General features: G+C 45.3%; 2 protein-coding genes across 8 annotated transcripts; both read left to right on the top strand.

Moving 5' to 3' along the window:
* The first annotated feature begins 21916 nt into the window (after positions 1–21916).
* IYD (iodotyrosine deiodinase) lies at positions 21917–58566 on the top strand. 7 transcript variants are annotated; one of them, XM_089333619.1, is made up of 6 exons: positions 21921–22380; positions 34157–34270; positions 37541–37732; positions 39477–39636; positions 43787–43943; positions 52668–53017. In XM_089333619.1, the coding sequence occupies exons 1-6, from the start codon at positions 22224–22226 to the stop codon at positions 52677–52679; spliced, it is 792 nt and encodes a 263-aa protein (XP_089189745.1). In that variant the 5' UTR covers positions 21921–22223; the 3' UTR covers positions 52680–53017. The 7 variants fall into 7 exon arrangements, with proteins under 7 accessions (XP_051710205.3, XP_089189745.1, XP_051710202.3 ...); XM_051854242.3 differs by lacking the exon at positions 52668–53017 and adding an exon at positions 53798–58559 and having other exon boundaries at positions 21923–22380; XM_051854245.3 differs by lacking the exons at positions 43787–43943; positions 52668–53017 and adding an exon at positions 40603–43778 and having other exon boundaries at positions 21917–22380.
* LOC100338996 (large ribosomal subunit protein eL33-like) lies at positions 30396–30854 on the top strand. Its single transcript, XM_051836819.3, has one exon. It carries the CDS (start codon positions 30478–30480, stop codon positions 30808–30810), a length of 333 nt encoding a protein of 110 aa, XP_051692779.3. The 5' UTR covers positions 30396–30477; the 3' UTR covers positions 30811–30854.
* Positions 58567–71101: the final 12535 nt, after the last annotated feature.

Raw genomic sequence — 71101 nt, 5'->3', positions numbered from 1 at the left:
TTTTTAAAAAAAAGATTTATTTTATTTACTTGAAAGAGTTACAGAGAGAGTGCGAGTCAGAGAGAGAGAGGTCTTCTGTCCACTGGTTGACTCCCCAAATGACCGCAATGGCCAGAGCTGAGCTGATCCAAAGCCAGGAGCTAGGAGCTTCCTCTGGATCTCCCATGTGGGTGCAGGGGCCCAAGGACTTGGGCCATCCTCTACTGCTTTCCCAGGCCACATCAGAGAGCTGGATCAGAAGTGGAGCAGCAGGACTTGAACTGGCAGCCATATGGGATGCCAGTGCTGCAGGCTGCGGCTTTAACCTGCTGCACCACAGCACCGGCCCCAGCCTCCCCTTTTTACAAGCTTACCTGCTAATCCTGACCTTTGACTTGTTTGATGCTTACTGTCATTCAGTGCTCAGCACCAAAATAATCTCTTCAGAGACAGCTCCCTAATGCTTTATCCATATCCTCTCCCTGCTCATCCACTTGCCCTATTTCATTTCTGTGTACAGTTTTCCCTGAATATCTATGGGATTGGTGCCAGGACCAATCCCAAAGCCACAATGCTCACAGCCCTTGTAATGTCATAGTATTTGCACATAACCTACACATAGCCACCTGTGTACTTTAAATCACCTCTACATGACTTATAACACCCAGTGCGATGCAAATAGGTGCCATACCATGTAGTTTAGGGACTAATGGCAAGAGGAAAATTCTGCACCTGTTCAGAATAGATGCCTTTTTTCCCAAATGATTTTGGTCCACAGTTGGTGAAACCCATGTATGCCAAACCACGGGTGTGGAGGGCCAATTGCGCAGAGTGTCTTCTGGAAGTATTGGTGGGTTTGCTTGCTTGTCTCTGGCTCCCCCACCAGGACATGGCTCTGTAGGAGGATGGTGAGCTCTGAGGTGGTGGTTACCATGCAGGCTTCATCAGGGAGAGCTTGTGGGGTCACCACTGTGGAAGAGAAGGGAAGTCAGACTGGGCAGAGGGAGATGTTGAACTGAGACACTGTCACAGCAGATGCCCCTGCCCACGCTACAGGGAGTTTCTGAAGATGGAAGACCATTCAGAACCATCCAGATTTGGGCTAGAAAAACAGTCTTGGATTTCTTTGGTGACTGATAGACAATTAGATGCAGTTGCTCCCTAGGAAGGAGACATGATGCTGGGCAAGATCAGCTTGGATGCCTGCTGGGTGGAGTGGCAGCTGTGTTCCCAGTAAGTGGACGAAGAACCCATAACACTGTCACCACGAGTGCCAGACAAGCCCCTGCACCACCAGAGCCCCAGTGTGGGGGACAGCATTGTGCCCCATGGTTATGTTTGGTGGCTGTTGGTATCTGACCTCCGGACTCCCTTCAGCTTAGGTTCCCAGTAGCTGCCTCAATCAATGTCTCTTGGCTTTGATAACTTAGTTCTCTCTGTGGCATCAGCATCTTTACTTTTGAATGTCATCCTACTCCTGTACTACCTCCAACTTCAAGCATCAGCAACAGACACCCCTATTCAAGGGCAAACAGCCCTTCTCCATCTCCAACAACCATGAGAGGCCCTCACCATCCAGTTTGCTATGTGGCCAACAGGTGTCACTGTGGCTCTAGGGCTAAAAGAACTCATAGGATATATTTTTTTAAAGATTTATTTATTTATTTGAAAGGTAGAGTTACAGACAGACAGAAAAGTCTTCCATCCATTGGTTCACTCCCCGAATGGCTGCAATGGCAGGAGCTGAGACAATCTGAATCCAGGAGCTGGGAGCTTCTTCTGGGTCTTCCACGCTGGTGCAGGTGCCCCAACACTTAGGCCATTTTCTACAGCTTTCCCAGACCACAAGCAGAGAGCTGGATCAGAAGAGGAGCAGCTGGAACATGAATTGGCACCCAGATGGGATGCTGGTACTGCAGGCTGAGGCTTAGCCCGCCATGCCACAGTGCCAGCCCCATCTCAGAGGATTTTGATAAAAGAGGATTTGTTTTCATGAATATCTTATCTCCCTCCATAGATAACAGCAACACTACTATGTCATGAAAACATGATGATGATGATGGGCAGGCCACTTCTGACATTCAAAACACTCAAATGAAGAAATAACAAGGACATTTAAGGAGAGATTCCAAGATGGTAGAATAGGGAGGGAGCTTACTGCTCTAGTCTAGGAGAAGATAGTTTTAAAAAAGTGGAGAGAGTGGCTGGCACTGCAGCTCACTAGGCTAATCCTTCTCCTGCGGCACCAGTACCCCAGGTTCTAGTCCCAGCTGGGGCACCGGTTCTGTCCTGGTTGCTCTTCTTCCAGTCCAGCTCTCTGCTGTGGCCTGGGAAGGCAGTGGAGGATGGCCCAAGTCCTTGGGCCCTGAACCCGCATGGGAGACCAGGAGGAAGCACCTGGCTCCTGGCTTCGGATCCATGTAGCACACTGGCCATAGTGGCCATTTAGGGGTTGAACCAATGGCAAAAGGAAGACCTTTCTCTCTGTCTCTCTCTCACACACTGTCTCTCTGCCTGTCCAAAAAAAAAAAAGTGGAGATGTTGCAATCTCAGGAAAGTCTTAGGAACTGCAGAGGAAACTCCATACAAATCAGAGGGATGCTGTGGATCTACGTGGAGGGTATGGATGCACACAACTCAGGACTTCAGCAGCTGAGAGCCTCAGCACCAGTTTCGGAGAGTGAGGTGAGACCAGACTGCAGCAGCCCAAGCCACTGGCAAAAAAGCTGAGGGAAGAGCCTGGCATGAGTCTGGCTTGGAGGCCCGTGGAGGGTACCTTCCTCTCTCTCCAACCATCTATCTCCGGCATCCTGAAACTAGCCGAGAGGGCCAGTGCCATTTTGCACATATGTAACAACTGTGCCAGCTTGTGTCAGTGCACTAGCAACCAGCCGAGAGGAGATGCCTGAGTCCAGCTGGGAGAATTCACAGGGGGTTAGGTGCTCCTGACTGTGGGAGCCTTGTTTGCTGGGGCTGTGGAAACACTGCAGCTGTGTGGCTGGGCCTTTGGGCAATCACTGTGGGTGGCACCACATGCTCAGGACTCCCTGATTCCCTGGTGAGAGTCACTGCTGCGGGATCTGGGCTCACACCCAGGACTGCTTTGTGTGGTTCTTGTGGGAACACAGATAAATATTGTACCTACTGGGGCTAGTGCCCAGGCATTGGTCTCCTTGGAGGAGAGGAGGTGAGTATGAGACTAAGCCAACAGAGCTGATCAAACTTCCCCTCTGAGAAGAGAGAGAGAGAGAGAGAGAGAGAGAGAGAGAGAGATTTAGCAGGCCCAACTTGGTGTCACCTTGGACACCCCTTTACTCTGGAGCACTGAATAGAGCTCCTTGGCCACACTCACCACCCGCCTCTGGGTATTCACTGAAAAAGTAGACACTCCACTAAGCCACAGAGCAGTAGTCCAAAGATAAAAGCCATTACAGGGAACAAACAAACAAAAACAAAAAAGAAACCAACAAATATCTCCACAAATATCAAATAATAAATGCAGCAATTCAAGAAACAAGAATAGGAGAGAGAGGAGGAAGGGTAGCAGTGTGAATGGGAGGGTCGGTACAGTGGGAAGAATCACTATGATCCTAAAGTTGCATTTATGAAATGTATGAAGTTTGTATACCTTAAAGAAAAGGTTTCTGGGAGAAAAAGTAACAGGAAAGAGCAAGAAATGACACTCCTCTTGATCTGCGGACCTCTTGCTTTGTTGGCTCAGTGCTACTGGCAGATTATTTTGTTGTTGCAGGGAGTAGAGTAGTGAAAATGTAAAAGAGCTGAGAGAAATGGGCTTTTCTAAGAGCTCTGTCTCCCTTTTCTATGTTGTAAGAGCAATCACTGTCACAGGGCTTGCTCTGTGCACTTTACATATATTAGCCAAGTTCATCCTTACAACAACGTGGTGGGATGGGAACCATTACTGCTGTCATTCTATAGAGGAGGAAATGGAGGCACGAGAAAGTAAGCAACTTGCTCACGTTGACACCACTGGAAAGTGGGCAACCTCGGTCTGAAATTCAGCCACTCTGACCCAGGGTGCACACACCAGTGCACAACACTGTCTGTCTTTAAAAACAAGTCTAGATCCTAAGACACCATGAAAGGAAGTCTTACCAAGGGCATATGTTTAGTCTTTAAAATCTACAGCCTCATGGTCAGAATGCCTGGATTTTATTCCTGCCTCCAGCTCTTCCCAGTGCAGATCCTGGGAAGCAGCAATGATGGCTCAAGTACCTGGGCTCCTCACATCCCTGGGGGGTACCTGGATTGTGTTCCTGCTCCTGGTTCTGGCTCTGGCCCAGCCTCAGCTGTTGTGAGCATCTGGGGAGTGAATCATCAGATGGGAGCTCTCCTCTTTCTACCTCTATCTCTCAAGTAAATAAAACACAACATGAATCATTCATAAAAATATTATATATCTATAAAAGCATGGGAAACTGCTTAAATCTTTACTTAATGTATACTAAACTGATCTTCTGTATATAAAGAGAACTGAAAATGAATCCTCATGTGAATGGAAGGGGAGAGGGAATGGAAAAGGGGAGGGTTGCGGGTGGGAGGGACGTTATGGGGGGGAAGCCATTGTAATCCATAAGCCGTACTTTGGAAATTTATATTCATTAAATAAAAGTAAAAAAAAAAAAGCATGGGAAATATTGGAAAATATAGAGTCATTAAAAACCAATACCGTGTAGAGTTCAACAGTATTAATATTCTGACGTGTGTCTTAGGTTGGTTCTATATCTAATGTTCAATCTTAGTATACTTTTGTATTTGATATTGTGCTATAGGTTTCATATAAAATGTGGTATAAATTTTTGCATCCAATGTTATTTTCAATTTAATGTTAATGTACTTATGTATAAATTTCTACTCATTTCCCCATATTTTAACTGTTGGTGAGACATTTTAATTTGTTTTTTTTTTTTTTGTAGTCTATCACAACTTATCCAATTACTTTTCTGTCATTGCTATTTATTGTTGTTTCCAATTTTCTGCTATTATTGGTGCTGATATGGACTATTTTGTGCACAAAATTCTTTTGTATTTCAAATTATTTCTTTAATGTTGAATTCCAAAGGAGAAATTTTTTATTTAAATTGCTCTTTTGAGCCAGCGTTGTGGCACAGTGAACTAAGCTGCCACCTGCAACGTATCAGAATGCCAATTTCAGCTGCTCTGCTTCCAACCCAGCTCCCTGCTCGTGTGCCTTGCCATCTTTATAGGGCTTTGTTAACAGGATGCAAACTAATTGTGCTCCGCAAACTGTACAAGTTTTCATGCTTATATATGCGCTGACATTTTTATTTGGCCTGAGTAATATTTGTTTTCTTATTTTTTGAAGATTTTTATTTCTGAGATAACATTTTTAGTTTACATTATAGTCAAAGGCTTAATGCTCCACCAAATAAAGAGTTCAAAAATGAAGAGGAAAAACAGTACAGGTCAGCAGGAATACAGACAAGGTTATACACAGCAATCAAATGAAAAGATGTCAATTTTACTCATGACAATAAATTTCAAAATAATCACAAATAATTAAAGCCACAATAGTATATCATTAACCTGAGTAATATTTTAATACTTGTATAGTTTGCAATTTTGAGTTGGAATCCTTTTTTTATATAAAAAAGTAAAACTGGCCGGCGCCGTGGCTCAATAGGCTAATCCTCCGCCTTGCGGTGCCGGCACACCGGGTTCTAGCCCCAGTCAGGGCACCGGATTCTGTCCCGGTTGCCCCTCTTCCAGGCCAGCTCTCTGCTGTGGCCAGGGAGTGCAGTGGAGGATGGCCCAAGTGCTTGGGCCCTGCACCCCATGGGAGACCAGGAGAAGCACCTGGCTCCTGGCTTCGGATCAGCGCGGTGCGCCGGCTGCAGCGCGCCAGCCGCGGCGGCCATTGGAGGGTGAACCAACGGCAAAGGAAGACCTTTCTCTCTGTCTCTCTCTCTCTCACTGTCCACTCTGCCTGTAAAAAAAAAAAAAAGTAAAACTCTTTGATAACATTTTAAATTTTTACCACTGATTTTTAAATCAGTTCTGTAACTATTTTTCTTTCAGGATGATTACCCTGGATTGTCAGGGCAGTGCCAATGTAATCAGGAGACAGGCTGTCTTTCCCAGTGTGTCTTCATGGGAGAGGGAGGTAGAGAGGGGCCCGGGTGTGATGACACAGGCACTTGGCAAGCCGTTGCTGTGACAGTAGGTAGCATGGTTTAAGCAACAAAAGCTTACATGGTAAGAGGAATTAAAACATACAACATTTGGACCTCTGGCCTTTCCGGAGTCAAATATCGGGTCAGATGTTAACAAAGAAAAAGGGGGCTCTCGTCTTCCAGTGCAAGGGGCTTGGGTAGCCATGGCTGGAGTCCCTGACTCTCCAAGGGCTTAAGGGTAAAGGTGCCTACAGATTAATGTTGGGGCTGAGAGGTGTGTGTTTAGCTTGTGTCCAAGTTCCTGGTTGGTCTGCAGTACTCATGTCTCTCCTTCAGCTGGCTGGAGGGGCCCAGGCTGTGGCGTAGCAGGTAAAGCCACCGCCTGCAGTGCCGGCATCCCATATGGGCACCCATTCGAGTCTTAGCTTCCAATCCTTTCCTGGGAAAGCACTAAAAAATGGCCCAAGACCTTGGGCCCCTGCACCCACATGGAAGACCCAGAAGAAGCTCCTGGCTCCTGGCTTCAGATTGGTGCAGCCCTGGCTGTTGTGGCCAATTGGGGAGTGAACCAGCGGTTGGGAGACCTCTTTTTTTCTCTCTCTCTGTCTCTCTCTCTGCCTCTTCTTTCTCTTTGTGTGTAACTCTGACTTTCAAATACATAAATAAATCTTAAAAAAAGGAAACTGGCTGGTGATATTGTGTCCTTCAGGGGATCTTGATGACGACAGAATGAGAGTAGAGCGGGCTTCTATCAGTCTGGGGGTCATGTGCAGGTGGTGGTTCCTCTACATGAGGCCTGAAGATACCAGAAAAGAAAGTCCTGGAGACAAGGCTGAGCGCTGAGATGGTATCACTGGGGAAATAAACACCTCCCGAGCCTGGTGATGAGGGACTTTGCAGGGCCAGCTGCACCACTCCTTCAGTTCAGTGAGCTAATTTTAGTAAGAGGCTGATTTGAAATCATAACAGCAAGTAAAAGGAAACTTTAAGCTAAGGGAGAAAGGCTGGAGACCAGGAGGACTTTGCACTGAGGGAAAGTTCTGGATGGGGTCTGGTGTCTACATCCAAGTTCTGCACAGGGACTCAGTTTCAGTGTCCTTGAGAGAAGAGGAAGGGAGACAGAGAGGTGGAGACTCGCAGGGACTGTGCTGAGTGACAGAGAGACAGGGCCCTGTGTGAGCTGCCTGCGAGCCAAGGGACATCAAGGATAGTCATAGACACCAGCACCTCAGGAGAACACACAGCTTCTCCCCATCGAGTCTTCAAGGGAAGATGGCTTAGCTGACATCTCCATTTCAGAGGTCTGGTCTCTGGGACAGTGAGAGGGTGAATTTTGCTGTTTTCAACCATCTAGTTTGTGGTTGCTGGTGACAACAGCCCTAGAGATATGGGATAGGCAGGCAGCTAGGTAGATCTGGTGAGCTGCAGGTACCTGCAAGCCACTACCACCCTACCCCTCCCCGTCCCATGTGCAATTCCATTCTCCCACTTGTCAATCAAAATGTCCACTTTCCTGGGACGCATCTGCTTTATCTGGGACATGAGAGGAAGGATTCAAGTTCCACGCAGAATTTTATGGAGGTACCATAAAACTCCCAGGTGGCTTCATGACAGTAAGAAGCACCCCCACCTCATAAAAGGAGGTGCTGAGAGGTGTTCTGTCTCTCTTCCACAGAGACCATTACTGGAGGAGAGGCTGGGGTGTTCTCTCTGGGCCCACCGCCCACTCATGACAGGTATGAGGTGTGAGGCAACCAGTGTTCGTGTGTGTGTGTGTGTGTGTGTGTGTGTTTAGTTCCTCACCTTTTAAATAAGATTTACCTTGTATGCATCGATACTAAGAATTCTTATCTTTGTGCAGACAAGAGCCTAGAATAAAAATTAATACCCCACTTCATAATGGCGAGCCAGGCAGTAGTCTAAAAAAGAGAAACAGTGACTTTAGAAGTCCCAGTGGTGTAAGTAAATCTCTCTCTGTCTCAGCTGCACACAGCTTCCAAAAAATCCTGAAACCTGTCTCCCCCATCTCACAGTTTTTGCAGTTCAGGCAGGCCTGTTAAGATGCAGATGTGTTCATCTTTCTTTCCAGTGCTAATGTTGGCAGGAGGACAGCTACAGCTTAAGCCCTTAGCATGAAGGGATTCTGACAGAAAAATGGGAAGAGGGCATGCTGGTCTGTGCCCACCGCTGGTAACTTATAAACACCCACAGTCTGTAGTGGCTTTTGGAGGTAATGTTCACTGTGAGACAGGGCAGCACTTGGCATTAAGTTTTTATAGATAACTACATATAGTGGATTAGCTGTGCTCTGAAGAATTCAAATTACAGTTTCTCCCTTGTTAACATTTCACGTGTGGCTTTTGCTGGTGCATCCCATCTCTTTATCTGGCTGAAGGGAGAAGTGGTAGACGAGGTTCTGTTGCCAAGCAGATGGGACTTCCAAACACGGCAGAGGTTCCACATCTAGCCACGGAGGGTGGGACCTCCACCCCCAACATGGCAGCCTCCAGTGGGACTTCTGCTTTCAGCAAGAGATGTATATAAACCCCACCCCATCATGGTGGCCTCCATAGCGGGCTGCATGCTGCATGCTGCATGCCTGTGTGGAAAGTGCTATAATTTTCAGTTCAACAACTGGGATTTCTCTCAATATCCAAAGATGCTTGGATGCTGGTACCACCCTGGAATCCAGATTCCAATCATGAGGTTCAACATCTCCCAGGGTCTAAAACACTAGGTGCAGCCATGCAAGCCCCCTGAGAATTATCAGGGTGCCAGAGCTTCAGGGTTTATGCTGAAACTCTGACAGCTGGTTTCAGCTGTATGCTGATTTCTCTCTCTGGAACTTAGCCTCCTGGAGTTCAATGTCCCCTAGAGGTTGGAATCTCTATCCTTGATAATCAGGCCCCCAATACTGGGGCATGAGGGAAAGTTCTTGAATAATGACTGATTGAATATTTTGTCTTCTCATGTACTGGCACTTTAGCAAAGTGGAAGTGCCCTCTCATGGCCAGCTAGCCTAGGTGTGGTAATGAGGAAATTTTTATAGGCAATGGATATTAAACCCCAGATCTAATAACCTGCAGGCGGCCCTAAGTGCTGAAATAGGAAACCCCATCTTGGAGTAGAGAAAGGAAATTTCGGGGTGCCAGATCTCATACAATACAAGGGATTAAAGTTGTATGTCTAAACAGAACTGGGCTTGTGGAGATCCTGTCTCCCCAGGATCTACTGGGACTTTCAGCTGTGTATGACTCTGCATTCATTCTTATGAACTCACTCTTTTTTTTTTTTATTTGACAGGCAAAGTTAGACAGTGAGAGAGAGAGAGAGAGAGAGGGAGGGAGGGAGGGAGAGAGAGAAAGAGATACAGAGAGAAAGGTCTTCCCACCATTGGTTTGAAAGAAGCGGCTGTGAGCCACCATAAAAGTAGCCTTAATAAAAAAAAAAAATGGGGCTCCTGAGACAAACCGTTCCAGAGACGGCCTTGGGAAATGGGGAGTAAACCGGTTCACAGAGAAAGCAGTTAGCTACTAACCAGAAATACGGGCAACAGAACATCCTGCTATGTAGATAAGCCCCCTCCCCTGTGCTTGTTCAAGCTTAACAAAAAAAAAAAAAAAAAAAAAACCCGCGAGGCATGTAGGGCACGTAGCCACCCCTTTCTGCTCTTCAATGACCCCCTCCCCTTATCCAAGCTTCCGTTTCTCCTCCTCCTCGACGACCTCCTCCCCTTGTAGTTGCCCAATAAACTTACGCCACCCTATGGTATGTTAATTTTGTGGTTTTGCCCCTTAAAAGCTGTGTGAGATAGCTGCTCGGGGCTCCTCTCTCTTTCTCGCTGCTTGCGGCAGCAGAGGGCCCATTTGTGCAAATGAAATAAAATTACCTCCTGTTCTTTTGCATCATCTGGTCTGGAGTCTGTGTTTCTGGGGTCGTCACAAAAGGACACCGCTTTTGGGGTCCTACAGGTTCACCCCCCAAATGGCCACCACAGCTGGCATGCTGCGCTGATACGAAGCCAGGAGCCAGGTGCCTCCTCCTGGTCTCCCATGCGGGTGCAGGGCCCAAGCACCTGGGCCATCTTCCACTGCCTTCCTGGGCCACAGCAGAGAGCTGGACTGGAAGAGGGGCAACCGGGACTAGAACCCGGCACCTATATGGGGTGCTGGCACCACAGGCAGAGGATTAACCAGGTGAGCCACGGCACTGGCCCCCTGAACTCACTCTTAAGGGTACAGTTTCAGAAACTGGCCATGGGATCCCAAATTTCTCCGAAGCCAAATGGTAGGAATAGCATTCATGTGCTTAGGAATAATAAAAGATGGGGCTAAAGAGGAAAGGATATCCCGGCATGGGAAGCAGTCCTGACAGTAGGCACACAGACTAGCAGTGGCTGTGACGAGCACTCAGCGACCTCAGAAGCAGCTCAGGATGCATTCTTGTCCGACTGTAAAGCCCGCAGGAGAGTGTTTCAGGTGTGGAAAGCCAAGATACTCATGCAAGGAGTGTGCCACCATGAAGGACCTCTGCAGCCCAGGTCCCCCGTGCCAGAGAAATGGTTATCTCCTCTGAAGGGAGGAGAGAACTTCCATTTTGCTCTTGGCCTTGTCTGAACACTGATGGGGGATCTGAGGACTCAGGAGGCTTCCACAGTCTGGGCATCTCACGTCAATAGCCTTGGATGGTTCCTGGCATAATCTGTGAGAGTGTTACTTTGTGAAGTTGCCAACAGGAGTCACTGGATACTAACTTCCCATGCAGGGCCCCAAACCTCATGAAGTTATATTGTTAAGTTATATTATTAGGGAAACCTCAAAGACTTACTTTGCTTTTAGTGTCTCAAAGAGAGGATGTTCTTATCTCTCACCAGTTTTTGATGATGTCTGAATGTCCAACTCTTTTGCTTGAAGAGATTTGCTATCACCTCTAGGTTCTTTCTTCCCTCACATTAATTGCTGGTAGGCTGAAATAACTTGTTTGATAATGATCTTGCAAATGAATTCAGAAAGCTCCAATTAAAGAATGGAGCAATTCTAGAATATGTAGATGATATTCTCATTTGAGGTCTCTCCAAGGAGGACTGGGATAAAAATACCATCCAGGTGTTGAACTTTTTAGGGAAATAGGGATAAACAGAGTTTCTCCAACCAAAGCTCACATTTCTAAACAAGAGGTACACTACTTAGGATATATTCTGACCCCAGGAAAGCATGCTCTTTCACTTCAGAGAAAGGAGGCTATATTATGTATAGGGACATGGAGAAAGAAACAACTAAGAACATTCCTAAAATGGCAGGGTTTTGTAGGATACAGATTCCAGGATTCAGGTTGATGGCCAAGACTTTAGATGAGGCTTTAAAGGGTCCCGACACAGACCCACCTTGCTGTACAGACTCACCTGAGCTAACTTGCAAGGTGTGCCAAGTCCTCAATCTGGCTACTCCATTGCCATCTGAAAGAATGGAAAAACTAAGTCACTTTTGTGTACAAACCATAGTGCAGTTCTGTTCTAGTAGACCTGAACTACAAGATGGACTTCTGGATGGTCCAGTGGGTTACTGATGGCAGTAGCTTTATGAATGAAGGGGGTTCTGCCATAGTGGATCTTACTCAAGTGATAGAAGTTCAGGCATTGCCATCTAACACTTCAGCTAAAGGCTCAACTTATTGCTTTGACTACAGACTCACCACTAGGGAAAGCTTCAAGAGTTAATATTTATGCAGACTCCAAATACATTTTTCCTTGTGTTACATGCACACGCAATAATTTGGAGAGAAGGAGGCCTACTAACTGCTATGAACTCACCCACTAAATATGGAAAAGAGAAAATATTTCTCCTTCAGGCAGTGTTGAAACTTCTGAAGTGTCTGTCATTCACTGCAGGGTATACCAGAGGAAACAGAGTCATACTAGCCAAGGCAATGCACTAGCAAATAAGGACGTGAAAGACAGCTGCTGCACAGGAGGTCCTAGAAATGGCTTTAATACCTCAGCCTGCAGAAGTAGCTGGAAGTTCTTCCTATACTGAGCTTGAGAGAGCATGGGCTCTGCAATAAGGTTATGCTAAAGATGCCAATGCGTGGTGGACTTTAGGTCATAAGGTCATGCTCTCAATGGCCTCTCCGTGGAAGGTTATTAAGGAGACATATGACTCCACCCATCTGGGAAGAGCAGCTTTAATGCAAATAGTTTTTTGGGTATTTGGAGGAAACGGACTACATACTACTTTAGGGATCTCTTATCATCTCCATGCCTCTTGGAATACTTATTTATCAGCTGAAGTTGAAAGAGCTAATCATAATCTTAAGAAAATTCTGGGTAAGCTTTGCCAAGAGACCACAGAACATGGCTTAGGCTGTTGCCTCTTGCCCCCCTCAGGGTGAGAATGGGACCTAAGTCTGCTGTAAAACTTGGTCCACTTGAGATGCTATACGAAAGGGCCTTCCTCACCTCTGACATCCTCTTTGATTCAGCAACTCAGGTTAGATAAAGCATATTATCAATCTAGGTCAGGTACAAAAGATTCTGATGGATTATAGTGATAAAATTCTCCCCTTGCCAGATCCCGAAAGTCACAAACAGCCTATTTCTCCCGGAGATCTAGTTTTAATGAAGAATTGGAAGGAAGGATGCCCTTCTGACCAACTGCAGCCTAAAAGGGAGGGACCCTACAGGTGTTGAGTAGCAGTTCTACTGCAGTGACATTACAGGGTATTCCAAGCTGGGTACATTTGTCAAGAATCAAACTTCTCCCTCTTGAGTCTTCACAGGTGCACACAGAGAAGAGTCCCTCTACTCCTGTGAGCCTATTGAAGATACCTCTTCACAAAGCAAGAAGATCAGTCAAATCTTAGCTTTTGGGATATTAAGGCTGTTGCACTTTATGGCAGACCTGTTTTACCTACCTCTTCTCCTGGTTCTCTCAGGAAGCTGCTATTGGCAGGAGAACTCTTCAGTGAGTTTTTCTATCCTAATAGTAAAAGATCCCACTATGCCTCAGGAAGACATTATTAAAAAAATTTGTCTCTTGCCTGAGGCAACCTTGCCTACACTTCAGGCCAGTTTTAATAGCAAATACTCATTTGTAGCTGCCCAGTTTAAGGCAGTCTTGGACAACTGACGAGCCTTAAAGCAAGAACAGAGGACCATGTCCAGTGATTAATAAAACCTTTCACATGTATTCTAACAGCAGTATGTTCACCAAAAGAGATATTGCAAAGCTTTATACCCAGGCAAGGTGGTTTCATAATCTGGACAGAGATAATCTATTAGTGCCCACTGTTTAGGAAACAGTAAAATATACTTTTTCCATCCTGAGAGATTCTACCTGTGATTAATCTTTTCCCAATTATCCTCATCCTAACTGGCAAACTTGTTTCTTTCAAAATTTGTCAGCTTTTCAAAGTAACAATGACCATGCTGGGGCCAGGGGGGTTGGCTCTGACTGGTGAATATCCACTGGCTCGTGAGATGGACCCATTGGAAGAGATAGGAAGGGATTTCCAAACTGAGGATAGGCAGAGGCCAGGCCCCTGATAACCAGAAAGCAGACGTGGAAGATGGAACATCATCTTTTGGCACCTCCTCAAGATGAAGTGTTGGGGATCTCTGATGGGTGAATGCCATGGGCTAGCAGGCAGCTAGGTAGATGGAGAGCTGAAGGCATATAAGCCACTACCCCTGTCCTCCAAGTGTAATTCTATTCTCCTACTTGTCAATCAACATGCCCACTTTCCTGGAATGTCTCGAATGCATGTCATTTTGTTGGTGGTTGAGCTCTTCTATATAAAGGAGTTGCATCAAACTATAAGACAGAAGTGGGAGGATTGCTGCCATTTTTCTTTTTTGAGCCACAGCCCATGACCCCAACATTGTTTGGATTCCACCCAGGTAAGGAGAGGCCCTTGAGGAGCTCTGACCCGAGGCTTAGTGTTTTGTTAGGAGCGAGGACAGTCTCCCTTGATGAAGCGTGTCCCTGAACCACCCCCAGCTTCCAGGGCCCTGTGTTTTCTTTCACGCTCTCTTCCTGAGAGCTCTCTCTATGGAAAGCTTCTCCCACGGGAGCCCATTGCTGGCTCCACTTGAAAGTTCACTGGGTTGGACAATGCCCTAAGCCTGGGAGGTCCCCAACTCTTTCCCCAGAGAAACTGAGGAATGAGGCAAAGTATGGATTGGATTCTTCCAGAGGAGGAGGTCCGTGACCTTGGCTCCCACTCTATAATGCCCCGTGTCTGCACCTTTCACTTCCACTTCCACTTCCACTTCCACCAACCTGCATGAGAACAGGCTTTCCTCCCAGTCCCAATCCCTCTCTTCCTGAGTGGGCTTATATTTGGCCTCCTCTGAGCTGCTGCAATGGGTCATTGCTTTCCCAGGCATGGTCTTTACTGGCACTTGATTTTGTGGCCAGATCAATCATTTTTAATACGGTTTAAGAAACCATCATTTGCATTCTTAAAACTTCTAAATTGTATTTGGGAGTGTGCTAAGTGCAAGATGTGGTGCCTTACTGAGACACCAGATATGAAAACATTTCAGTCGATGTTTGGTGTGTGCAATACCTTGTTCTTTTGCGTGGTGTAGTGGCTTGGGTTTGTAGAATCTGAATTTGGGATGAAGTAGAGAAAGAGAGGAGATGGTCTTTCCTCCAGCCTGCTTGTCCTCAAGTTTCCACGAGTATCCAAATCTCCTGGAGAGCTTGCAGAAGCACAGGTAGTTGGGCCTCGCCCCCAGCGAGTTTTATTTACTGGGATGGGGCTGGGGCCTGAGAATTTGTACTTCCAATAAGTCCCGAGGTGCTTCTGAGGTTGCTGATCCAGGACCAAGGCTTAAGGACCCCTGTTCAACTCTTTCACCATATCTGTTCAGGGTGGCTTTCTAGAAAGTGCGTCATCCTGTGGCTTCAATGGGATGGTGACTAACTAACGTGCCAGCACTAACGTCAGGCTGGCACACAGTAGTAGCCTGTGACGAAGGCATCACACAGCTCTCAGGTATTTCATGAATTCCTTTTGGTAGGAGCAATGTTAGTGAGTGATGGTTGTGTTTAGGTGAGGCCAATTAGGCTTCACAATATTTGTGCATTCCTTGTGCTTCCCAGCTTCACATTAGAACTGACATGAGATGACGGAGTTCAAGCCAGGCACACTCCATTTCAAGACTTTCACTCAAACGCCTGACACAGCACTGGATATAAATGCCTGGTAACAGCTTGCTGGTGGTAACAGCACTGTTAGCTCACTCAGTGCCCCAGAAGTCTCTGTCCTCCAGCGTTCTCTTTCAAACTCGTTTGGCTGTGTTGGTTGCTGTGTGTGAGCACACCTGCCTTTCAAACTCCTTTGGTTTCCTCTGCTAAAACACACATGGAATATTAGGAAGCTGGAAAGAAAATGAACATAGGGATCATTAGATTTGACATCATCACTGGAAGTTAAAAACCACCTGTGTGTCTTGGAAATGTGTCGTCTAGAACATATCATGATTCACAACATGGCCTGCAGGTTGGCCGCGGGCACCAGCAGGGGTAAGGAACATGCAGGAGAATGCAAACCCAGGGACACCAACCTCATCCCTGTTACATTTTTTAGTTCAGTTGGCCTTTCCTTTACAGATTTATTAACTTATCATTTATTATTTATAGTTTTCTTAATTCGAGAGGCTGGTAGACAGACAACAATCTCCCATCTTGTGACTCACTTCCCCCATTCCCCCTCGGCCAGGCTGAAGCCAGAAACTGGGAACTAGGACATCAGTCTGGGTCTCCCATGTGAGTGCCAGGGACCCAACTACTTGAGGCATCACTGCTGCTTTTGCCATCCTGAAACTCTTGCCTCTATGCAGTCTCCATGGGTTCCAGTTCCTTCCAAACTTGAGCCTTTGGTTTCCCTTCCCTCCGCCAGGAAGGGTCTTTCCTCCCCTCCCAACCCAATTCCCACTCACAGTTCCGGCCTCAGTGCAACCCTTCCTTCCTGGGGGAAACCACCCTCCTTCCCCACAAGGCTACATCACTCCATTCTGCTTCCTCATGGTCCTTACAGGAGTGGGAATCTGGCATTACTTTGTGAGATTCCATCCTATTTATTCTCCCTTTTATCTCATGGTTCCAGGAAGGCACACACTGTGCTGTCCGTTCTGCCCACTCTTTTATCTCCACCAATGCAATGCCTTTGACAGCTGCCCTCAAAAACACACCAGTATGATGAGTGAATGAACAGGAAACCGTGGTCACCTTACTTTATTTCACTGCCTTGAGCTAAGTAATGCAGAACAAGAGCTTCGCTTTCCCCACTGCCAGTGGCCAAGTGCAAGGGAATCAATCCATCATGGTTGTAGTCAAGTGTAGTCTCACTGGTGGGGTGTTGATTGTGTGAGAAGTAAAGACATTTGGTTCATTTTCAAAGTAAGGTATAACAACTAGCTGGCATAGCAGCGTGCAGGTGTGTGGAAGTCACACGTAGCTAGCTAGCATAACAGCTAGGCTGCAAAACGCAAAGTACATGCACCTGGAAAGTCCCAAAGCAAACAGGGTGTTGAGCAGATAGAACTTTAGGGGCGGTTAACCTAGCAAACCTAAAACAGATACAGGTAATAAGCCATGACCAAAAGATGACAACCCTGTAGTATCCAGCCAATGAGGAACTGGGGGAGGGACCTGTGTGCTAGGACATAAATAGCTTGCTGTAAAGTGTGCCAGGTGTGCCTGCCTACCTACCAGATACCCAGCCTTGCAAGACCATTAATGAAGTCTTGCTTTTGCTGCACTGTCCTAGTCTGAGTCCAGCCTTTGATTGGACAGATAATCATATGTCACACAGTGGGTTCAGAATCCCATAAAGACTCATTTTGCAGGGCACATGGTCTGAAACCCACAAGATTCAGGCAATGTCCTACATAGCTGACTAGTCACTGTATCCCATGGGCTGTTGGTGGTCCATCCCGAGGTGGTGGTTTCCAACACTCTCCTCGAGCACTGTGCTGTAGTCATCTCCCACTGCCCCTGTCTAACTCTGAGCTTACTCTACTTCTGGCACTGACATGAGCTGGGCTCCTGTGGTTACTCTGATCCTCTGAGGATAAGGAGACTGTGGGCTAAAACAGACCCAGACCTGGAAACAACTTGTACCAGAACCTGAGGCATGCAGCTCAATGCACAATAGCTAAGACACTGAATCAACCCAAATGCCAGTCAACTGAAGACTGGAAAAGAAATTATGGGATATGTATACTATGAAATACTACACACAGTAAAAAAAGAAAGAAATCCGGTCATTTACAACAAAATGGATGCATATGAAAACATCATACTTAGTGAAATAAGCCAGTCCCAAAGGGACATATATCATATGTTCTCCCTGACCTGTGATAACTAATAGGGTACCTAAAAGACAATCTATAGAAGCGAAATTGACACTTTGAGAAGCAATGACTCAAGCAGCCCTTGTTTTGATTGTTGAGAAGCAGTTTTTTAATACTATTTGTTGAACTCTTTACTTAACATAGAGTTAAACATACATGTGTAAAGTCAATTGAAAATAGATCTCAGTAAGAAATAAGAATGGGAATAAGAGAGGGAGGAGGAAGAGGGTTTGGGAGTATGAGTAGGAAGGTGAGCATGTTGGGAAGAATCACCATGTTCCTAAAGTTGTGATTATGGAGTGTATGAAGTTTGTAACTGTATAGCTGTATAATTATACATACATTCCTGCAGACTTACTTCTAAGGGTACAGTTTAAAAGCTTGAGATGGGACCCCAGATCCCCTTAGGCTGGGTGGTAAAAACCATTTTAAGTGTTAAAGGGGTCATATGGATAGGATTAAGGGTCTGGTAGTAATAATAGATAGAATTTAAAGGGAATGAATGTTCCAACATGGGAAGCAGTGCACACAGCAGACTCATAGAATTACAATCACTTTAGATAGCACTCTGACCTCAGAATCAACTCTTAACGCATTTTGGTCTTGCTGAAAAGCCCATGAGAGCACTTCAGGCATGGAAAGCCAAGATACTGTGGCAAAAAAAATGTCCTATATGAAGGACCTCGGTGGGTGAGACCCAGTGGAAAGAAGTGGTCATCAAACAAGGAGGTACTTTTCTCTGAAGGGAGGAGAGAACTTTCACTTTGCTTATGGCTTTGTCTAAATACTGGTAAGAGACTGTGGATTCTAAAGGCTTCCATAGCCTAGGCAGCACATGTCAAGAACCTCAGGTTATCACTGACATCATAAATAAGAGTGTGAATTGTTAATTAACAAGAGTCACTGTATATTAATTTCCCATGTGGGACCTCTGACCTCAAAGAGTTGTATTATAATTATGTCTAAGTGCTCACAAAAGATGTAACATTCTTGGGTGCTTCTTTAAAGTTAATTAAGTTTCTTTTTTTTAAAAAAAGAAGTGAAATTAACTTCAAGATGCAAAATGACTTTGATCAGCCCTTGTCTCATCTGTTGAAGAGCAGGTTTTGTTTCTTTTCTGTGCAAATTGTTGAACTCTTAGTATAGAGTTGGTCTTCTGTGTATAAAGTTAATCGAAAGTGGATCTTAGTGGAGAATGGGACTGGGAATGGGAGAGGGAGGACAAGGAGGGGTAGGAGTGTGGGTGGGAAGGCAGGTATGATCCTAAACCCTAAAGTTGTGTTTATGAAATGCATGAAGTCTGTACTCCTTAAATAAAAGGTTTCTTTGGGGGGGAAAATCAAACAGACAAAGAAGCAAAAGATAGAGAAAGCAAAAAAAAAAAAAAAAGCCTAAGGCAGCTGCAGCCAATGGACCCTTGTCACTGCCGGGGGTTCTGCTTCTCTCTGCTCATTTGCTCTGCATCTCTCGTGCTCCTGAGGGGCCCGTGTACCCTGGAGTTTTAGTGGACGAGAAGGAGAGCTGAGCCACAGTAGGAGTTGCTGCCAGAGTGTGGATGCCTGCCTTGGGTCAGGAGGGCGGCTGGATCCTGTTATGAGACGTGCACTGGAGGTGCCCCTTGAGCAGCAGCAGGGGAGAGCTGCTTCCGTCACAAAAGCTGCCTGGCAGCCCTGCCACAGCTCAAACGTCCCAGTGGTGTCCAGTTACTCCATAATCAACTTTGCCTACAATCTCTTACCCAACTCTCTGGAGTGAGAACCAATGCAATGTGTGTTGAAAAAACAGGAGAGGATGCTTGACCTAGCCATTAAGATGCCTGTGTCCCATATTGAAGTGCCTAAGGGGTCAGCATTGAGGCATAGCAGGTAAAGCCACCGCCTGCAGTGCCGGCATCCTATACGGGCACCAGTTCGAGTCCTGGCTGCTCCACTTCCGATCCAGCTCTCTGCTATCGCCTGGGAAAGCAGTGGAAGATGGCTCAAGTCCTTGGGCCCCTGCACCCACATGGGAGACCTGGAAGAAGCACCTGGCTCCTCGCTTCGGATCAGTGCAACTCCAGCCATTGTGGCCAACTGGAGAGTGAACCATCGGATGGAAGACCTCTCGCTCTCGCTCTCTCTCTCTCTGCCTCTCTTTCTGTCTGTATAACTCTGACTTTAAAATAAATAAATAAGTCTTAAAAAAAAAAAAGTACCTAGGATCAATACCCAGCTCTGGCTCTTGGCTCCAGCATCCTGCTAATGCAGACCTGGGGGACAGTCGTGGAGGCTCCGGTCATTGGATTCCCACAATCCACAGGGGAGACCTGGATTTAGTTCCTGGGTCCTGGCTTCAGCCCTGCCCATCCTTGGCTGTTGTGGGAATTTAAAGAGAGAACCAGCATAGGAGCTCTCTCTGTCTTTATACCTCCCAAATAAGTAAATAAAAATTTTAAAAAATCGTCTCCCACAAAAAGTGGCATTACAATGTATAACCAAAAAACCCATAAAACAACTATTCAAATAAATAGAACGTATTTATTTAATTTTTTGAATGGGTCACTCATTCATAAAAGCTGAACATTCCAAAATTGTGGAGCTGAAAGGCGTCAGTTAGTACAGGAATGATAGGAGGGTAGAGGCGACAAAGGCCCTTCTGGTAATGCAGAAAATTTTTTTAATCTAGATGGGAAACCCGCCTGGGCCAGGAGGCGAGTCTGATAAAGAAGGAGACATAAAGCATTTCCAAAGCAGGCTCTGGACTCGAGGCCACGTAGAAGGCCAGGTGACTGGAGTTGTCTGCGGCCAGTCTCAGGGGTGTGGTGAAGACAGCTCCCCTGACAGGCCCCAAAGGAGAGCTTTTCTTTGTTCTGTGAGAACTGTTTGACAAGAATATATATAAAATATAATTTATGTATATTTAATTTATAATATATAATATCTATAAATATATAACTTCCTAGCAAAAGAAAGCAGCGGAACTCTCTCTCCCCTCCTGGCTATATCATGGGAGTTTCTTTTCCAATAAACTTGTTTGCTGAAATTGTCTTCTCATGTGGTCGTCTGCTTCACACCTTGCTGCAGACAGAGCCTCAGAATCACGTACAGGAAAAATTATGTCTCCCATCTCTGTCCCTCATCTACAAGCGGCCACACCCCTTTCAAGACAAGTAAACGTGTATGTCTTTAACTCTTTATTTTGAAATAAATAGGGCCATTGCAAAACTAATAAAGAGAAGTCGTGGTGTAGTCACTATTTAAGACTGGCAGTCTAATCTAGCAGGAAATGTCATGAGTACATGCGCACACATAGTGTGTGGTGTTTGCACTGTTTAGCTCACGTGGTCTGGTGATGTGCACACTTTAGTTCCTTGCTGTGATGGACGAAATGTTTGTGTCCTGACCCCTTACTCACATGTTGCAACCCCAGGGGGATGATATTGGGAGGCGGGGCTTTGGGAGGTGATTGGGTGGTAAGGGTGGGGCCTCACAAATGAGAATCAGCATCCTTATAAGAAAAGACACCAGGAGCCAACTCAGTGGTGCAATGGGTTAAGCCATTGCTTGCAAAGCTGGCATTCTATATGGGTGCTGGTTTGAGTCTTGGATGCTCCATTTCTGATCCAGCTCCCTGCTGATGGCCTGGGAAAAGCAGCGGAAGACAGCCCAAGTGTTTGGGCCTCTGCATCCATATGGGAGACCCCAAATGAGACCTGGATGGAACTCCTGGCCCAGCCTTGACCACTGTGTCCATCTGGGGATTGAAACAGCAGATGATCTCTCTCTCTCTCTCTCTCTCTCCCTCTCTCCCTCTCTCCCTCTCTCCCTCTCTCCCTCTCTCTCTCTCTCCCTCTCTCCCTCTCCCTCTCTTCCCAACTCCCTCTGTAACTCTGACTTTCAAAATAAACTAATAAATCTTAAAAAAAAAAAGAAGACACATCAAAGAACTCTGTCTTTGTGCTGCAAGAAGACACCTGCTTGCAAACAAAGAAGGGGCCCTTGCCAAACGGATTGACACCTTAATCTTCGGTTTCTCAACCTCCAGAAGTCTAAGAGCAGATTTCTGCTGTTGATGCCACCTACCCTGTGGTGTTTTTGTTATCCCAGCCCTAACTGACTAAAATACTTGCCTGAAAAAGGAAAGCCCTACTTCAGGTTTTAAGTTACTGCAATTAATCAAACTGTCATTTTAGTTTATCACTTGTTCTGGATGGAAGATTTTCTTTACTACCAAATGCAATCTTTTCATTATATGTTGGCTCAGACAGCATTTTTTTTTAAAGCCCAGGGCAGTGTTTCACAATCATGACATCTGAGAGGCAGGTCATCAAGAGCCTTTCCCAGAAATTAACTCTGAGATCTGAGTCGGTATCAGGAAATCTGTTCTTTTAAAAACAAATTCTCCTGGCGGGTCCTAACTTCAGGCAAGTCCAAGGCCCTTTGCTCCTGGGGAAAAGTTACATGGGAGGAAGATTAAATGCCTGAGTGTTTACTCCGATTCCAGCCATTTCTCTCTAAGCATTTATTGACCGAGCCTGCGATTTTAAAATGAGTGCGCTGGTGCCTGACCAAGCCCACACGCATGTGACTGCGCTATTTGCTCTTTGCAAAGTCCTCCCAGAGTTTTGCAGAGAGTTCTGTACTTTGGTCCTGCGCCTGCACAGACCTCACACCTTGGTCCCAGAGCCAGGCCCACCCCCACTCCCGCCTCTGACTGGGAGGTGAGCACGCTTTTGGGTCACCCTCCCGACCATGTTTTTCCTCAGTCCAGGCTTGGTGGCTGTCATCTGTGCTTTCATCCTGTGGATCTTTGATCGAAAGAGGAGGGAGACTCAGGCCAGGGCTGAAGCTCGCCCCAGGGTGGAGGAAGACTTGAAGGACAGCACTGACCTCCAGCAGGTGGAAGAAGGTAAAGCCGCCTTGGCTCTGTCACTGGGCTCCCCTGGGGTGGGGCGAGGGGACGCCATGGGGAGAACAGGCCAGCTTCGTCAACCTCCATTGTGCAAACAACCAGCTTAGGGCCAAGACCCATCATCCTTCTCAGGCGACCAGCTTGTCACCTGCAAACGCTAACCCCTCTTTGTTCCTGGGCCCCCACTAAGAAAGCTTCCGGGGGTGGTGGCAGCCAGGGAAAGCCACCTTCGGCAGTGGCTGATGTCTCTGGGAAGGGTCTCATTGTAGGCGGCAGTGGGCCTGGAGGAGTGGCCAGGGTATCATGAGGAACTTTGAAATCTACAAAGTGGCATCTTCCTAGGGTTTGCTGCCTCTCACTGGGCCAGGCCCTGTGGGTTAGAGGAGTGGCCACTGTCCCAGAAAGCAGAGGCAGAGAGAGTGACCGCGAGACAAACCCAGTGGGCTGGTTATAAGGGGGTAGGTGGGTGATGGACGGAGCAGCCGGCCTGGAGGAGTCCCGGAATGTAAACAGGGCAGGAGGCAGGTCAGGAAGAGAGGGGGCTGCCTGCGGGAGATGTGAGGAGACGGGGTGGGGAGAGAGGACATCGAGGTGCCCGGTGTTGGATGGAGGAGGCGAAGGAGGTGATAAAGGCGGCAGGGAGGGAGAAAGAGATTCTAAGGGAGCTTTGAATACTCTCTGTTCCCGAGGCTTTGAGCTGGTGCGTGGGACACTCCACTTGGAGGAGGCTCTGTGATTGTCAGTGAGATGCCCACTCCCACACAGAGACCACCTGCAAGTGTGCAGGTGTGCGTGTGTGCAAGTGTGCGTGTGGTGCATGTATTTGTGTGCATTATGTGTGTGGTCCATGTGTGTGCTGTGTGGTGTGTGTGTGGTGTGTGTGTATGTGTGGTGTGTGTGTGCATGTGTGAGGTGTGTGTGTGTGGTGTGTGTATGTGTGGTGTGTGTGTATGTTTGCTGTGTGGTGTGTGTGTATATGAATGGTGTATGTGTGTGTGCGCTATGTGGGGTGTGTGTGTATGTGTGAGGTGTGTGTTCTGTGTATGTTTGGGGTATATGTGTATGTGTGGTGTGTGTGTATGTGGGGTGTGTGTGTGTGTGGTATGTGTGTGTATGTGTGGTGTGTGTGCTGTGTGGTATGTGTGTGTGTGTGTGGTGTGTGTGTGTGTGTGTATGGGGTGTGTGTGTTTCGAGTCATGCTGACCTCAGGACCAGGATGGGGGTGGGACTGCAGTGTCCTGCTAGCCCTCCGTGCTGGGGAGTGGTCAGGCAGATTGCACAGCACACGGTCCAAACACAGGCAAGCTCCTACCCGGCTGCCTCCTGCTGCCCTGTGAGTGCACTGCAGGGCAGCCGCGGGAATGCCGAATGCCGGCTGAGAACGTAGCCCGCTGGGAAGCACTTCCCTTCGCAAAGGACCCGAGATGTGAGGCTGTGCGCTGATTTATTCCAGGAGGGCCAGCCAGGGTGGCAGTGGTGGGAGTGCAGTGGACGGGGTGGGTCAGAGTGAGTGCAGTTCAGAGGAAGAGGAGCGGGGGTGGGTCAGGAACTGGCGATTAGAGGAAGGACAGAGTGGGATCTGGAAGGTGAGTGGGCGAGGGGGAGAAGACCCCATCTAAAGGGGCAGACGCTGCGTTTCACGGAGGAGGGTGACAATGGAGCTGCTGGTAGCACATCCCGGCACGAAGGGAAGAGGGGGCGGCTTGGCCACACACACACTGGTCGGAGGGTCCCCAGCAAGGGGGCCACATTCAGAACTTGCAGATCTAATGAATCCTTGAAGTGGGCATTGCTAAAGGAGGCTGGGCACAGAATACAGGGACACCCACGGATACAAAGAACTGTGGCAGAGATGTGTCCTGGGACACAGAAGCCCCGGGAAGGGCCCCAGGACCAGGACGGGGACAGGGCCCCCCACAGCACTTCCCTAGAACTTCCCTTTCATCCTCACGACAGGACCTTAGGATTCCCCCATATGACAGATAAGGAAACAGGCTCAGATGGGGCGAGTCGCCTGCCCATGAGGGCAGCCAGAGAGGCAGGACCCAGGCAGTGGCTGCTGGGCTGCCTCTCCACCAGAAAAAGACCTAAAACACAATAGCAGGAGATGCAGGTGCAGGTTAAAAATCCCTGTGGCTGGAGGAAAGCCACTGCATCGGAGGACCCCTGAGGGCTGAGGATCTAGGAGGGCTTCATGAGGCTGGGGAGGAACCAGGGACCCAGGGCTGGGGCAGAGGGCTGGGAACATAGAGCAGCTTTGTCTCTGAACTTGATCTCCCTCCGATGTGTTGGGTTGCCAAGACTCCTGGGAGACCTGAAGGCAGAGGACAGGTAAACACAGACGAGAAATGACTAGGAAGGAGAAAGGACTTGAAGACTTTATCCTCGACGCCAAGCCTGGGATGGTGGCGCTAGGAGAGGGGGACGATCAGCACGGGGCACTGGGATTCTACAGAGAGACAGGAGCTCACCAAACAGCTGCTTTCCGCTTCGCTCTCTTGGTTTGTTGGAGAGGATACGGATCTTATTCTCTGCACGTCCTAGGTTCATGGCTGGGGCCCTTTTAACAAAAACCAAGTTAACAAGAGAAACACACAAACGTTTATTAGGTGTAAGTTTTGCATGACATAAAAAAATGAAGACCTCAAGAAATGGTTTTACCTGTGTGCTAGGTTTGCTGAGCAGTGGATATGGTGGGGACAGGACAGGACCAAGGGCGTATGATCTAATCACGACACAAGGGTTTTCAAAAACCTCACGGAAATGCACATTGTGAAGGAACTATGCACAGAGTTTAAAACTTGCTGCACTCAAGATGATGTCTCAGTTCCATTTCTTCATAATTCTTTGAAGAGCCCTTGTCGACCGGGGCAAAGTTAGCCACGCCTATTTGTTCAGAGTCTTCTCGCTGTCCCAGTCTCTTCAGAGATAAGGATGTTTCTTTCCTCCAGGTCTGGGAAGTGCACCTCCCACATGAGGGTCTAATCATCTCCTGCAGGGGGAGATCAGGAAATTTTGCTCTGGTGTTCTGACCTGCTTCAGGGAATCCAAGCTTGGGAAGCCCGGAGACCTTGGTAACCCTAATGGTTTTCAATATGCCAAGGTGTCATCTTTTGCTGTATTGTGTCTTAGACCTCACCGGCTTCATTGTAGCATTGCTGGATTCCATGTCTCTCCGTCTGGGAACCTCCAGCCTTCCTGTTCCTAATTATGGAGAAATGTAGGGGTTCCTTGTATTACTGAAGTGGTGATACAAGGTGAGCTACTGTTGGCTTCATCAGCAACGCCCAAGTGAAGGCAGCAGCAGATTTCCATGAAAGAGCAGAAACTCTGCTTTGGATACGGTGGCCTTGAACTTCAAGGAAACCCTAGTGGCTCCAACTGGTCTAGGGTGGAGGAGGCAGGAAAACAAAGGGCTTTGCTGAGAATGAGAACGTGGGAATGCTCTCTGCCACATTCCTGGAGGGCAGTCGGGAGTTCAAGGGGAGGAAGAAGTGGTGCCTTTTGTATTTGCTCCCTGCCCTGCTGGGGTTGTGTCTCTTGGGAGCTCACTGGGCTCCATCCACAGTGTTACTGGAGTGTATCCTCTTGGCTCACATAACCTGGCTATTAATAGGCTCCTTCTCCACCTTATCTAAGACATTCTGTCTGTTGCTCAACAAGACCCAGACATGTGGGCCTCCTTTCAGCCTCTCAAACATGCCTGGGACACCCCCTTGCCCAGCCCCAGGCCCCATGCACAGAATCCCTCTTCTTGTTCCATTTGCACTTTGCATGCTGTCCCTTCCGAGAGCCCCCCGTGTCCTCCCTCTCTGGCCACCACTCCTTATCCTCCGTCACTACATAAAAAAGTTAGCTTCGTCGTAGGAGCAGTCACATTTTCTCATTCTATCCTTATAGACATGTTCTGATTTGTTTAAATGGGAAAGAACATACAAATCATTTCAGGTTGGTTCATCTACATATCCAGTAAATGGTCAATAAAAACCGTGTGGAATGAATCGTCTACTTCTGCCTTCTTGGAAGACCCTGGAAGCTCTACTAAATGTAATGTGTATTATATACTGGGTTTTGCAAACCTACAATGACAACATTGGGTTTTTCCCAAACTAATCACACCCACCAGAGGCTTTTATTCCGCTGAGCCATGCTCCTACCAAAAGAACACCACCAACAACAAACTCTACAGAATCATCGCTATTGGCATCTTCTGAGACATCTGAACGGAGAAAATCACTCCGTTCCACTAATGTAAGGAGGTCAGCTTTAGGACTTGCCTGGCTTTCATGCTTCGCTTCACTTAGCCAACAGCTAACACCTGTGCAATCCGCGTGTCGGCTGAGTTCACCCTGTTTACAAAAAATTACACTGAAACGAGTATTGTTTCCTCTTAAAGGTTAAATCCTCAACCCCACATGCTTTGAGGGGGCCAACACCCTGTCAAGGGTTTCTGAGAACTCCCTGAACTTTGTCCTTTTGGGGCCACACCTGGCTTGAGGCTGAAACCCCAGGGGCCCCTGGTTTTTTCCAAGTGCTGCTTCTTCCACCACACAGTGAACTGTGCTTGGGAATCAGCGCTGTCTGATTCCTTGAGGGATTTCTCCATTTTTCAGTCCTCACACAGTGCATTCACATTTGGAACAGCCTCTTCTTCCTTCAAAAGCTTTTATTATTATTATTATTATTATTATTATTATTAGAGACATACACAATACATTAACACTGCTTTGCTAGGCATACTTTTAACTTCTATGATAGCATCTTGATTTTTTTAGTCTCTGCATATGAGTAAAAGACATTTTTTTTAAAAAACAATCACTTGAAAAAAAAATACGGGTGTTTGAGTCACTGTGTTGGGGGCTTCCTGTGGACCGTTCTCCCACGTCTGCTCCGTCACGTGCTCAGGCAGAGTAGTCAAGGGCCTCTCCTGCAGACTCATTCCTGTGCTCTGAAAACAGCGTGGGTCCAGGGACCCTGGCAGCATCGGGACGCTGTCCCGGCTGCACAGTTTCATCCCCTCTCCTCCTCTCATTAGTCCTGTGAGTGGAGAGCAAGCAAGGGAGGTTGATTTTCCACAGACACAAATTACACCGCTTTGCTCAGAACGCAAGAGTTGCTATGGCCAGTTGTGTTTAGCCTTTTAAGTTCCCATTCATTGTTTTACATTCTCTGTCCTTCTTCAAAGTATTGGCATTTTAAATATAAAATGGGACTTTTTTCCTCTTGTACTCTGGCAAAATATTCATCTCACAGAGCACCAGAGGACACCAGGCTAACGGCCCAAGTACCTGGATCCCTGACACTCCAGTGGGGGAGACAGATTTCCCCACTCCTGGCTTCGGCCTGGCCCAGCTCTGGCTGTTGTGGGCTTTTGGGGAGTGAGCCAGCAGCTGAAAGAGCTCTGTCTCCCTGTGTCTCTAATAAAATGAAAATAATAACAAATAAGCAGAAAAGTAGAAAATAGAATTTAAATAGAATAGGCTTATAATTTAATTCATTTCCCATGAACTTTTTGAAGTCCCATTCTACCTTATGACGATATCACAATTTACTGACTCCACTGTTGATTGACATTAAGGCTCTTTCTAGTTTAGGGATATTATAAACAACGTGAACATTCTTTTCTCCTTTTTTTTTTTTTTTAATAACACCAGTATCCTATCTCTGCTACCTGTCAGTACTTAGCACATGAGTATCCCACCTGTTCTCTTGCTTTGGAATTCTTTCTTTTTTAAGATTGATTTGAAAGGTGGAGTTACAAGAGAGAGAAGGAACGACAAAGAAAAAGAGATCTTCCATCCACTGGTTCACTCCCCAAATGGCTGCAATGACCAGGGCTGCGCCAGGCTGAAGCCAGGAACCAGGAGCTTCATCCAGGTCTTCCATGTGGTTTCAAGGGCCCGGGACTTGGGCCATCTTCTGCTTGCCCAGGTGCAAGCTAGAGAGCTGGATTAGAAGTGGAGCAGCCAGGACTGGAACTGGTGCCCATGTGGGCTGCTGGCATTGCATGCTATGGCTTAAGCAGCCATGCCTCTGTGCCAGCCCCAGTGTGAATATTCTTGTCCACATATCCTGGTACACATGTGCACAAATTTCTCTGATGTATGCACAAACTCCCAGGCTCATTGTGAGATGGGCCTGGCAATACACTTCCCAGATCTCCTTTCAAGGGAGGCTGGGAGTAGTGGCAGCCTCTTACAAAGGTTGCCTGGACTGCACAAAGCTGCCTTGCTCAAGATCCTGGCTTTTGGGCCTGGCACTGTGGCGTAACAGGTAAAGCTGCAGTGTGTGACACCAGCATCCCATATGGGCACCAGTTTGTGGCCAGGCTGTTCTACTTCCAATCCAGCACCCTACAAATGGCCAGGGAAAAGCAGTGGGAGATGACTCTAGTGTTTGGGGCCCTGCACCCACATGGGAGACCTGGGTGAAGTTCCCGGCTCTTGGCTTCAGCCTGGCTTACTCCTGGCCATTACAGCCACTTGGGAAATGAATCTGCAGATGGAAGAGCTCTTTCTCTGAGTCTCTCCTCTTCTCTCTCTGTTACTAATAGATTCCCAGGGAGACCCATATCCAGTGACTGATTGGAGCAGGGGTATAAGACCCAGTTATTATGGTCTAATTGGAGACAACTGTGGAGCACCATTTCCGTTCCAAAGTAGTCCTTGGTGTTGGTTGAGGGTGTTTCTCCGGCTTGCCTTGTAGCTGGTTTCTTCTTCCCAGTCCTGTTTTTTGCCTCTCCCTTCTACAGGTTTTAATCTCCAACATACTTCCTAAAAACAAGCCCACACTAGACTTAGTCTGAGTCTACTTCCTGGAAACCCAAGTAGAGACATGAAATTAACCTATATTCAAATCTTTAAAGAAGATTTATTTCTTTATTTTAGAGGCAGAGTTACAGATAGAGAGAGAAGAGAGACAAAGAGAGAGAGGCCTTCCATCCCTGGTTCACTTCCCAAGTGGTTGCAACAGCCAGAGCTGGGCCAATCCAAAGCCAGGAACCAGGAGCTTCTTCTGGGTCTCCCATGTGGATGCTGGGGCCTAAGCACTTGGGCCATCTTCCACTGCTTTCCCAGGCCATTAGCAGGAAGCTGGATTGGAAGTGCAGCAGCCAGGACTTGAACCCGCACCCGTAAGGGATACTGGTGCTGCAGGCAGAGGCTTAACCTACTACACCAGAGCACCAGCTCTCAATTTTTCTACATCATGCTGAGTTTTAGAATCTGAGAATTGATGTCTTTCATCAATTTGGGGAAAATTTCTCTCTTGAAAGAGTATCTCTACCCAATTCTCTCTCTCCCCTCTCCTTCCAGGACTCCAACTAAATGGTTAGACATTCTCATTGCCTCTTCTCATGTCTTTCAGTTTCTTGTTCAAATCTGCTATCTTTCTGCCTTCTCTACATTTTTAATTAAGTAATGAAAAACTGTCTTCCTCCTGATTAATTTTCTCTTCAGCTGTATCTACTATTGATAGAATATTTATTATAGTTCTTATTTCTAAAAGATGTTTGGTTCTTTTTTCTACCAAGATTGTCACGTTTGTCTTTTATTTCTTTGAACATAGTGAGCATAGTTTTTCATGATCTGTGTCTGATGATTCCCGTTGTAAGTCTCTGTGAGTCTGTTTCTGATGCCTGTGGTCTGGCGGGTCTTATTCATGACTTCTTGTTTTCTTTTCTTTTTAAGATTTATTTTATTTATTTGAAAGACAGAGTTACAGAGAGAAGTGGAGACAGAGAGAGCCGATCAGAAGCCAGGAGCTTCATCCAGGTCCCCCACACGGGTGCAGGGGCCCAAGCATTCAGCATATCTTCTGATGCTTTCCCAGGCACATTAACAAGGAGCTAGATCGAAAGTGGAGTGGCTGGGACCTGAATTGGCGCCCACACATGATGCCGGAGCTGCAGACTAGGGCTTTAACCTGCTGTGCCACAGCACAAGCATCAAATTCCTGCTTTCTTGAATGTATTGTTATCTTTAATTGTATGGTAGTCATTCTTTGGGAACATTATTCTTAAAACCTTTTTATGCTCTTTCCGCCATCTTGGAGCCTGTGGAGGCCTGCAGGGAGCAGGACTTCTAGAAGGCAGCTATGTCTGGAAGACTGTGGTGCAAGGCCATTTTTGCTGGCTATAAGCGAGGTCTCCGGAACCAAAGGGAACACACGGCACTGCTTAAAATTGAAGGTGTTTATGCTCGGGATGAAACTGAATTCTACTTGGGCAAGAGGTGTGCTTATGTGTACAAAGCAAAGAACAACACAGTGACTCCTGGCGGCAAACCTAACAAAACCAGAGTAATCTGGGGAAAGGTAACTCGTGCTCACGGAAACAGTGGCATGGTTCGTGCCAAATTCCGAAGCAACCTTCCTGTGAAGGCCATTGGACACAGAATCCGTGTGATGCTGTACCCCTCAAGGATTTAAACTATTGAAAAGTAAATAAATAAAAATGGATTTGTAAAAAAAAAAAAAAAAAAAAAAAAACCTTTTTATGGTCTAGGATGCTGGCACTTACTTCTAGGGAAAAAATCACTTTGGTGCCTTCCAGCTGTGTGATGCTAATAGCCTGGGCTCACTTTCATCTAAGGTCAAGGACTGTGGTTCCTTAGGTCACTCAGGTGATACTACCTTAGGCTACAAGTTCATAGTTCATACCAGGACTGCTTACTTACTAAAGGAATGGAGCCCTTTCAGGTCCCAATCCAAAGTGCAGGGCTATCAGGCTCCCACCACAGCCCTGGGTGGAGCTGGGGTCTTGCCTTTTTCACAATTCCTTATCTCAGCTCAGCCCCACAGTTGTTGCTTGGTCACTGGAAAATGTTCTCCCAGCATTTGAGTGCTGGTCTATCTCTATGGGTACTAACTTTCACCTAGATTTTTACTGCTATTTCCTTTAGTTACAGATGAGTTCTTTGATGCATAGAAGAAAATGTCTTAAAGTATATTTTATTAAGGATTTTAGTTTCTTTAGCTTGAAGAGTTGGCAGATAATCTATAATTAACCATTGCTGGAAGTGGAAGTCCTTCAAAAGACGCCACAGCTGCTGTTACAACAACCATAACCACAGGCACAACATAGATGAATCTGTGTGAATAAAAGACCTGTATCTACTCAGAGAAGACAGTAACAAATAATTATCTTCTCTCACACAGTGAAAGACCTGGGATGCACTTATCAGGCAAACACACAAGGGATCCAAGAGAGGTTGTGAATGAGAGGTTATCAAGATCATGACAATGCTACATTTAGTTTACATTGTAATCTCTAGAAGACATGTGTTCAGATAGTACAACAATGATTCAGATAAAACATGCACATTGTGATGGTTTGTAAACTTCCAAATTTGCTGCTTTGGAAAGTGAGTGCTGAGCGCTTGTAGCAAGGCAGATTTTGTTGTCTGTTCTTATCTGAGTAGGACTTACCTCCTACCGTGACGACTTCTCTGCACCATTTCCCAAGGCTGAGAACTATTAGAGCAGGTTTAATAAAGACTGAATTGATGTATAAAAGAGCCATCTACTCATGTGATCTCACTGCTACTTTCAGAGTCTATTTGCTGGGCAGTCTGCTCAGTGAAACTTTCTTTATCTGACTCAAAGTTCCCTAAAAATAAACCCAGCTCATGTCAATTCCTTCTGATTTAATATACTGAGATCTATTTTCTCTACTGGTCTCGTTTTGGTAACTTTTGCCTCCTGGATTGCCTCCTGAAGTTCAACAACAAACAGAAGTCCAAGATCAGCTTAAGACATGCAAGGAGTATATGTATTTTCTCCATCCAAGACATTTTCCTTTTCAGTAATTTTAACTTTGACTGAAGACAGCATCTTTCAATTTGTTAGAATCTTTCTAATTCAACCCAAAGATATGTCTATTCATGCGTTTGAAAGAAATGAACACAGTTTTGAGAAAGAGATGTGAGATTTTGGATATATATATAGTAACAATTTTGAGAATATTGTGAGGCACCTGGGTATTTAACAATAATGTCTTCTAGGTCCTTGTTTGTAAACAAGAACCTCACTATGCTATCTGTTGAGAAATTTTGTAAAATAAGATGGTTGTTGAGGCTTTGGGTGCACTGGACACATCTTCCTTTTTGTTTTCTGCTGTATCTGGGAGTCAATTTTCTTCCCTGTCATTTTTGCCATTTTTTGCTTCAATTATTAAATCTTCTTTGTGTCTTCATCTTCTGTAAGATCTTGAGCCACAGATGATAAGCTTCCAGAACTCTCTGGTCAGGAGAAAGAGGCAGAAGCAAGTGGTCGTAATGGTGAATTTTATGTAGTTTCATTTCACAGTTTTTTAATGATTAATATTTTTGTATGTTGATTAAAAAATCTACTTTAAAGTCATGAAGATATTCTCTTACCTTTCTTTCTTAAAAATTAGTCTTTGTAGTTTAGAATTGTGGTGATAACATTCAACATCCTTGTTTTTGTCAGTCTCTGGTTTTCCGTGTTTTACCATTGACTAAGCTGGCTGTGGGGATTTTAGCTCACGTAGTTAGGCTTAAAACCTCTGGTTCTACTAAGAGATGAATGTAAAATTTTGTCAAATACTTTTTTCTGCATTGGAATGCTTTTATAGTGTGTGATCTTTAGCTTGTTAATCTGAAAAAAAATGATTATTTTTCTAGCATTAAATTTCTAATGTTAATGTTAAATTAATCTTGCATTCTTGGGATAATCCCAATTTGGTCAAAAAGTATTGTGTCTTACATGTAAGTATTACTGGATTCTGTTTAGTAATATTTTGCTTAGGATTTTTCTGTCTATATTTGTGAGATCATTGAAACTGTAATTGTTCTTTCTTTTAATGCCCTAGTCATGTTTTGGTACTAAGGTTGTGATAGTCACATAAATTGAGTTGGGGGTGTCACTTTGTTTTCTGTCGCTGGGAAGAGTTTGGGAGAGTTCAACAATAGGATCTATCAACCTTTGGTAGAACTTCCTTATGAAGCATCTGGGCCTAGAGCTTGCTTCTTTTCCAGGAAGATCCTTACCTACTATTTCAATTTATTTAAGGACCTTTCAGTTTTCTATTTTGAAATTCATTTTGACAGGTTATATTTTCTGGAAATTTATCCATTTTATGCAAATAATCTAACACACTGTCATAATAACGTCCTCATACAATTGTTTAACAGTCATAATTATGTCCTCATAATATTGCTTAAATGTCAGTAGTATCTGTAGTAATACCTCCTTGTTTTTGTTCCTGATATATTTTAGTTGTGATTTAATTTTCCCCCAATCAATCTTTCCCGGTGTGAATTTAATCAGTATTTTCAGAGAACTATGCTTGGTTTTGATGTTTCTCCATAATGGATGCTTCTTGTCCTTTTCCTTAATGTGCTATATTTAGCATTTTCCTCTTCCTACCATCTTTGGTTTTATTTGGCTGCTCTTTCTAAAAATCTTCTTGAAATGGATTTTTAGTTCATTAATTTTTAGGGTTTCTTCCTATCTAATGCATCTGTTTAAAGCTCTCTTTCTAAACACAGTACATTGTGTTACTGAACAGATTTTTTTCAGTATGTAGTAACTTCTTATTTTCATTTTGAAGTGTTTCCGAATTCCAATAAGGTAGCTTCTTGAATTTTGCTGTTATCTTTTTATTGCTTATTTCTAGATTAATTGTATTAATATCAGAGATCATTATCTATCGAAACTTTAAAATGTCTTGAGTTATTTTCTGGCCCAATGGATGGCCAATTTTTATGAATGTTTTGAGTCTACTTAAAAAGGATTTTTTTTTTTTTGACAGGCAGTGTGGACAATGAGAGAGAGAGACAGAGAGAAAGGTCTTCCTTTTCCATTGGTTCACCCTCCAATGGCCGCCGCGGCCGGCGCACCGCGCTGACCCGATGGCAGGAGCCAGGTACTTAAAAAAGGATGTGTTTTCTGTAGTTCTATGTTTCCATTTGGTTCCTTTTTACGATTGTCTTGCTCATATCATCTGTATAGTTGTTGATTTTCTTCCTTCTGCTTATTCTATCATTACTGGGATAGATGTAGTAAGACCTTCCCCTGAGATTAAAAGTCTGTCTTGAGTTCCTATGACATAAGTGTATAGCATTTAAAAGTGTGTTTTCCCAGAAAATTAAATTTTGTTATAAAATGTTTTGCTATAAATGTTATGGTTCTTGATTTTTCTTTCATCTGATATATTATAGTTATCTGATATATTGTGGAACTTTTCTGCCACATGCATGATAATTTTCAACCTTTCTATATACTTATGTTTTAGATGTGCCTCTTATAAATACTCTTTTGAACAGAAAAAAAATTGATTTTTACAGAAACATTTAATCCATTTATACTCAGTGCAATTTTATTATTTTTCATGTTAGGAATTCAGTTATTTTTGCTCGCTCTTTGTTTTTACCATCTGATATTTTCACATTAATGGTATATTAATACAAAGAGAGCAGATTCAATGTAGTTTGTAGATACAATTCTAAGAATATGATGATATTCTTGTTCTTTTAGAGATTTTTTTCTCTAAAATTTCACAGTTGATTATAAAAGTATGGGCTTCTTTTTAAAATACTCAGAATTTCTATTCACCTTAAATCTGTAGATTTGATATTTTTCATCAGTTCTGGGAAAATCTCAGGCACTATCTTTTCAAGTATTGTCTCTGCCACTTCCTCTTTCTTGCCTCCTTTGTTGACTATGCACAAATGTCTGTCAGACATTCTCACTCTACACTATTTTTTCTTGCTCTTTCTTCTATGCCTTCCATATTTTGGTGTCCCCCAGGTATTTTCTTCTGACTTATCTCCTGGTTCCTTGATTCTCTCATTATGTAGTCTAACCTGCTGGTAAACCCATTCATTAAGTTCTTAATTATATTATTTTTCAGTTTGAGAAATTCTGTTTTCTCATATTTTATATGTCATCTTTTGTCCTTTCTTATGTCCTACAGACTTGTATTAGTTTGTCAATAATTTCAATATTTGGAATCATTGAGCATCTGTCTGTATTTTTAAAAATTGATTCGGCTCTACTATACAGCAGTAAAAAAACAATGAAATCCGGTCATTTGCAACAAAATGGAGGAATCTGGAAAACATCATGCTGAGTGAAATAAGCCAGTCCCAAAGGGACAAATATCATATGTTCTCCCTGATCGATGACAACTAACCAAGCACCAAAAAGGAAACCTGTTGAAGTGAAATGGACACTATGAGAGACAGTGACTTGATCAGCCCTTGTCCTGACTGTTGATGAACAACTAACTTAATACTTTATCCCTTTTAGTATTTTTTTGTTCTACTTAATACTATTGATTGAACTCTGTAATTAATACACAATTATTCTTAGGTGTTGAAATTTAACTGAAAAGTGATCACTGTTAAATATAAGAGTGGGAATAAGAGAGGGAGGAGATGTACAATTTGGGACATGCTCAATCGGACTTACCCCTAATGGCGGAGTTAGAAACTTGCCAGGGGATTCCAATTCAATCCCATCAAGGTGGCATGTACCAATGCCATCTCACTAGTCCCAGTGATCAGTTTCAGTTTACAATTGATCACACTGATAGGACTAAAAGTCAAAGAGGTCACATAAACAAGACTAGTGTCTGCTAATACTAACTGATAGAATAAAAAAGGGAGTGAACTATCCAACATGGGAAGCGGGATGCACAGCAGACTCATAGAATGGCAGATGTCCTAAACAGCAGTCTGGCCTCAGAATCAGCCCTTAAGGTATTCGGATCTGGCAGAAGAGCCCATGAGAGTATTTTAGGCATGGAAAGCCAAGACACTCTGGCATAAAAAAAAAAAAAAAAAACCAAATGAAAGATCTCCATGAGTGAGATCTCAGCGGAAAGAACAGGCCATCAAAGAAGGAGGTACCTTTCTCTGAAGGGAGGAGAGAACTTCCACTTTGACCATGGCCTTGTCTAAATATGATCAGTCGGCGAACTCAAAAGGCCTCCGTAGCCTTGGCAACTCATGACAAGAGCCTCGGGTGATTACTGACGCCATAAACAAGAATGTCAATTTGTTAAGTCAGCAACAGGAGTCACTGTGCACTTACTCCTCATGTAGGATCTCTGTCCTTAATGTGTTGTACAATGTGAATTAATGCTATAACTAGTACTCAAACAGTATTTTATACTTTGTGTTTCTGTGTGGGTGCAAACTATTAAAATCTTTACTTAATATATACTAAATTGATCTTCTGTATATAAAGAGAATTGAAAATGAATCTTGATGTGAATGGAAGGGGAGAGGGAGTGGGATAGGGGAGGGTTGCGGGTGGGAGGGACGTTATGGGGGGGAAAAGCCATTGTAATCCATAAGCTGTACTTTGGAAATTTATATTCATTAAATAAAAGTTAAAAGAATAGATCGGAAAAAATTGATTCAGCTCTTCTTCATTCAAGAGATTGTTTCTTTATGTGACTGATTGCACTTGGTAATAATTAGACTTAAAATTATTTGTACAGTAGCATTTGCTTTTGCTAGGTCAACAGGCAAGTCCATTTTATTCCAAGGACAACTTTGAGGAAGGACCCACAAAACTAATGCAAACCCTCGAGAACTGATTCATTTGATTCTCTTTTTCCCTAAGAAGGGTCTTGGGGTCCTAGCTTATTAGGCTTCCCATGGTGTGTGGGCCTGGGTTTTATTTCCATTGCTTTTGAATCCCAAAAATGTGGAAAATTAAATGTGTGGGGATTGGCCAATGAGCACAATCGGGGAAACAGCTTTTCTGCTTATTTACCTGTAACTTCGTATTTTCTGTCCAGTTATGGTCTGGGAATTTTTTATTGTGCTGTCAGCTCAGTGATTTTTAAAAATCTTAAAACATACCTCATTTATGGTCTAAGTGGTTCTCAATGGATGCAAGCTTGTTTTGAATAACCTACTCAAACATCAGCAGAAATTTGAATTTCTTATATTTCTATAGGTAAGTTTTCTTTTTTTGCTTTATAACAAGCCTGGAGTTTGATGGATAGTCAAGATCAGTGGCCAGGACTCTGTAGATCTATTTTTTTATTTTAATGGATTTTTTCTTTTTGTTTTGCTTATATAAATTTACAACTTCAGAACTTTGTCTCCTTCTCCCCTGGTGTCCACCTATGACCAAGAAAATTCATCTAATTTGCTACCTTTCCTGGTCTTGTTTTTAGATGCCGATGATGTGGAGGAGCCTGAGGAGAATGTGGAACACATCCCATTCATCCACACCCGGTATTCTGAGAAGGAAATGGTTAAGAGGTCCCAAGAATTTTATGAACTTCTCAATAAGAGACGTTCGATCAGGTTCATAAGCAATGAGCAGGTCCCTATGGAAGTCATTGACAATGTCATCAAAGCTGCAGGTTTGTAGTTACACTCTGGGATTTTGAGAGTGTCAGGGGCCTTGCTAGTGAGAGCAATGTTGAAGTTCAAACACAATGACTAAGGCCAAGAGTGATATATTTATCTATAAAGTCTTACTGAGATGTTGAGTGACTGGCAGACCCATAATGGTTTCCACTTTACATTTTCACTATTAACAAATTTCTTGAAAGCAAATGTACTAATATTTCAAAATCTCTGAAACTTTTTGATTTTATGAAGTATTATTAAAAGCTAGGATTTCTGAACATGATTGGAAGATAAACATCTGTTTAACATTTTCCCCTTAAAACACACCACACATACACAATCATACACACTCATACACAAGCACACACAAACATTTACCTTTTGGGAAACAAATTTCTTATGTACATACCAGATGTTCCAGCATAGAAATCTAATGAACTAGCAAAATTTCCCCATGTGAACCAAAACAAGACAAACCCATTGTCATCATAAATTAGTATCTCCACAGAGGGGAGAAAAATAGAATTACAGAAAAGGAGTAGGAGCTATAAGAGAAAGCCCTTACATTTGTACTTGAGAGTCTCTTCTGATTGGAACCTTATTCCTACATAAGTCACGTTCATGTTCACTTGCAGAAATTATTGCATGTCTATCGGGTCCAGTTAAGAATAAAAATGCAGTAGACTGCTGAGTCCTTTAACAAAGCAACAGCAATTACTAAATTTCCCCTTTAGCTATATCTCTACCTATGAGTGTGCCCTTGTGATTTTTAAAGTAGACTTGGAGTAACTGAAAACACTGAGAGAAATCTATTTCTTCAGTTTAGAAATTCAAATATTAAGTGAGCAAATAAAATGAACATAAAGTCAACTAGAATCCCTCTGGGTAAAAATTTCCAGTTTGACTTGTGTTTTACAAGCCAGTGGGTATTAGGAGTGGTGTGAGACAGCAAACCCCAACAAGAGCTCATCGGCCTCATTCTTTCTGCAGGCAGAGTTGATTCCACTCAACCACTCAACAGGAAGGAAGAAACAGCCAAAAGTCGAGTTGAGTTCTACACTTGTAGAAATGTCCTGCAGCTAAATTTCTGTGTGTCTCTGTGGTACACCCAGGAACAATGGGCCCTCTCTAGGACTGAGGGGTGACACCAGGGTCAGAAGTGGTTCCAAGACCTCTCTAGGATCTCAAAGGGAATTCAACATCTTAGACAAGGGGTGCACCATGGAGCTTTGCCTTGGAATGCTGCACATATTAACACCTGGGGCCAAGCATTCCCCAACTCTGCATGTCCCCAGAAAGACCACAAATCCCACAGAGCCATACCCAGGGCTTTGACATAAGCACTAAACAAATTTCAACATTTCCAATGAGCTTCACAACTTTATCTTTTTTTTTTTCAAAAATATAAAAACGAATGGTGAATCTGGAGTATCAGAATCTCCCCTCCGAGTTTCTTCCCTTGGGTATGGTGCAGCTGTTCAGGGACATTTTCTCCCGCGTGACTTGAGTAGCAGGAGTTGGTCCTACAGCCCAAGAAGTCCTGGCCTTGCCCTCATGCGTTGGTTCAGAGACTCCCAAAGTGAGACTTGGTACACAGTGAACCGGAAGCTGCATGCCAGAGCCCACAGCCCAGCTCTTGGTTTCCCAGATGATCAAACTGATTTGAGCAAGGATGAAATATTCTATTTGCCTCTCGATTAATAACCCGTGCTTGCCTGCCATTTTCATTTCTGAGTTTCATCTACTGTGTAATAGGAACAGCCCCAAGTGGGGCCCACACAGAGCCCTGGACCTTTGTGGTGGTGAAGGACCCAGCCGTGAAACACCAGATCCGGGAAGTCATCGAGGAAGAGGAGGAAATAAACTACATGAGAAGAATGGGGCACCGATGGGTGGCAGACCTTAGGAAGCTGAGGTACAGCTCTGTTGGAAGGGGGGGCGTTTGGCTTGTTTTCTTGAAGTGCAACCACTGTCCCTGCAGTTTCCTGGTTGTGTTTTAAATGTTACATATATAAAAAAGCTTGATTTTGACTTTGGGAGGAATCATGAAGCTAGAGTCTTGCCGTGTGCGTGTTTTGTAGATAAACAGGGTCTGGTCCTGGTGACTGCTTCCTCAACAAGACTTTGAAGCAATCCTTCAGTTTTCACTCTTCTGAACACAAGACTGTGAAATGCTTCTCAAGATCTTGAACAAAGAAAATTGTTTTGTTAAAATGATCGGGTCTTCCGAACGACTTTGCTAAGCTGACTTCAGTTTCAGGGCAACTGTAGTAAAAGCAGAAATTTAGGGCAAGTGTTGGTAGCTTCGTGGGTGTCCCTGTCCCCAGGAAAGCAGTGTGGTAGACCCTAGTGTGACTCCTCTCACTGGGGGTGGGGGAGGCCTCAAAGGCGATCTCCTTCCCTGCCCAAGCTCCACTGAGGCTGCGCGTGAGGAGGGTTGGTGCTTGGAGCCACTGGCTCTGGCCTCCCAGAAGGCCCTGAGGGAGGGAGTGCGAGTCCTTGGCTCTCGGAATGTGGAGCACCTCATTCCTCCAGGACTCAGCAGAGGTTTCCTGTGGCCAGTTCTGGCACCTGCCATGCAACACTCCCCAGTGACTAAGAAAGGGAGACAGGATGGTAGTCCTGGGGGCACAGCGGGACTTCCTGCCCAGTGTTAGAGAGAGGGACAGGATGATGGGATGGCAGTCCTGGGGGCACAGCGGGACTTCCTGCCCAGTGTTAGAGAGAGGGACAGGATGATGGGATGGCAGTCCTAGGGGCACAGCAGGACTTCCTGCCCAGTGTTTTAGTGAGAAGTGGTAAGCTCTTTTTCCTTCATTTGACCCCAGGGTACAATTTTCTCCTAAGATATTTAAACCCTCTCAAAATTGATGTTTTACAGAACTGTAACTTATTACCAACCTGTGGAACAAGGACGAGGTATTAACGATGGATTTGCTAACCTTATTGAATATTCATGGGAGAAACTGGGGTAGATAAAAGTCAAGCTGCGTGTCTACACTTGGAGAGAAGTCCTACTCTGTGTATGAACCGTCCCTCCAGAATCCAATTCATCCCCTTACTTTCCTCAACAGCTAATTGCTCTCTCGTCTGTGCCCAGAGCACCTCATGTACCACTTCCATTGTTCATAGCACTTTAATTCTTGCTTCCTTTTTTTCTCATTTTATAGGCAACTTTTTAGAAATCTGTGTTGTACAACAAGTTACCCTTGAGAATCCTATTAAGTTATAGACTTTTTCTGGCAACCATACGTACAGATATACATGTGTGTATGTGCACACACACACACACAAACTCTGGGGTCCAGGGAGTTGGATTTAAAAAGCCTCACGTTGTACCACCCATGCCATGCTGATACACAGTATATAACAGAATAAATGCTTGTTGAATGGAACTGCAAATGGTCATGCACCTTGTCAGTGTTTCAGTCACTCTGAAACCCATAACTGTTGCTAGAGACTCAGGCCAGATCCAGCTTCCCTTTCCAATCTTACATCTCCATCTTACCAGCAGGAGCCCTCACCCCCATCAGAGGTGCAACTGTTAGCAAGTCCTTCTTTTCCTCTTCTTCTTTATCTCCTCCTCCTCTTCTCCTTCTCCTTCTTCTTTTAAAGATTTATTTTATTTACTTGAAAGACCGTTGCAGAGAGAGGTCTTCCATCCACTGGTTCACTTCCCAAATGGCCACAACTTCTGGAGCTGAGCCTGTCTGAAGCCAGGAGCCAGGAGCTTCTTCTGAGTCTCCTACATGGGTGCAGGGGCCCAAGAACTTGGGCCATCCTCCGCTGCTTTCCCAGGCGCACTAGCAGGGAGCTGGATCCAAAGTGGAGCAGCTCGGACTAGAACTGGCACCCATATGGGATGCCAGTGCTGTAGGCCAGGGTTTTAACCCACTGTACCACAGTGGGGGCTTCAACAAGTCCTTCTTTTAACAGAATTAATTCTTTGTTGTCTTTGTATTAGCTCTAATATGTCATAATGAATTCTTATACGACTGAATGAACCAAAATTCAAATATCAGTGCATGCTTAGGTAAAGTAAATTAGCACAAAAATCTAAAATAATTGACCTGCCTTAGAATATAGGCAAATTGCTTATTTAATTTTCACCTCCTATTTTGCAAATTTGTCTTATTTCCTCTCTCTCTCTCCCTCTATCAATATACATTTTATACAAAGCAATAACGCAAAAATTACAACTTTAAATCATGGAAAGATCATAGAGAATACAAGTTTATGTAATACAGCCTGGTCTGGGACATGCACAGCAGTCTCTTGATGACATCCACCTGCCTTGGGGCAGCAGCGTTAGGTGGTGGGTGGCTGGGTGGACATCAGAGCAACCTCCATGGTCTGCTCCACGTGCTAAAGGTGTGCCCTGCAGGGGGTGGGGCTGGAGAGTGAGTCAGGAAAGTGGATTAAAACTGGTTCTTCGGCACTGATGTTTCCAAGATTTGAAATTCTGATCTTTGTGGTGTTAAAAACTGTTACATAGAAGCAGACTTCAAAATCTTCGCAGAAAATTAAAAGTTTGTTTTGGTGCCAAGAATTTTGAAATCCATGCATAGCTTTTCATCATATGCATTATCTGTGAACTCTTTGGAGACCCCTTGTGTACATGCAACTTCTCTCACTGTTACAATAACCCCACAAGTGGGAGAACGATAGTCCGATTGCGAATGAGGAAGCTGAATCCTGAGAGGCCAAGGAGCTGCCCAGTGTGGCCCTGCAAGTGCAGCTCCTGAGCTGACCTCCTAACCCATTCCCATTCTCTCTGTGGGGAGAAAAGACTCGGCAACCGAGTAGCGGGACTGAGCTGGCTGGATGGTAAAGGCAGCTTTGGAGATGTGACATAGATCTCACTAGTGTAAGAAGAATCCCAGAAAGATGCACACGTGAGTTTAGTATGTTTAAAGAAGAGAAACTTACCTGGGATAAACACGAAATGATCGGTGACCATTTATTGCTAAATAATGGCATGATAGAGCTTAAGGAAAAATTCCAAAAATAGGATTGTAAGACTGTCGCTCCTTTGAATACCTGTGAGCAAATAAAACTTCCACTAAAATATATGGCACAGGTTAATGGGAAACAGAAAAAAAAAAATGCATGTTCTGAGCTAGAAAACACCAATTTCAATTCTGTGTTTGTGTCTCATGTAAACCGTCTCCTGTTCCCGCAGGAGTTCCCTTCCTTTCCCCAACCTGGGCGAGCAGCATCTGCCTTCTCCCTGGGATTGCAGTTCAATCTCTCAGTCTTCTTAGCCTCCCCTGGCCCGCTCCTGCGCTGCATTCTGCGGCCTCTCCCCTTCCAGGCTTTCCTTGCCCACCCTCCTGCAGGGCCTTTGTCAGGGTCTCCTGTGGTGTCTCTCCCACTGGGATGACTTTGTCATTGGTACCTCTCCCATACCACTGGATCCGCCTCTTTTTGAACCAGATTTGATCCTTGGAGGCCTCTGCTCAGAAGCTGTGACAGATCTCCATCGCCCACCCCATGAAGGCAGACCCTTGGGAGATGGGTGTGTCCTGGGCCAGCCCCCCCTTACCCCGGCATGCAGCACAGCCTCCAGCCCTCCGAAAAGTGCCTGACCTGCCGCGCATTCTCCATCGCAACACCACCTTCAAGGCCTGGGGTGCCCGTCCCCATCTTCCCGCAGCCCCACCCCAGGTCTTCAGAGCCTGGACTTGAAGTCACTTTCTAGAAATTTCTCCCAATCTTCCTCAAAATTAGTGTTTCAGTTTGGGGCTCCTCCTGATGCACTTGGTTTGTGTTGCTTTGATAGCACTTGGCAGGCTTCTCTGGGCTGTGTACAGTGCCTTCTGGGCTACAGAGGTCCTCCATGTACCCCATGGCAGCTTCCTGCTGCAGCATGCTGGGCCCTTATCAATTCAATGCTCTTGGGCAGCAGAAGATGAACAAGACCTAAACAAAAATCCTGTTCTTTTTTTTTTTCAACCTAAATATAAACAGCAAGTTCATGCATTTTTATTTTCATCGTAAGTAAACTAAGGCAGTGAAGAGAACAACAGCCAATATTCTCCATTATCTCTTCCCTCCCCAACCAGAACCAACTGGATTAAAGATTACTTGGACGATGCCCCTGTTCTGATTCTCATTTTCAAACAAGTACATGGCTTTACTGCAAAGGGCAAGAAAAAGGTGCACTATTACAATGAGATCAGCGTTTCCATCGCCTGTGGCATCCTGCTAGCTGCCCTGCAGGTATGTTTCCCTCCCACTGCGCCACGGGGGAGAAACAGGACTTGGGGGTGGAGGGGCACTATGGTGGCCCTATTAGCACATTTCATCAGAGTTTTCAAATCAGGGATGTTAGGAAACTTTATGCGAAGTTGAATGCTGGAGAAACTCCTAATGCTGGAGACCCCGGTGGGTGATTAGGAGGGTCCAACATGCTGGAATTCTTCTTGGAAATTCACTTGGAAAATCATTTCGGGTCCGAAGGATCGTCGTTCAGTTTGCCCTCATCTTAACAACCTGCAGCTTCAAGGGCTTCGGCAGACACACAAGAGCTTCAGAGGCTAAAAGTCCCCGAGACCCGCTCCCTGCCCGTGTCTACTGCCCCCCCCCCCGCAGCGGGGGAGGGGACGATGGCAAAGCTAGCAGTGGGGCTGCGCTGTCTTCCAGCGCCTTCCCTGACACGCTGACTTGGCGTTGTATGACTTAACACAGCTACGGGCTGGCATTTTCCTCTTATCTGCACAGCGGTGAGAGCAATGCTAACATGGGATAGAGCACAGTGCAGATGGGCCTCGCAAGCCATTCGATTCACTCGCGCAGCAGAAATTCTCGGAGCTCCCTCCGTGCGGCGGTCCCAGGGGTTGCTGGTGAACTGAGCGTTCTGCAGGGCTTTGGAGTCAGGGCTGGGGGTGGAGAGACGGCAAAAACGCAAAATAAACACAGCAGCGAAGATTATCAGCGCGAGTGGTCCTACTTTCGAGGGCCAGTCCATTCCGACACATACGAGCTGCTTCATCGTCTCAGACAAGTGTGTCCGCTGAGCAGCTCCCGGGGACACAGCCACCACTAGAGGCACGTGCTTTCAGATGACCGGCATCTACTTCCTAACTGCACCTGTGAGTCGGTGAACAAAGGGATCCCGAGTGGAGGCCACAGGTCCCGCGGTCCATCCAGGAGCAGCGAGGGCTCCCTGGAAGCTCGGCTCGCTGCTGCCCTCTAGCGCTTGCTGAGGCAAGTTGTGATCAGAGGGAGGAGAACACTGTGGGAGCCCCCTCCTCGCGTAGGGTGTGACCGGAATAAGCTGGCCTTGCAGGACTGGGCAGCTCCGGGGCCTCTTGCTGGTTCCTGGAGAAGGGTGGCCGGGGAAGTGCCTGGAAGCCTCACTTTGGACCCAAATGCTCGTTATTTGGAGGTCTGGGGAGAGATTGGTGGAGGATTTCCTTTATCCCCGGTGCATCCCGTAGCCACTGAGTCCTTTTTGATTGGGCGTGGGTGTTTTCATTCACCGTGATTCGCTGCTTCCCCTGCTGGCTCCACGGTCACAGAAGCGCTTGGCTATTGCTGTTATTTAGAATAAAACAGGCAAGCCTTGATCAGTGCATTAAATTCCAGGATCTAACAGTAGGTCTACAATTTTAAACATCATGATGACGATGATGATATTTCAAAATATCTGTAACGATTGTAACGTGATATGAAATATCTGTGAATTTTATTTGTGACAAAGTCATAGGTGTTACACAGACCTGCTGAATTCTATCTTTGGCCCTTTTTGATCTGAGGATTTCAGGTTAAAGAACTCCTGATCTGTCAGAAGATCAAAGTGCTAGCATCCCGAGAGAGTGGAAGATGCAATAGTAAAAGAAGTTATCTCAAAGAGAAGGGTTATCTAACATGTTCTGTATGTTCACAGATTTCTTTTTTTTTTTTTTTTTTTTTTTTTTTAAACTTTTATTTAATGTATATAATTTTCCAAAGTACGACTTATGGATTACAATGGCTTCCCCCCCATACCGTCCCTCCCACCCACAACCCTCCCCTTTCCCACTCCCTCTCCCCTTCCATTCACATCAAGATTCATTTTCGATTATCTTAATATACAGAAGATCAGCTTAGTATACATTAAGTATGGATTTCAACAGTTTGCTCCCACACAGAAACATAAAGTGAAAAATAATAGATGATTTTTTTTTAAATGATGATGAAATCAGATCAGACCTATTGTCATGTTTAATCCCAGTGAGAGTCAAGTTGGGAATTGATAATTTCTTTTTTTCTTTTCTTTTTTTTTTTTTACAGAAGATCAGTTTAGCATGCATTAAGTAAAGATTTCAACAGTTTGCACCCCCATAGAAACACAAAGTGAAATATATTGTTTGAGTACTCGTTATAGCATTAAATCTCAATGCACAGCACATTAAGGATAGAGATCCTACATGAGGAGTAAGTGCACAGTGACTCCTGTTGTTGACTTTACCAATTGACACTCCTGTCTATGGCATCAGTAATCTCCCTATGCTCCAGTCATGAGTTTCCAAGGCTATGGAAGCCCTCTGAGTTCTCCGACTCTTATCTTGTTTAGACAAGACAAGGTCATAGTCAAAGTGGAGGTTCTCTCCTCCCTTCAGAGAAAGCTACCTCCTTCTTTGATGACCTGTTCTTTCCACTGGGATCTCACTCGCAGAGATCTTTTGCCAGAGTGTCTTGGCTTTCCATGCCTGAAATACTCTCATGAGCTCTTCAGCCAGCTCTGAATGCCTTTAGGGCTGATTCTGAGGCCAGAGTGCTATTTAGGACATCTGCCATTCTATGAGTCTGCTGAGTATCTCACTTCCCATGTTGGATCACTCTCCCCTTTATTTACTCCATCAGTTAGCATTAGGAGGTACTAGACTTGTCTATGTGCTCCCTTAGACTCCCAGTCCCTTCACCATGACCAACTGTTAACTGAAACTGATCACCTGGAACAGTGAGATGGCATTGGTACATGCCACCTCGATGGGATTGAATTGGAATCCCCTGGTATGCTTCCAACTCCACCACTTGGGGCAAGTCAGCCTGAGCATGTCCCAAATTATACATCTCTTCCCTCTCCCATTCCCACCACCATGTTCAACAGGGATCACATTTCAGTTAATTTTCAACACTTAAGAATAACTGTGCATCAATTACAGATCTAAACCAGTCATATTAAGTAGAACAGATAAAAAAACTACTAAGAGGGATAATGTATTAAGTTGTTCATTAACATTCAGGGCCATGCTGATCAAGCCACCATTTCCCATAGTGTCCACCTCACTCCAACAGGTTTCCCTCTTGGTGTTCAGTCAGTCGTCACCGATCAGGGAGAACATATGGTATTTGTCCCTTTGGGACTGGCTTACTTCACTCAGCATGATGTGTTCCAGATTCCTCCATTTTGTTGCAAATGACTGGATTTCGTTGTTTCTTACTGCGGTATAGTATTCTAAAGAGTACATATCCCATAATTTCTTTATCCAGTCTATCGTTGATGGGCATTTAGGTTGGTTCCAGGTCTTAGCTATTGTGAATTGAGCTGCAGTAAACATTAGGGTGCAGACCTCTTTTTTGTTTGCCAATTTAAATTCCTTTGGGTAAATTCCAAGGAGTGGGATGGCTGGGTCGAGCGGTAGGGTTATCTTCAGGTTTCTGAGGAATCTCCAGACTGACTTCCATAGTGGCTTGACCAGTTTGCATTCCCACCAACAGTGGGTTAGTGTCCCTTTTTCCCCACATCCTCGCCAGCATCTGTTGTTGGTAGATTTCTGCATGTGAGCCATTCTAACCGGGGTGAGGTGAAACCTCATTGTGGTTTTGATTTGCATTTCCCTGATTGCCAATGACCTTGAACATTTTTTCATGTGCCTGTTGGCCATTTGGATTTCCTCTTTTGAAAAATGTCTATTGAGGTCCTTGGCCCATCTCTTAAGTGGGTTGTTGGTTTTGTTTTTGTGGAGTTTCTTGATCTCTTTGTAGATTCTGGTTATTAACCCTTTATCTGTTGCATAGTTTGCAAATATTTTTTCCCATTCTGTCGGTTGTCTCTTCACTCTCCTGACTGTTTCTTTTGCAGTACAGAAACTTCTCAATTTGATGCAATCCCAATAGTTGATTTTGGCTTTGACTGCCTGTGCCTCCCGGGTCTTTTCCAGAAATTCTTTGCCTGTGCCAATATCTTGAAGGGTTTCTCCAATGTTCTCTAGTAACTTGATGGTGTCAGGTCGTAGATTTAGGTCTTTAATCCATGTTGAGTGGATTTTTGTGTAAGGTGTAAGGTAGGGGTCTTGCTTCATGATTCTGCACGTGGAAATCCAATTTTCCCAGCACCATTTATTGAATAGACCGTCCTTGCTCCAGGAATTAGTTTTAGATCCTTGATCAAATATAAGTTGGCTGTAGATGTTTGGGTTGATTTCTGGTGTTTCAATTCTGTTCCATTGGTCTATCCATCTGTTTCTGTACCAGTACCATGCTGTTTTAATTACAACTGCCCTGTAGTATGTCCTGAAATCTGGTATTGTGATGCCTCCGGCTTTGTTTTTGTTGTACAAGATTGCTTTAGCTATTCGAGGTCTCTTGTGCCTCCATATAAATTTCAGCACCATTTTTTCCAGATCTGAGAAGAAGGTCTTCGGTATCTTGATTGGTATTGCATTGAATCTGTAAATTGCTTTTGGGAGAATGGACATTTTGATGATATTGATTCTTCCAATCCATGAGCATGGAAGATTTTTCCATTTCTTGGTATCCTCTTCTATTTCTTTCTTTAAGGTTTTGTAATTTTCATCGTAGAGATCTTTAACGTCTTTGGTTAAGTTTATTCCAAGGTATTTGATTGTTTTTGTAGCTATTGTGAATGGGATTGATCTTAGAAGTTCTTCCTCAGCCATGGCATTGTCTGTGTATACAAAGGCTGTTGATTTTTGTGCATTGATTTTATACCCTGCTACTTTGCCAAACTCTTCTATGAGTTCCAATAGTCTCTTAGTGGAGTTCTTTGGGTCCCCTAAATACAGAATCATGTCATCTGCAAAGAGGGATAGTTTGAGTTCTTCCTTCCCAATTTGTAGCCCTTTAATTTCTTTTTCTTGCCTAATAGCTCTGGCTAGAACCTCCAGAACTATATTGAATAGCAGTGGTGAGAGTGGGCATCCCTGTCTAGTTCCAGATCTCAGTGGAAATGCTTCCAACTTTTCCCCATTCAATAGGATGTTGGCTGTGGGTTTTTCATAGATTGCTTTGATTGTATTGAGGAATGTTCCTTCCAAACCCAGTTTGCTTAGAGTTTTCATCATGAAGGGGTGTTGTATTTTATCAAATGCTTTCTCGGCATCTATTGAGATAATCATATGGTTTTTCTTCTGCAGTCTGTTAATGTGGTGTATCACATTGATTGTCTTGCGCACATTAAACCATCCCTGCATACCAGGGATAAATCCCACTTGGTCTGGGTGGATGATCTTTCTGATGTGTTGTTGCATTCTATTGGCGAGAATTTTATTGAGGATTTTTGCATCTATGTTCATCAGGGATATTGGTCTGTAATTCTCTTTCAGTGCTGCATCTCTTTCCGGCTTAGGAATTAAGGTGATGCTGGCTTCATAGAAAGAATTTGGGAGGACTCCCTCTTCTTCGATTGTTCTGAATAGTTTGAGAAGAATTGGAGTTAGTTCTTCTTTAAACGTCTGGTAGAATTCAGCAGTGAATCCATCTGGTCCTGGGCTTTTCTTTGTTGGGAGGGCCTTTATTACTGTTTCAATTTCTGTCTCAGTTATGGGTCTGTTTAGGTTTTCGATGTCTTCCTGGTTCAATTTAGGCAGGTTGCATGTGTCCAGGAATCTATCCATTTCTGATAGGTTTCCCTGTTTGCTGGCATACAAGTCCTTGTAGTAATTTCTGATGATTCTTTTTATTTCTGTGGTGTCTGTTGTTACATTTCCTTTTTCATCTCTGATTTTATTGATTTGGGTCTTTTCTCTTCTTTTTTTAGTTAGTTGGGCCAATGGGGTGTCAATTTTGTTTATTTTTTCAAAAAACCAGCTCTTCGTTTGGCTGATTTTTTGTAATGTTTTTCTTGATTCAATCCTGTTGATTTCTTCTCTGATTTTAATCATTTCTCTTCTCCTACTAGATTTGGGTCTGATTTGCTGTAGGTTTTCTAGATCCTTGAGGTGAATTGAAAGCTCATCTATTTGGTGTCTTTCCAATTTCTTGATGTAGGCACCTATTGATATAAATTTTCCTCTTAACACTGCTTTTGCTGTGTCCCATAAGTTTTGGTATGTTGTGCTGTTATCCTCATTTACTTCCAGAAAGTTTTTGATTTCTCGTTTAATTTCTTCTATGACCCATTGTTCATTCAGGAGCATGTTGTTCAATCTCCATGTGTTTGCGTGTGCTCTAGGGATTCCTGAGTTACTAATTTCCAACTTCATTCCTTTATGGTCTGAGAAGCTGCATGGTATGATTCTAATTCTTTTGAATTTTCTGAGACTTGCTTTATGGCCTAGTATGTGGTCAATCCTAGAGAAGCTTCCATGTACTGCTGAGAAGAATGTAAAATCTTTAGCTGTAGGATTGAAAGTTCTGTATATATCTGTTAGATCCATTTGGGCTATAGTGTCGTTTAAATCTACTGTATCCTTGTTGATCTTCTGTCCGGATGATCTGTCTATTTCTGAGAGTGGAGTATTGAAGTCCCCCAGTACTACTGTATTGGGGTCTAAGTCTCCCTTTAAGTCCGTTAATAAATCTTTTAGATAAACTGGTGCCCTGTAGTTAGGTGCATATACATTGATAATTGTTATATCTTCCTGTTGAATTGATCCCTTAATCATGATATAGTGTCCCTCTTTGTCTCTCTTAACAGTTTTTGTGGTAAAGTTTATGTTGTCCGATATTAAGATGGCTACGCCCGCTCTTTTTTCATTTCTGTTGGCATGGTATATCTTTTTCCAGCCTTTCACTTTCAGTCTGTATGGATCTTTGTTGGAAAGATGTGTTTCTTGTAAGCAGCAAATAGATGGGTTTTGTTCCTTAACCCAATCAGCCAATCGGTGTCTTTTAACTGGACAGTTCAGGCCATTCACGTTCAATGTGACTAATGATAAGTGGTAACTTTGCCCTGCCATTTGCCAAAGATAAGTTCTAATATATGCTTTGAATTCCCTGTGATCTTTTGCTGTGAGGTTTCCTTCCTTGGTTTCCTTCCTTTACCTTCTTTCATATTGATGACCGTGTTTCTGTGTTTCTGTGTGTAACACATCTTTAAGCATCTTTTGCAGGGCTGGACGAGTGGCAACAAATTCTTTCAATTTCTGTTTGCAATGAAAAGTCTTTATTTCACCTTCATTCACAAATGATAGCTTTGCAGGATATAATATTCTGGGCTGGCAGTTGTTCTCTCTTAGTACCTGGGCTATATCTCGCCATTCCCTCCTAGCTTTTAGAGTTTCTGATGAGAAGTCAGCTGTGAGTCTGATTGGAGATCCTCTGAGAGTAATCTGACGTTTCTCTCTTGCACATTTTAGGATCTTTTCTTTATGTTTCACTGTGGAGAGTTTAATTACAACGTGTCGTGGTGAGGATCTCTTTTAGTCGTGTTTATTAGGGGTTCTGTGGGCTTCCTGTACTAGGATTTCTCTGTCCTTCTCCAAACCTGGGAAATTTTCTGCTAATATCTCACTAAAAAGGCCTTCTAATCCTTTCTCCCTCTCCATGCCTTCAGGAACTCCTAGAACCCGAATGTTGGGTTTTTTAATAGTATCCTGAAGATTCCCAACAATATGTTTCAGATTTCTAATTTCCTCTTCTTTTCTTTGGTCTGACTGTATCCTTTCCTGTTCTCTGTCTTCTAAGTCCGATATTCTCTCTTCTGCTTCACCCATTCTGTTTGTAAGGCTCTCTATTGTGTTTTTCATTTGATCTATTGAATTCTTCACTTCAGTCACTATCACAGTTTCCTGTTGTACTAGTTGTTTTGTTTCATTTTGATTCCTCCTTAATATTTCATTTTCACGAGAGAGATTTTCTATCTTGTCCATTAAGGATTTGTGTAGTTCCAGAATTTGTTTTTGAGAACTTCTTAATGTTCTTATCAATTTTTTGAGATCTGCTTCTTGCATTTCTTCTATGTCATCATCTTCATAATCTTGAATTGGGGTGTCTTTTTCATTTGAGGGCTTCATGGTGACTTCCTTGTTTTTATTACCTCGGTTTTTGCATTTGTTATTTGGCATATTGGAGATATTTGGTTTCTTCACTGTGGTGCTTTTTCTTGTTATACTATGACTCTAGATTAAGTGGACTATCTGTTTTTGATGGAGCCTTAGGGCTTGAGATGGGTGTGGCCTGAGAGCTCTGTTTGTTGTGCCAAAGGTGACACTCCCAGGTTAGGCGTGGTAAATCTCTCTCTCTCTCTCTCTCTCTCTTTTTTTTTTTTTTTTGATTCAAAAGGGAAGTAATTCCGCACAGCTGAACGAAGTTGGAGGTAGTTAGCAGGCAAATGATATACCCACAGGAGCCAGAGATCGGAAGCTCTTTCCCAAGATCCCCACAGGGAATCTGTTCAGCCCTCAGAGTGGGCTCAAATTCTCCTTCAGCCTCCCACTGGGTTGCCAAAGTTACGGAATTGTAGCGTCTCTGGAGAGTGCTCACGTGAATTCCGTGAGTTCTCTCCCCCACCGTCTCTTTTTTCACAGTCTCAGTTCAGTAGCACCACAAATTTACTAGCTCCTAATCTCCTGTTAATTCGCCCCGCCCAGAGTCAGGTTTTTCTGCTAGGCTCAGGGCCGGTGCAGACCTGAGGTCGCTCTGCTTATGACGTATGTCCAAGATGGCGCCTGCTCTTTGTCTTGCTCGCCCTTGAGAGGTGAGCGGAGAGAGAGAAACCCGTGTCCGTACTAGTCACCCTTTTTTTTTTTCTCTCTCTCTCTCTCTCTCTTCCAGTTAGCCTTGTGAACTTCCCCCCCCGGGGGTCGTTCCCTCTAGTCTCCTCTCTCCGCTTGCCTGCCGGTGTCTCGGGCTATTGAGGTTCGGCTCACCTCGCGTTCCAGCGCTGGTGTGTTGAGTCTGCCGCTGATGTCCCGAACTGTGGGCTCCCACGCTCTCCACGCAGGTCCGCTGTGAGTCACGCGTTCCGGAAGAGTTTCTTCTGCTGTTTCCTCCCCTACTCTTCCTTGAACCTGCAGTATCTCCACTTTTATTAAACTATCTCTCCCCAGACTATCAGTGTGCTCCCTTCCTATTCCGCCATCTTGCCGGAAGCCCTCATGTTCACAGATTTCTAAGACATCCAAAATTCAGTATAGAACAAAAGCTGTGTTTTCAAGGAGGATCAAAATATAAAATCACACCGAATTAAGATGTAAATATTTTCTCAATGAGAAGGTCACGATTTACCCATTCCAAATTCAAACAATATGAGCAGATATGATAAAGGATGAGACACACCATGATGAAGTAGAGCTGATCTTAGCCTGTAGAGGAAGAAGAAAGACATATATTTTTCATGCCTATGTTCTTGAGAACGGTAGCTGAGGCATTGTAAAACTCTGGAAATCAAGGCAGATGATGATATAGCATGAGAGCCCTTCAGGACAGATCCTAGAGGTGGTCCAAAGCCAACATTGTATCTATTGGTAACAGATCACAGTCAGGGAGCTGGAATTCAGAAAAGAGTATTTAGTAGGAACACTGTGAAAGAGGTAGGGCTAGGAGGATTGCTCTTATCATTTCAGTAGTGCACCAAGTTGTAGACCGAGCCCTTAGCTAAAGGGAATTTTCTGCTGTTTGCCAGCCCTTTGGTGTGGTTGGATCCCTAAATTTCTAACTACAAAATACCCATTCTTATTTCTTATGCAGCTTTGGAAAATAAGATTAGTATTTTCTTCTTCTAGAAGCTTCCAGCTGCAGAGGGTGGGGAGGTCGGGGAGTGGAGGCAGGAGCTGAGATGCTCATCGCCTGAGCTGGCAGCCTCCTTGCTGCCCAACTTGAGGGAAACGACAGAGCAGGCAGGTGTAGCAGGGCTGTGCTCTTGCCTGCAGACTAAAGTGCATTCTCTTCCGGTTCCGTTGTAGAATGCAGGGCTGGTGACCGTCACCACCACTCCTCTCAACTGTGGGCCTCGTCTGAGGGCGCTCCTGGGCCGCCCCGCCCATGAAAAGCTGCTGATGCTGCTCCCTGTGGGGTACCCCAGCAAAGAGGCCACGGTGCCCCACTTCACACGGAAGTCCCTGGATCAGATCATGGTGACTGTGTAGGAAGGAGCCCCTCAGGAGACGCCGGTGGATGCCGCCTGGCTCCTCCCTCCGGCTCTCTCCTGCCCCTCTCAGCCCTCCTGGCTGCTGTTCCTTGGGTGTCAGTGTCCTGAGTGCACCATTTCACAGGGTGGCTACTCTGGTGTCAAGAAAGCTTCCCACGCCGTCCAGCACGCCGGGCCAGATATGCCTCATTTTCAATGGACTGCGTGAGTGGGGAACAAAGAGAACAAAAGATCCTTGGCTATGAGCTTCTGTTACTCATCCACTTTGCAAACGTATGAACATTTTTACCAAGAACTCGCCTTGGAATTCATTTTTAAAATCACTCTGGAAAAGCCCTGGTGACGTTGCTGTTACTTCTTTAACAACTCATATGGAGTCACATCTCAATATTACCTCCGTGAGTCGTGTCCATGAGCCAAAGGTGGCCGCGGGTTGTAGGGGTCAAGCACTAGAGCAGCCTAGGTTCCCACTCCTGCTCTGCCAGGCTTCTCAGGGGGGAAAATCCTCATTTCTATGGTGACCTTAGGTGGAAGTATAAAATGGGGTTAACCATACTTCCTCCCTCCAGTTGCTCTAACAAATTCTCAGAAACTTGGAGACCTGGGGCTTGTGAACAATAGAAAGAGTGGGCTGCAGACTGCTGACCTCTCATTGCGTCCTCACAGGTGGCAAGAGGGTCAGAGGAGTCGCCAGCATGTCTCCTTAAGGGCACCAGTCCCCTGCGCGAAGGCTTTGCTCTTGGGACCTAGTCACCTCCTCGCAGCCTCACCTCCCAACACCGTCATGTCACACTGGGGTTGGGAAATTTCACCGTGAAATTTGAGGGCACCCATGTAGGCCACTGTGTCCCCTCGTGGGGTTGGCATCCTGCTTGGTACACAGCTGAGGATAAGGTGATGATGGTGGATACTGTTGCCACCACTGCCATTGTGGGACAACCCTGCTTTGGGATCCAGGTGAGAAAGGGACAGAGGTGGGCGAGAGGCTCCCCACCCCCGCAGAAGCCTGGTGGTGGCAGAGAGCTCCCCTGGAGACACTGCCACTGGGAACCTGAAATCTTGTTTTTCCTCTGTGCTGTTAGATTATTTGTATCTGTTTGCGGGCATGTTTAAAATTTTCATTAAAAAAAAATTGGAGGCACCAGTGTTGTGGCGCAGTGGGTTAAGCCATCACCTTGAACACCAGCATCCCATACGGAGCAGTGGTTCCTGGTTGCTCTGCTTCTGAGCCAGCTCCCTGCTAATATGCTTGGAAAAAAAGAGGAAGGTGGCCCAAGTATGTGGTCCCTGCACCCACGTGGGAGACCCAGAAGGAGCTTCAGGCTTCTGGTTTCAACCCTGCCCAGCTCCAGCCATTATGACCATTTGGAGAGGGAACAAGTGGATAGAAGGCCTCTCTCTCTCTCCCTCTCCCTCTCCCTCTCCCTCTCCCTCTCCCTCTCCCTCTCCCTCTCTCTGTCACTCTGCCTTTCAAATAAATAAATCTTTAAAAAGTGGCCATGGAGAAGCTGGCCACCACTGGGAAGGCCTAGCACAGCATTAGTAACAGGGTGGATGACATTGAGAGCCCTGTTGGGGTACACTAGGACACACTCATCACCACTTCTGGAGTGTTCCTGCCATAAATGTCTGCATAGAAAAGAACCAAGCCTCCACCCTGAACTTCTGATTTACAATCAAGGAGAAGTTTAGAGAAACCAGTTAATTTCCTGGTTGAAATCCTCGGCGTGTGGATCATTCTGCAGGAAGTGGGACTGGACTCCTTCTGTGGTCAGTGTCACCAAAGGAAAAACACTAGGGGACACGTCCCAACCTTGCTACTCAAAGTGTGGTCCTCGGCCAGTGCAAGTTTCTTAGAATGAGAGACTCTTGGGCCCCACCCGGCCCTGTGGGATTCAGACGTGCATGGACCAGCCTCTCTGGTGACGTGCATGTAAGACAGAGAGGGAGAAGCCCTGCTGCAGGTAGCTGGAGACATGACCTCCACATGCAAAGGATGAACCTTGACCGGAGTCAAGAACAAGAAGACAACCAGGACTCTCAAAATGAACTTGGAGTTGGGTGACGGTGCAGCTGTGTGAGACGTGCATGGTGAAGTATGAGTGATGGAACACCGTATCTGCAATTCCCTTAGAAGAAGAGTGGTGTGTGTGGCTGTGTGTTGAGAGAGAGAGAGAGAGCGCTGATCCAGCAAACTGTTAGATGCAGCGTGCCAGATTTTCATCAGACTCTTATTTTAGCTTTTCTCTGTGTGTGAAATTTTTCAATGTATGAAGCTAAAGGAACAAAAGAACACCTAGAGTCCAAGGGATGGCAACACCGCACGTAAGTGGGCAGTCCATTCAATCACGTAAACCGTCTGAAAGGCCCCCTGAGCCCTGCATCAGGCTTAGAGATGCACCCAAGGCAGCAGATTTCATGCCTGTGTCATGGAATTATCTTGGAATGGCCCCAGTTAGCTGCATCTGAGATGAGAAAACGGGAAACATAGGAGCTGCCAGGCCAGCAACTCACCTCACTGGCAGGGCAGTGCCGCAGGGGAAGGGACCCTGGAAGCAATGTAAAATCCAGAAGGGAACATCTCCCAGGGGCAGGAACGTGTGACAAGCCTGCTGCCTGAGCATGCTCCACACTGACTTCACATCAGGGCGGGTCAGGCAGCTCCCAGCAGGTACAGTATCTAACAAGCTAAGGGTAATGCTATTCCTTCCCTCTGCAGCCCCAAGCTCTTATTAACCTCCTTTCACATGTTCATTCAATGCAGTCATGTGACAACCGTGTTCAAAGTTGGACACCGTGGTCTGGGAGGCTTGGAGAGTCTGTTATAGTTTCTAGGCCTCAAAATGGGGAGCTATGGAATGATTTCATCACCGCCAGGAGAAAAACTTCATCGTGAAACTTGGATATGGTTTGTGTCTCGCCCATAGGTTTCATTCAAAGGTGCCACTTGGCCAAGAGGGAAACTTCACTTAGGGGAGTTAGGTCCATATTAGCATGGACAGGACAGTGTTTCGTCACAGTCACCCACCAGGGAGTTGACAGAGCACAGGGAGTTGACAGAGCACAGGGAGACCAGAGAGCACCCTGCTTGGGTGGCCACAGCTAATGTCCAGGGCATCCAGGAGCAGGAGGCAGAACATCGAAGGAGAACAGTATCCAAAGCTGAGATTCAGTACAGGAAGAGAGGTTGCTCTAATGGAGTGTGAGATGCCGTTAGCCCACTTTGGAAATCCTAAAAGGTCACAAGGAAGGGGAATGGCTTTGTTCTTGTGACTTGAGAATCTTGGGTCAGGGCCAAATGTTCAGGATTAAAATGCCATGAGAGCAGGATGGAATTATGTTAGCCATTTCTTTAGGGTGCCAAATAAATGCAGAAGCCAATGAGGTCATAGAGGAAGTTAGCCAAGCCAGGTGGAGTTGCCAACTTCCTTCTATTAACTAAAAATAAGAACTTAGAGGTATATGGGATGAAGATTTTAAAATCACACTTCCCTGAAGGGTGCCAACTGGGCACTTCCTGTTGTCATGGTAACCCAGGCAGTGCTCAGGCTGTCCACTCTTCAGCAATGGAGTTCTGGAACATTCTCTGGCTCCAGGTCACCTTGGCTCTGTGAAGCTGTAGTGTGGTCCTCAGCTCCTGATGCAGCAGGTTTAAATCCTTGAGGCAGTAAATCTGCGCTGTTTTTCAGTACATGACTCTCCAAGTCTGGGACTATTTAGAATTAGATACTGAGATGAGAAAATAAATATAATATCGCTACCTTCATGTTAAGGGTAGTGCTCCATTTTGCATTACCGTAAGGAAATAACTTGAGGCTGTGTGACTTTATAAAGAAAAGAGGCTTTCTCAGCTCAGGGATCTGCAGGTTCAAAGACCTGCATCTGGTGATGGCCTTCCTGCTGGTGTAGTCCCAGGGCAGCACAGAGCACCCCATGGTAAGAGACAGGGAGTGCACCTGCGTGTGTGTGTGTCTCTCTGGTCTTTCCCCTCTCATTGTGAAGCCACCTAGACCCAGTCATGGTCATGGAGCTCCACCCTGATGACCTAACCCAGTCCTGACCACCTCCCAAAGGGCCCCCTCTAAACATCGTGGTCGATTAAAGCTTTACTGTGGGGACTGAATTTCAGCTCAAACTCTTGAAGGAAGCACTCAAACCGTATCCAAACCATAGCATTAAATTTAAGAACAATTTTGTGCATGTTTCTTATGTAAGTAATTTGAATATTTTAAAAGCTTGTGATTCCAATTTAAAATGTGAAATTGATTTTAGGCTTGTGATTTTAAGTTGATGGGCATACAAATATTGACATAGCTCATTAACATTATTAGAATAGAATCACTCTATTTATGGATTTAATTTACCGGATTTAGTAGAGATTTTTTATGTATATAAAATAGTCTGCCTTAATTGGATATAAAAGTGTCATGTCAATTATTTAAATGCTAACTAGGAAACCAAATGTGATAAATTTAAGCAAGGAGTTTGAAATGTTTAAGCGATTTTAATAAACAGAGCTTGTAAATGAGCTTGATGGTTTAAAGGAGTTTAGCTTATTCCATTAGAGTTGGCCAAGCATTAATCACAGCCCCTCTTCACCAAAAGAGTAGTTTCATTTTATTTAAGTTGACTATATTTATAAACAACAACAAAATGTGAGCTCCAGGTCTGTTTTCATCCATTTTGTGTTGCTATAACAGAATACCACAGACTGGGTGATTTATAAGCAGCAGAAACTTGTTTGGTTTATGGTTCTAGAAGCGGAGGGGCTGCATCTGGTGAGGGTCCTTTGGCTGCATTGTAACAGGGCAGGAGACATCATTTGGGCAAAAGAGCTCGAGAGGGCCTCACAGCCTCAAGCCTTTTATGAGTGGCATTGATCTATCCATGAGGGCGGAGCCCTCATGGCCCGAACACTTCCCATTGGGCCCCACCTCCCAATGGCTGCACTGGGGATTGAGTCTCCAACACAAACCACAGTAAGGCCAGAACGTTTTTGGCAGAAAGTAACAAACAAACAGAAAACCCCAACTGTACTGTCTTAAACACTCAACTGCTTTCACCACTCATTTAGATACCCTTCCGGTATCTCAACCTTTCTGTACTCAAAATAGCACTTTGAAGTCTCTCTTATCCCCTACCAGGGCCCTGTTCATAGGCCTTTATATGGGTGGATCCTTAAATCATGTTAAATTTGTATCATTTTCTCCTTGCCCACATCCAAATCCATGAGTAAGGCTTACTGATACTACCCCTGAATGCCTTCCATGATAAGGGAGCACTGAGAACTGAGGTGATCAGAAAGCTGACCCACTTCCCAGATGATTGCAGTGGTGGGCTGGGCCAGGCTGAAGCCAGAGCCAGAAACTTCCTCCAGGTCTCCCACATGTGCAATAGGGCCCGAAACTCTGGGCCATCCTGTGTTGTTATTACCGGGGATCTGCACTGGAAGTGGAACAGCACCCATATGGGATGTTGGCGTCTCAGGTGGTGGTTTTACCTTACCTGCTACGCTATGACACCAGCCCCAGCAGATGGTGAATTCTAAGCCCTCTTGTCAATCAAGCTTACTTCTATAGCCCTAGTGCTCAGATTAATGGCTAGTGCAGACTGGGGCTGGGGGAGGGGTGCTGTGAACAACCAAGTGGGATTTGAACCATGCTGACTCCAGGATACCTGAAGAGGAGGAAGCGGTTATAGTCAAAAGAAGATCCCGAGCTACGGTGCCCAAGGTCCTGTCCCCAGGAAGAGAGGTTGCATGAATTCACACTGAGCGACTGGGGACTTCCACAGAGTTGAACTGTCGTAGGCCAAATACACCCTCCCCGTGCAGATGGGAGTTCCAGTTCCAGAAGATTCTTCAGCAGGTGAGGATCTGAACTCAAGGGTTTAGGAACAGAAGTGCTGGAGCCAAGGCACACAGTGGCGGGAGGGTCAGGCAGGGTGGGGAGAGAGGGGAAGGAACCACTGCCCCTGCCCAGTACTGGGCTCCTGTGCAAAGCCCGAGCAAGCATACGTGAGCCTCTAGGAGGCAGAGAAGGGACCATACATAAGTTGCATTGACCCAGGGCAGAAAGCAGGAGAGGGGCAGCTCGGATGCTTGCACAGGCTTGGGATCTGCTGTCGGGAGGCCTTTAGGTTTCTGCTGACTCTGCCCCTTCCCTCTAGTTGATTTGCATTTGGTTTCCACCCCACACTGTCTTGGATGCAGTCTGGAATGTATAAATTTCTTAGCAAGCAAGCAAACAGCAGGGCCACCAAAGGAATGGAAAATAAACCTCCAGAGTGGGGCGGAGGAAGGGCAACTGCAGGGGGGGAGGGGGAGAATCAGCAAGGGGCAGGGAGGCAGGGAGGAGCTGGGGACAAGCTCACAGGGAGCTGCGATGGTCTCCTTGTCCTCTGTTCACTGGGACCAGCTGTTCCAGGTGGGGTACCTGGAGTCGGGGGGAATGTGGAGGACAGCAAGCTTCAGGGAGTCTGAGCACCACCCAGGTCTGCTCCCTCCAGGGGCCAGGGCCTGTCTACTGTGTCCCCTGATGCTCTTGCTGGTCCTCCCTGCTTAGACCCAAAACACCCTCCCAGGCCCTTCTCCATCCCATTCTTGAAAAGCCAGCTTTCTGTCCCTTTGTTGAAGAAGTCTTCCAGATTCTTCAGACTTCGGTAGGGAAAGACCACACTTGGCCACTCTCTCCCCTGGGCACCCCCCGTGTCCTCTCCAAGCTCATTTATCACCCTCTCCCTCAGGTCCAGCCCTCAACGCAACTTTCAGCTCTGAGAGAGCCAGCAGCAGGTCTCCCTGGGCTCCGTGTCCTCTGGGCACCTGGCACTAGGCCAGACACGATGTAAGTCTCTCAGTAAAGAGCTGGCAGGCAGGATGAACCCTGCGGTTTGGATGACAGCACTAGGTGGTTGGGAGATTGAGCCAAAACCTTTCTGCCCCTCTGGTGGGATCCTGGGTCCGGGGTTTAGTAGCAGAGTGACCCAGCTGCAACAGAGCCTGCAGAATTACTGGAAGTGTCTGTGTCTGGAGTCTGTGTCTGGAGGGTGGGGTGGCGGGAAGGGACTGAACCCAGTGCAACCTCCTCGCTCTTCAGCACTCTGGGTTTTTCTTGGAATTTCTGCTGCCAAGCTGGAAGTATGGGGATGACTAGACATTATGTGTGTGTAAGTATCTGCCCTGAAAAGCAAATTCAAGGCTGTTTTTAGAAACATGCTCAGCTCTAGGAAGGGATGGGAGACCCTCACACAGCAGTCACAGGGTGAACCAGACAAGATCCAGCCAGGTAAACAGACATCATTCTATGTATTTCCAGAAGGGGAATTAAAGCAAGAAATTGGTTGCACAGGTGATGGGAACTCTGGGAAAGCAAAGCAGGAACCCTGAGATGATGAGTGATTAGCTCCTACCTCTCTCCACCGCCAGGGCTGGAGGAGCAGTGAGGAGGGGCCTGACCATCTGGAGGAAGCTGGGACCATCGACGGCCAGTAGGTAGGGGCCAGGAGCCTGAGCAATGCAGCCACAGCCAGGGATGCTGACGGAGGTGGGGCGAGGGGTAGAAGTGTTCTGACTTTTCCCTCCTTTCTGCCGATGCGTCTCATCGCTTGGTCCAACCTGCCTCTCTCCCTCCCTCCTCCCCATTCTGCTTCCTTCCCTACTTCTTTCCTTATTTTTAAGACAGAGATGTTCTTAAGAGAAGATAATATTTTTGGAGTTTACTAGTATATCTTAGAAAAGGAAATAGCACATTTAAAAGAAAAAGATTTTAAAAAACTGCAACTACAGCACAACAAAGAACTTTTCTTCCCCAACCTCAGCGTACCCACGTAAATAGCAGGTGAACAGAACATCCGAATCTTTTGGGGACGCAGTGGGCAGGAGGGGGGCCTGGACAACTGGGCTCTTCTCCTAGCAGTGCGATCAGAGAAGCATTTCAAGCCCCCTGTTGAGAATCTCCTTTGCAGAAATGAGGTGGGCGGGAGATGCCACAGCCCCAACCCCAGAGGGCTGTTATAAGGATTGCAGCGTTAATACATCGATGGGCTGGAGAGCAGTGCCTGGTTGCAGTGTGGGAGCTCTGATCCTGAGAAGGTCGCTCCACGGTGCTGTGCAGCTCAGCTGCCGTCCACCAAGGCTCCACGAAGTGGAAAACCTGCTTTGGCAACCCTCCTCCTGTGGCAGCGTTTGGCAGTGCAGATCCCACACCATCAATTTTCAGCCTTTAGTCAAACACACCCCCTACCTATCATGGGGGAGGTAAGTGCTATCTTGGCATCCTGCCAAATGTCATTTGGCTGCGATCCAATTCAGCTGGAAGCAGGAAGTAGGAAAGACAAAATAAGCCCCTCTTCTGTCTCAAAATGGCATGCTGACAACTGCCAAGGTCGGCCGCTGCCCAGCGCAAGTCCAGATCAGTGATGCTGCGCCTGCGGAATCAGGGCCCTGCCTCAGCTTGTGAGGGGGCCGCCAGCAGCTGGCCTGGGGACCCCAAAAGCCAAGAAGGAGGGCTGTGCCTCACTGTTTGCATGGCAACAGAGCCCTGCTCATCTACAGCCGGTGCCTCTGCATGCTGGCTCCTCAAGTGAGGGCTCCATCGCGCTCCTGCATGGTCTGTCTCAGGTCACCTTGCAGAGTTAAAGTATTCACTTCAGAAAGACTAAAACCTGGGCCAGTGACCTCATGAGGGTGAATGGCTGAGATGGACATCCCAACCACTGGAACATAAAAGGACTATGCCAACCCTGTGAGGCCTCACCAGCCCCCAGGATTCCACCTGTCAAAGTGAACTGGGGCCCTGTGAAGCTCTTGTCACAGACTCTGTGTATTAGAAGCTAGCAGATTTCTGACTTTCAATTAGGTGTTTGAATGCAATGAACGCTTCGGCAATTCCCTTGATTAAAGACTAAGGGAAAGAAGTGATTTCACTTAGGCCGATTTTCATCCATGCATGCGTGTTGAATACTGAAAGCAAAGCTCTGATTCTCCTAGCTTAGAGTCAGAAACTAAACCAGAGCCAGGGTGAGCTCTGGCTGTGACCCTATCAAGGAGAAATTGTGGGGGAGAATCTGGAGGGAAAATACAGATAGAAAGAGGTGGGACAATCACTAGAAACGAATTCAGGGCGGGAAAATCAGAGCTAATGGATGGTATCTAATTCTTGACTTCATATCCAAACACTAGTTTTATTGGCCAAAATCACACTTGATGCAATATGAGCATTTGTTAAATGCATGCGTCTTTCTTATTTATTTACTTTTTAAAAGATTTATTTATTTATTTGAAAGAATTACACAGAGAGGCAGAGAGAGAGAGAAAGAGGCCTTCCATCTGCTGGTTCACTCCCTAGTTGGCCGCACAGCTGGAGCTGCGCTGATCTGAAGCCAAGAGCCAGGAGCCTCTTCTAGCTCTCCCACACAGGTGCTTGGGCCATCTTCGACTGCTTTCCCAGGCCATAGCAGAGAGCTGGATCTGAAGTGGAGCAGCTGGGACTCGAACCGGCTCCCTAATGGGATGCCAACGCTGCAGATGGTAGCTTTACCCCCTCACCACAGTGCAGGCTCCTCTCATTTATTTTTTAAAATATGTCTTATTTCTACAAAGGTTTAAGGCACTGACACTAATGAAACATTTTAAAGAAAAAAAACAGAGGCCGGTGCTATAGCATAGCAGGTAAAACTACCCCCTGCAGTGCCAGCATCCCATATGGGCACTGGTTCAAGTCCTGGCTGCTCCACTTCCAATCCAGCTCTCTGCTATGACTTTGGATCTATCTCCTGACTTTGGATCAGCTCAGCTCTGGCCATTGCAACCATTTGAAGAGTGAACTAGTGGAAGGAAGACCTCTCTATGCCTCTGCCTTTCTGTAACTCTGTCTTTCAAATAAATTTTTAAACAAGAAAAGAAAAAAAGCAGAGAAGAGTTGAAGACAATAAAGAAGGCAACTTCTTTTTCTTTTAAAGATTTATTTATTTATGTGAAAGGTGATGTTACAGATAGAGAGAGTGAGAGAGAGAGAGAGAGAGAGAGAGAGAGATCTTCTACCTGATGGTTCACTCCCCAAATGGCCACAATGACTGAAGCCAGGAGTCAGGAGCTTACAGGTCTCCCACTAGGGTGCAGGGGCCCAAGCTTTTGGGTCATCTTCTTGCTGCTTTTCCAGGCACACCAGCCTGGAGCTGGATCGGAAGTGGAGCAGCCAGGACTTGAACCAGCGCCCATATGGCATGCTGGCACTGCAAGAGGCAGCTTTACTCTCTTTGCCACAGTGCCAGCCCCTAGAAGACAATTTCTAACCTGAATTTCTCTTCTTCCAGCACTTTGGGTACAAATATACCAGATTACTTCAAAAAGTCTATGGGAAATGGACTAAAAGGTAAGTGCATTTTGATATGAAACATTTTTAAATCCATGCGTAGTTTTTTCATGGTATGCCTTCCATGAACTTTTTGAAGACTGCATACATAGAACTTATTTCAAAATGCTCACATTCCATGAAGTTATTTAAGTGTAAGACCTCTTGAGAATAGTCTGATTATGGACAGCTTTTTCTAAAGCAATTCAGTGTTTGGCCTTCATCACGAAAAACACCAGTCTTCACAAATTTTAATACAACACAGAATTTCAGTTGTAGAAGAAGCTATGGATCACGTCCAGTGAGATAAATGGCTTGTTTCCAAATGATGAATTTTATTGAAGTATTAAAACAACTCCAAGCCTTCCATTCAGATAGGTATGAGTTCAAATGCCATTTTCTGCGGTGGTCTTTTGGTGCGGTAGTTAAGACATGGCTTGGGACACACACATCTCACTTCACAGTGTGTGACTTCCTCTTGGCTATACTCCCCTTCCAGCTTCCAGCAAATGCACACTCTGGGAAGCACCAGGTAGTGGCTCAAGTGTCTGGGTCCCTGTCACCCAACTGGGAGACCTGAATTGAGTTCCGGGTCCCTAGCTTTGACCTGGCTCAGTCTTGGCTGTTGTGGGCATTTGGGAAATGACCAGTGGCCGGAAGATCTCCTTTTCTGTGTTTCTCTGCCTTTCAAATAAGTAAAAATAAAATATATAACATTTAAAATACCATTTTCTGTTTTATAATTCATATTCCTATGATCAATCATAAAACGTCAACTGAAATATGTACCTGCTACTTTTCAGAAGATCTTTTTTCAAAACTAAAATTAGAAAGGAGAGATTCTGATAACTCGCCTACTTTCTGCTATGTAGTCAATTATGTCTGATGTTCACTGTTTCTCATATGAAATTATTCTGTAAAAGAAGACTTGTCATGAGGAGCCTTTATCGTACCTGAAAATCAGGAAGCAAGCACAAAGACTCTTGTGCCAACCTGAGGCAGGGCTCCCTCTGATCCCGGAAAAAACAGCCAACCCCGGATAGATGCCGTCAGCCACCCGGCCTGGCCAGGAGCCTGTTCCAGGAGCCAGTTCCAGGAGCCACAGCCAACCTTTGTGTGCGTCCTCTTCGGGTAACACCAGCCATGCTACCCTAACACTCATTTAAGAATCAAACGGGGCCATCTCTATTGTGAAGCTATAAAGCGCCACTGGAGGTGACAGTCACAGTGCAAACAGAGACACCAAACTTCAATGCGAACTTTTCTTTTTTCCTTTTTAACAAATTTTGTTTAACGTATACAAATTTCACATATTTCCTGTATTCAGATTTAGGAACATAGTGATACTTCCCACCCTACCCTCCCTCCTGACCACACTCCCACCCTTCTTATTCCCTCTCCTATTCCCATTCTTTTTTTTTCTTTTAAGATTTATTTGTTTATTTAAAAGGCAGAGTTACAGGGAGGCAGAGAGAGAGAGAGAGAGAGAGAGAGAGAGAGAGAGAGAGGTCTTCCATCCTCTGGTTCACTCCCCAGATGGCTGCACAGCTGGAGCTGATCTGAAGACAGGAACTTCTTCCTGGTCTCCCACACGGGTGCAGGGGTCCAAGGACTTGAGCCATCTTCTGCTGCTTTCCCAGGCCACAGCAGAGAGCCAGATTGAAAGTGGAACAGCCAGGACTTGAGCTGGTGCTCATATTGGATGCTGGCTATGCAGGTGGTGGATTTACCCGCTACGCCACAGTGCCGCTGCCCCCCTCCATTCTTATATTTTACAAAGATCTATTTTCAGTTAACTTTATACTCATAAGATTAACCCTACAGTAAGTAAACAGTTCAACAAATACTATGGAGAAAAAACACTTTTCCTCAACAGTCAACAATGAGCTGTTAAAAATAATTGCTGCCAGCGCTGCGGCTCACTAGGTTAATCCTCCACCTGCGGCGCCAGCACCCTGGGGTTCTAGTCCAGGTTGGGGCGCCAGATTCTGTCCCGGTTGCCCCTCTTCCAGGCCAGCTCTCTGCTGTGGCCCAGGAAGGCAGTGGAAGATGGCCCAAGTCCTTGGGCCCTGCACCCCATGGGAGACCAGGAGTAGTACTTGGCTCCTGGCTTCGGATCAGTGCGGTGCGCCGGCCACAGCGTGCCGGCCGCAGCAGCCACTGGGGGGTGAACCAATGGAAAAAGGAAGACCTTCCTCTCTGTCTGTCTCTCTCTCTCTCACTGTCCATTCTGCCTGTCAAAAAAAATAATAGTAATTTCCTCTCAAAGTGTCAATTTCACTCCTATAGATTACCTTGTAGATACTCTATTAGTTATCTCAGATCAGGGAGAATATATGGTATCTGTCTTTTGGGGATTGGCTTATTTCACTGAGTATAATGTTTCTAGTTGCATCCATTTTGTAGCAAATGACAGCATTTCATTTTTTATCATTGTGTAATATTCCTTGGTGTACACACATCATAATTTCTTTGTTTGTCTTCACTTGATGGACATCTGGGTTGATTCCATATCTTAACTATTGTGAATTGGGCTGCAGTGACTATGAGGGCACATAGAACTCTTTCATATGCTGATTTCTTTTCAGCAAACTGTTCTTACTTCTAAAAAATAGTCTATATATTCCTGTAAAATGGGGTCATACCATCATTATGAAAGAGGTCAAATCACCACTCTCAAGTGGAAACACAATAATTCAATAAATCCTGAAAATCAAGAGACAGTGATTTTTAACAATCTGCGGTCTCAAAACAAATTTGATCATCAGCTTTTTGGGAGAAAATATAAGCAATCATACATAATACCATGAATATTCAATAAGTACAATTATAATTCTTTTTCGAAAATTATCCTAAAAGTTCTAGTTTAAATTACTTAACCAGGGGACACAAATTATATAGTAAATTTGTTCCTAATAAAAATTGCTAGATTAAAAAAATTAAAGGAAGCTGTCATTGTGGTGTAGCAGGTGTGCCCCAGCTGCCCTGCTCTGGTCCAGCTCCCTACCAGTGGTCTGGGAAAAGTGGCAGGAGATGGTCCAAGTGCATGCATTCCTGCCTCCAGTGGAGGAGACCAGATGAATTTCTTGGCTGTAGGCTGCCCAGCCCTGGCCATTGCAGTCACTTCAGGAGTGAATTGGCAGATGGATCTCTCTCTCTCTCTCTCTCTCTCTCTCTCCTTACTGTATCTCTGTCAAATAAAAAAATCTTCAAAAGAATCAGAAAGCCAACTGTCACCAGTTAATAAAGTATGAAACCAGGAAAAAAATGTAATATCTCCACAATGCCTCATGGGTCTTGGCTCCTGGATGGCCGCAATGGCCCGCACTGGGCCAGGCTGAAGCCAGGAGCTAGGAACTTTATGTGGGTTTCCCACTTGGGTGTCAGGGACCCAAGCATTTGGACCATCCTCTGCTGCTTTCCCAGGCCATTAGCAGGGAGCTGGATTGGAAGTAGAACAGCTGAGACTTGAACCAGTGCCCATATGGGATGCCGGTGTTACAGGTGGTGGCTTTACCTGCTACACCACAATGCCAATGTGCCCAGGAGTCTCTTTTGAACAAAAGGTATCAATTCTCGGTAGAAATCTCTGGTGTGTGGCAATGAATGGGTGCCCGCAGTGGGACATGACAAACAGCATGCCATCTCTTCTTCTAGGGTATGTCAGGTCTTTATAAGTCTCCCTGGCTCTTGATCCAAACTGACTTAGGTTTGGATTCTGGCTCATTAGTTATTGGTCATGTGATCCTGACACTGTACTTCAACTTACTGTGACTCAGCTTCCTTATCTCTAGAGTGGGAATAAAAAAAATTGTACCTTTGTTGTAAGAAGGGAATGAGATACTCACCTAAAATGCTTAACACAGATCCTGGCACCTAGAGGAACCTGAGAAAGTTTAAGCCGCTGTTACAAGTGCGTGGCAGAGGAAGAAGGCTACGTCAGGAAGCAAACTGTCAGCTGGGCAGAAAGCGTCAGGAACAGTTATTTTGTCTCTTGACCATGCTTTAACCAGCTGACCAGTGGGAGTTTCACCACGGACAAGTGTTTGAGTAGGATCCTATCAACAAAGCTCTAATCTGGCATTGGAAAGGGAGATTCGCAATTCAATTCAACAAGCAGTTATTGAGTGACTAGTGTTTACCAAGGAGCTTGCAGGCTGGTGGAGACAGAGGAGTGAACATTCAAACCATCACTGCTGCCTGCTGGTGCTACAGTGAGCAGGCTTTCTGTGTGGCTCCTAATAAAGAATTGGTCAAAGACCAATAAAATACCTTTCTAATTCGTGATTGACACAAAACTGACAGAGAAAGTAGGAGGAGCCCAAAAAGAGTCTAAGAAGCTGGAGTTATAGATTGAAATTGTAAAGTGAGATTTAATACAGAGAAATATGAAGTCCCATAAAGCCTCAAAACCAGCTGTCCAAGAGCAGCAGGGGTAAGAGCAAGTCAAGTGGAGATTCTAGGACATGGGCAAGCATGATGTGAACTAACATACTGCACGGTTGCAGAAGTCATGCAGTCCTGGGCTGCATGATTAGAAGAAACACAGTGACAGCCAAATAATACCAGCATTGTATGCTCCACCAGTCAGAGTGCACTCTGCTCATTTTTGAAGGCAATTGACACCTTTTTTTTTTTTTTTTGACAGGCAGAGTGGACAGTGAGAGAGACAGAGAGAAAGGTCGTTGGTTCACCCTCCAATGGCCGCCGCGGCCGGCGCGCTGTGGCCGGCGCACCACGCTGATCCGATGGCAGGAGCCAGGTACTTATCCTGGTCTCCCATGGGGTGCAGGGCCCAAGCACTTGGGCCATCCTCCACTGCACTCCCTGGCCACAGCAGAGAGCTGGCCTGGAAGAGGAGCAACCGGGACAGAATCCGGCGCCCTGACCGGGACTAGAACCCAGTGTGCTGGCGCCACAAGGCGGAGGATTAGCCTAGTGAGCCTTGGCGCCGGCCAATTGACAGCTTTTAATAACTATGTGAAGTCTCAGGCATGGTGAAAGAATGGAAACCACGTAATAGAAAAAGTCGCAGTGTGAAGACAGCTTTACGGAGAGCAATACTGGGGACATGGCAGGTGGCTTGATACGTTTTCAGATTTGTCACCTGATCTCAAACTTTACAAGAAGTTGTAATCCCTTCTGGCTCTGCTGTTTTATCATTCTACACATTTATCTTGGATTTTGTGGGTCCCACAAAATGCAGTTATTTCAAGGCAACTTGTACATCCGATTGCAATGCCTCCTTTCCTGAACTGTGTTTTCTAATTTTTCTTCCCTGAGTATCCTCTGATTTCTTCCTGCAGGCTGACATTAAGTTCCCCAACTGAGGGTGCAGGTGACTGATTTGAGACCTGTGCAGGACTGAGGGCCTTTGAGAGTTGGGAACAACCTCAGGTGAGTACGGATGGCCCCCGGAACACTGCTCAGAGAAGAGGAGACTCCAGGTCAAGTGCAAGATTGCCTGGAGCTGATGAGACTAGGCTGCAACTTTACATCTACAGTGAGTGCAGATCACCACTTGGAGAACAAGAGATTTGGGCAGGTTATTGCTGGGTGAACAGCATCTGCCTCTAGCTATTGAAAGATGGCTACTGAATGTGGGGACCCTTGTGTCTTTATGAGTTGCCACCAGCACTCTATCTCTCAATACCTTACACAAAGAAGGAGAGAGAAGCCTGCAGTTCCTCTCAGCAAGTAAACTTCCAGGAGGATAGCAACTTGGTTTACACAGCCTGCTGGTGTCTTGGTATATAGCCACTGTAGGGGTTTCTGCGTTGAATGGATGCTTTTAGGTGATGGAATCAGTGTTATATAATCAGACATTTGCATGAAGTTCATGAGCTTTCACTCCATGGTTGGTTTAAGTAATTTGGAACTGTATGTGAATGCCACGGAAATGCACTTAGAATCTCCTTTTATTGTAGTTGATGGGAAATTCAAAGCATCTTTCTGAATCAAATTCCAACACAAGGCATTTGTAGTGAAGCCACTAGATGGCGCACTCATGCTGGCTGTCACCAGGACTTCGGTAGCAATGACGAAAGTGAGTCCTGTTGGTAAATTCATCCCATACTCAAGGAGCTGCAGTTTACTTCCCTTCCAGAACTTTCCTATGTGTTAGCAATTTATGTCTTCCAGATCATGTAAATACAGATGTGTTAGAGTTAGTTATCTAAATCAACAATTTGTTGACCAGAGCCATCTTTTAAAAATGATGGCTTCTCTTTCTTTTCAGTTCAAGTATTTTGACAATGTCTTGCCACACATTCTTTTATTTTTCATACAGTTAACTTCAGTGGCCGGAGTCTCATTTCTTTTGTACACATATTGACATGGAGGGGAATTAGTCATCTTTAATGTACTGAAAATTCTGTTACAGTACATGAATGTCCTAACCCTCTTTTTTTTTTTTTTTTTTTGAGATAACAAAGTTACTTTTATTTTTCTACCTATGCTTTATTATTTAAGAGATAAAATGATGTTCACATTATTTTGGCTTATTTAATTTGTTTATGTGACAAAATTGTTTAAATTGCAATAACCCTCTTAAACACGTGCTACAGCTGGGAATTCCAGCTTTGGGAAACACGTTAGAGAAAAGAAATGTCCCAAGACACAGAGTAAACAATGACTTTCTTTACCCGGCTTTTTTTTTATCCTTTGTTCCTTTTTTTTTTTAAAGACAGAAAGGGGGAAATGTGTTGTTCATAGTGAGGGTCTGAGCCAGCAACACCAGACAGGTTAGCGAGCTGCGGATAGGACTGTGA

The sequence above is a fragment of the Oryctolagus cuniculus genome, chromosome 5 (assembly GCF_051225735.1).
Source record: "Oryctolagus cuniculus isolate XC-2025 breed Fujian yellow rabbit chromosome 5, ASM5122573v1, whole genome shotgun sequence".
Lineage (NCBI taxonomy): Eukaryota > Metazoa > Chordata > Mammalia > Lagomorpha > Leporidae > Oryctolagus > Oryctolagus cuniculus.
This window is presented reverse-complemented; position numbering and strand designations above follow the sequence as displayed.

Bases quoted from the DNA above. Each gene is read 5' to 3' on its own strand.
- IYD (XM_051854242.3), top strand. From the start codon at position 22,224: ATGTTTTTCCTCAGTCCAGGCTTGGTGGCTGTCATCTGTGCTTTCATC. The intron at 22,381-34,156 runs GTAAAGCCGCCT...TTTTTTTGACAG, and splicing joins CCTCCAGCAGGTGGAAGAAG to GCAGTGTGGACAATGAGAGA. The intron at 34,271-37,540 runs GTACTTAAAAAA...TCTTGTTTTTAG, and splicing joins GACCCGATGGCAGGAGCCAG to ATGCCGATGATGTGGAGGAG.
- LOC100338996 (XM_051836819.3), top strand. From the start codon at position 30,478: ATGTCTGGAAGACTGTGGTGCAAGGCCATTTTTGCTGGCTATAAGCGA.